The sequence below is a fragment of the Peromyscus eremicus genome, unplaced genomic scaffold (assembly GCF_949786415.1).
Source record: "Peromyscus eremicus unplaced genomic scaffold, PerEre_H2_v1 PerEre#2#unplaced_586, whole genome shotgun sequence".
Lineage (NCBI taxonomy): Eukaryota > Metazoa > Chordata > Mammalia > Rodentia > Cricetidae > Peromyscus > Peromyscus eremicus.
The window spans coordinates 28,628-100,481 of record NW_026734822.1 but is presented as its reverse complement, the minus strand read 5'-3'; the positions used below and the strand labels follow the sequence as shown (position 1 = coordinate 100,481).

Below are 71,854 nucleotides of genomic sequence, written 5' to 3'. Positions count from 1 at the left end.
TTGCGTGGGCCCTATTACTGGGAGCTCCTGAATTGGCCAGATGGTTCTCCTTGTGGAGAAGAGTAGCCCCTGGTCATCTCCCTGCCTGTATAAGTGAAGGCCTCACAGTTTCCCTATGTCCCACTTGACCGCTCTCTCTCCCATCTCTGTAATAGTCATCTGCATGGGATTACTTCTATACTTGGAGCAGTGGCCATACAGGGGTTTGGATGCCAGAGGAGTCTGGGGAGCCCATCGGACCTTGATAATACCTCTTTGTTTTATCCAGTAGCCTGTCCCAGTTTATTCACATCCCCACTGAGCACAGTAATAGTTATTTGCACCTCCACATTGGGCAACCTCCTTTGCAGTCCGATTGCTTCCAGGGCATATGTAGAAAGAAGTATCCCATAGAATGGCCCTCTTTAATACATGGGAGCATCCCAGACTCTGGGGGTCAGAAACCTGTGGTAGGCTGCACCCATTCACCCCTTTGCATTCAGGTTGACCTTCATGAGCAGGGGTCCAGTCTCCAATGTCCCAGGAGTCTCTCACCAGATCACAAAGGTCGAAGTAGAGTTCAGGCCACCAGACTACAAGGAAGGCCTGAACGCATGGTGCTGTTGAGGAGTTGAGGATGTCTCCATTGCCAGCACCCATCACCGACCAGGTCACCTCTGAGATTGGTGAGGATTTCTCGAGGCCATGTTTGTTGCCTGGAAGAGCACCAGAGTCACCAGCAGAAGTTCTGTCTGGGGTGCCATTATCTGTAAGAGCCAAGGAACACCAAGTTTTCTCAAGGATGATAAGCCCCTGGACTTGACTATTGTTTTTGTTTTTTCTTTTTGTTTTAAAATTGACTTGAGACTTCCATAGATGTTTTTCTCCTTGTTAGTCAGTCTGGCTTTGGGCATCTTCCTGTTGGGAGGGGGATAGGAAGGAATTTTAGATTCCTGGCTGGGAGCCAGATTGGGGCTGTCTCCCCTATGGCGAAGTGCATCATGGTGATAAACTCTGTAATATGTCACAGTCGTAATTAACTAGTCAGATATGCTTGTTGGGTGTGTACTTGAGGGAGGGAGCCTGTGTCCCTTTGGATATAGGGCAAGCAGACGTGTGCACTGCAGATCCTGCCGACGTGTGCACTGCAGATCCTGCCGAGTGTCCACACAGTGGACACAGAGTGTCCCCCTTCCATAGTAAGTAAGGGATCCGGTCCTTTCCATTGAAATGTTTAAGGATCCTTCTACCATACTTGAATCTGAGACTTGGGGTTTAACTGACACCAATGTTTTTGGAACCTGGCTTTATTGACTCCTTTGGGCATATTCAAAATATTAATAGTGAATAAGGCCTGGTCTAATTGAATATGGGGGGTTACTCCCCCTTTTTGTTTTCAAAGCTGTTCTTTAAGGCATTGGTGGTTTCTTTCAATGATTGCCTGCCCTTGAGGGTTGTGGGGGATTCCTGTGGTGTGTTTTATATGCCATTGCTCAAAGAACTCTGCCATGGCCCTGCTGGTGAATCAAGGCCCATTATCTGATTTGATTTGTGATGGCAGGCCTAAAGTAGCAAAACATTGAAGGAAATGGGAATGTGCATGTTTGGTCCTTTCTCCCATGTGGGCTGTGGCCCAGCAGGCCCCTGAAAAGGTGTCTATTGAAACAAAAATATACTTAAGTTTGCCAAAGGGTGAGAAATGAGTAACATCAGTTTGCCAAAGGACATTTGGCTTCATCTAGGGTTGATGCCTGGTGTCTGTAGGGGAGGCACTCTGAGAAAGGGCTGGCAGGCCTTGTAAGTATGTACTGTTTTCTTGAGATCTTTGACAGGTATATGAGGGAACCTATGCTGCAAGCCCCTCCAATTAAGATGGGTCAGGCCATGCAGGTTAGTGGTCTCCTGTAATGTAAGCATTTGGGCCCTGGAGGCCAACTCATCGATCCAACTATTTCCTCTAGCCAAGAATCCTGGGAGCCTGGAGTGCCCTCTCATGTGTGACACATGAATGTGATGCTCCCTCCAGTAATCCCCAGGGTTTGCATCCCGGTGAATGTGTGCCTGGAGCAAATATGGTAGCAAATTCACCACATATAGGTTGTCAGAATATAGATTGAAAGGTCCTTGAATATTTTGAAAGGCCATGTGATAACTGCCAACATTTCCTTATATTGTGCTGATCCCTGGCAGGGTCAAAACTCCTGCAGGTCTGGGGGGTCTTGATCATCTTGGAAAACAGCAAAGGCGAAGCCTGCTTGACCCCCATCTGTGAATACATGAAGGGCATCTGGGATGAGTTCCAGAGGGAATAGTTGAAGAAGCTTTAGCGGGAGCCTCCAGAGCATGACTGCCCATGGGGAAGGCCCGTAATGGCAGCCAAGGGACCCCAAGAACCCTTCAAGGGAGAGTGCAAGCTGGGCATTAGCTCTGGAAAGCCATTCCACATGAGCCATCCAAAAAGGGAAGACAGTAGATTGGGGGTCGATTCCAAAGTGTCTCTGGGCTTGTGTCCTGCCTCTGATTATAGCATCCTGGAGCTGATCAGCCTGAGAGTACACTCACAGCATGCTACCCGGGGAAGTGTGTACCCATTCTATAGGCTCTCCTTCCTGTACCAGTACTGCTTAGGATGTCACTTGTGAATAACCAGAGGGAGATGGGAAGATCAACAGAATACCTCTTAGGGAGACTTTATCAAGGGTCTCCTGAATCTGTAGGAGAATGGCCCCCTAACAGGGGCCCTAATAAGGTGTCTAGACATTGTTGACAGAAAGCTGGGCTATTGGCCATTCCCTGGGGCAACACAGTCCACTCAAATCTCTGATCAGGTTGAGAAAAATTAAGGAGTGGAGAAGGCAGTAGAACAGTCATCAGAGGGGAATAGAGAAAAAAAAAACCACCACCAGGGCATACTCAGCGGGTATGGCCGAGAACCAGGGCAGACCTATTTAGGGGTGCCCACCAATTCCATCCTTTCATTCACTTTTCTTAGGTCCTGAAGCATACACCGGGCTCCAGAGGCCTTTTTGATAACAAAAACAGTTGTATTCCAAGGGCTCACGGAAGGGCGTACATGCCTAAGGTCCAATTTTTCCTTGACCAGAGTATGAAGTGCCTCTAACTTAGGTCTAGCAGCAGCCACTGCTCCACCCATATCGGGTTACCTTGTTTCCACTTAATAGGGGGCACCTGGGGGGCAGTGGCCTCTAGGATTGGGGGTAGACCCAAGTAGGCTTGTTAGGATCATTTCTGTAATGGGTGAAGAAATCCTCTTCCTTTATCTCCTCTATTCCCCACCCCTTGCCCTGGGCCTCCTCTTCTTCCAAAACATCACCATAAAAGGCCATATGGTCAGTAGTGAGCACTGCATCCATTTGGGGTAGCATGTCCTGTACCAGAATGTTGGCTCAAGATTATCCGCCACAAGGGGGCGTATCTTGCACTGTTCTCCATCTGAGCTGGTCCACTTAAGGAGCACAACCATCTCTAAGGACTGGGTGTTCCTGTCACCCAAAGTATTCGGGGTCCAGCTGCTAAGTCCCAATGAGGGGGCACCTCCTCCCGGTGGATTACTGTCCTGTTAGCTCCTGTATCCACTCGAAAGTGGAACCGTTTTCCATCTATGACAACACTCTCTTGGGGTGGTGACCTGGGATCAGGGGAATGGTCCAGTTGGTGTGGACCACTCTGGAGGGCCTCGCCCACCCCCTCTTAAGGGGGCCTGCTCCTGTGGTTGATGGGCCTAGAGGGCACCCTTGTTCTAGTTTAAAGGCTTCCCATCAATATCAAACCTTGATCTACAGTCCTTTATCCAGTGATAACCCTTCCTGCACCTAGGGCCACAGGGTGTGGAGGGGAGCTTTACTCCCCACAGTTGACCTGGGTCTTTCTGTTGGCCAGCTGGGGACTGCAGCAATGGATATTCTCGCTTGAAGTGCTTCTCCTGGCCACATCTAAAGCAGGTTCCTTGGGTTGTAGATTTTGTGGCTCCTTGTCCCTGTGCTGTCAGGGCCCTGGAGAAGGCCTCGGTTAGAGCGGCTATCTGGGATTGTAATGTCATTGTTAGCATCTGAGTCTGCTTATGTTGTGTGCCCAAGTCTTGGGTGGCAACTTCCCACTGGACCCTGTCTATAAACTCTGGTAGGGCCCTTCATCTAGTTTGGGCCAAGCCACCAGCCCCACCTGTTGGACCTGGTATTGGTATGGGCCCAGGACCACAGCCTGCTGAATTCCTGTGGCATATCCATCAGCCATTCCTGCCAACATGACATAGGTTGCTTCGACCCGCACGGCCTGGAACCGAGAACTGGCGAGGGACGCCGAAGTTAAGCAGCACTCAGGATACACCGTGATTCGTCATTCAAAGAAAGCCCCTTTATTGACTATCCATCAGCCTTATATACCCTGCTACTTCCTACTCTCCATGGGGTCAGGGTATGGTCCTCAGGTTCCCATCCACATCCCAGCATCTCAGCCAAACAGGAAAACCGCAAGCAAATCAGCAGAGAGCTGATTCTTGAAACAATGTTCCAGCAATAGCTATATTGTAAACATCTTGTGACTTACCACAGGAAAAGAGGAAGAACAAAAGGACACCTTAGGGCAACTTAGGGCAAGCAAACAGGCTATGCACAAGGCCTGTTCAGCGTCTGATGCCAACATGTCCTCTCGTTTCCTTTTTTAAAGCGCACAGATCTGACTTACCTGTCCTTGGGGAGGCCCTTCTATCCCCTGTCTTAGGTCGTCAGCATGGCACAGGAGTTGCCCGTCTTTGGGTACTATCTTTCCAACATATGTAACCACACCTGAGCAGATTCAGGGGGCTGCATATTTAATAAAGCTTGCTTGGTTGCCCATTGGCCTCGACTAAACTGGAGATGCCATCGGTATGCCATGAAGAATCCGAGCCCAAGACCCAATATACACAGGATAAGTAGGGAAATGGACCCTGACAACCTAGTAACCCATCCAGAACTTTCTGACATAGCTTGCCACCAAACATTTTCATCAATAGGAGTGACTCTAGTTTCATTAATACGAACAATGGCATGAACTAATTACAAAGTAAAATTTACAAAAGTTGCATTCCATGGCCCTCTTAAGTAATCATTCAGTTCTTTAACCTTAGCAGATGCATTCACAATATGAGGGGTTACACATATTTCAGAAAACCCATAGGCATACAACATATGTTGTCTAATTGTCCATTTAAAGTCTGTTGGATGTCCAAAGCACCAGCCACTCTTTCCGACAGAGCATTAATAGTAGTAGCCTGTTGCACTCCCTGGGAAATAGCCAATCCAGCTGCAGTGGCTGCAACAGCCGAAGTTGCAATGGCAGCAATTACAGCAGCATTTATGCCAAGGTCCCGTTTTCTGCGATGGAGTTGCAAGGGAAATTCTACTGCATTCTGTTCCAGCGGCATCATGACAAAGGCAGGAATTCTCACGGCCCACAGCATGTGTGACATTAGGACTCCAGCAATTACTTAGGCTGCAATTCAAAGCTGAACAATTTAACTCCTCCCCTCCCACACCTGAGCCATTCCAGAGAATAAAGAAAAAAATTGGTATAATTGAATCCTGCAGTAACGTTTCAAGCAAAGCATAGGGAATTACATAAATTCATGGTGACATTTATGCTTTGCACATCAAGTTTAACATTACTAGCTGCAGTTCCAATAGTTCAATTAGAGGCAAAGACAGCAGGAAACACAGAGCTTTCAATACTTGCTGGCAACAAAACTGGAGGATTCTTAACCAGGCTCCATGAAGGCTCTGTGTAGACCCAAGGGCTAAGGACCATCAGCACTATCGGAATCATGAGGTTCTTCATGTTGAGATTTCTGTGTCTGTTCCACAGGCCGAACACACTGTTCTGGTATCCAGATTGGTTTCTCAGCACCTGGAGGGTATAGACAAACTGCTCCCCTTACCCTAGCCAATAGCAGCACCGGGGACTGCCATGTGCCGGTGGAAAGATCCTTCCACCTGACCAGAACCTCGGAGGGAGAGGGGCTGGAAAAATGCCGTTGAGCAGCAGTATGCCCATGAACATCCACAAGAAAAATTTTAAAATAAATAAAGTAATGGAAAGGAGTAATTGTGGTCCCTGTACATCCCTGTACATCTCACCTTCTTTTGTTTTTTGCAAATAAGTCTTTAAATGTTTATGCACTCATTCAATTATCGCTTGTCCTTGAGGGTTATAGGGAATGCCAGTTTTATGAATTATATTCCATTGTGAACAAAATTTCTGAAAACTTTGGCTGGCATAAGCTGGCCCATTATCTGTTTTAATACACTGTGGAACTCCCATATAAGAGAAAGCAGTCAAAAGATGTTTAATTACATCTTGTGCATGCTCCCCCTTGTGAAGGGTGGCTACTATATAATGAGAATACATGTCCACAGACACATGTACATATGATAAAGTTCCAAAACTTGAAATATGCATGACATCCATTAGCCAGATATCGTTGGGACGTAGGCCATGAGGATTAACACCTAATGATGGTACATGAATAAAAGGAGCACAAGTGGCACAAGTAGATAAAATTTTAAGGCCTCAGTGCGAGTACAGCCAGTACGATGCTGTAAAGTTTGCGCATTGAGATGGAATTTCTGATGTAATTGAAATGCCTGATCAAAGGTGGTGACTACACAAGTGAAATGAGTAGCTACATCTGCAGTGGCATTGCCTTCTGCAAGAACCCCTGGAAGACCAGAGTGCCCTCGAATATGGCCCACAAACAGAGGATGTTTTCTAGCCCAAATTAACCTTTGAATGGTCTGTAATTGAGAATGTACTGTGGACTGTTTTCCAATGTATGGAGTGGTTTCAACACTATGCATCATTTTGGCCACATAGCAACTGTCAGTATAGACATTTATAGGTTCTAAAGAGTAAACTTGCAAAGCCAATTGTAAAGCTGTAATCTCAGCTTGTTGTGCAGACATGGAGGGCACTGCCACCCGCGTTACCTCATCCCCACTGATGGCCACAGCAAAACCTCCTGTAGGGCCCTGGTCTCCTCCCATATTGAGTAAAGCCGTTGCCTGCTTGCTGACCTTGACCAGATGTCCTCCCTATTCTAATTCCCTGCCGGTATCCACCCTCCTGAATGCTTTAGGGAAGTTCCTTGTTTGTGTATCCTGCATATTGGGCATTAACAGCTTAGATGCAAGAATGTAGAACATTCAGTAGCAAACTTCTGCCCTCCGGGGATCCGCCATTGTGCTGTAAGCCTGTATTTAAGGTTTCCTCCCTCTTTCAATAAACGGCATTTGGCATTTGGCATTCAGCTGAGGCAAATGACCCGCTGTCTCTTGTCCCTTATTTTTTAATCCACAGCCCCTCGCTCGGACATGGTGAACGGGTGACAGTAACACGGGCGTTACCGTTACAAATGGAGGTCCCTACCGAGATTCTACCAAGATGTTACCGAGATCCGAGAAAGAAGGGACGAGCTGATGGACACCCGAAAGGTAAGGCTGGCCAGCAATTTAAAGAAAAAAAAAGAAAAGATAAGGGTGCATTGAAATGGGTGCAGCTAGCTCACAGTCAGTTGATTGGACTGTTGAAGCAGGAAGGCACCGAAGTTAAGAAAGGGCAAGACAGCTAAAGATTTTAAATAAAAAAGGAAATCTTCCCAAAAGAGAAGAGGGAAGGAAAGGAAATTTCCCATTAGAAAAGGGAGAAAAATTTTAATCAAGAAAAAAGGATTTTCCTGGTAAAAAGGGGAAAAATTTTTTGAAACTAGGCCTAAAGATTAGGGCCCTGTAGAGGAAGGATGAAGGAAAGAGAGAAGCCTCTTCCCAGTGGTAATGGAGGAAGAAAAGACTTTTTCCAATTGTAGAATTTTCAGGATAGCTGAAACTCTGAGCTCTTTCTGCAGTGCAGCATCTGAATTACAAAGAATCGGCAGGTAGGCCTCATTGCTGCTGGCTGAACAGCAAGAGAGCCCAGAGGTTAGAAGTTCTGCTGTCTGTTTGCTTATTTTGGTTCAAATGCTTTTTATTTCTCCCTCAGAGTGGGAATAATTCAATATTTAGGATCCCTTCGTGGGAAATGTTTTTCTGTTTTTCCCTTATGGTGGGAATAACTCATTAGGTAGTCCCTTCATGGGAGTAGGAAGTTTAAACATGAGTTTGTGTGTGCGGGGCGCGCGCCCAGCGGCGGCAGTGGTGGACATGCACAAGATAGCTCAGAGCAGCGGGCGGACAGGTACAGGCCGGTGGGAGGTGGAGCTGCAATGTAGCGCGGCCCGGGCGGGCACCAGCACTAGAGCCTGGGCACTGGACGGAGCCAAAGCTAAGCCACAGCTTCAGCTCGCTCCAAGCCAGCAGAGTCCGGGAGAGGGACTAGCGCCTAAAAGTTTAAACGGGCCCAACTTCTGGTGAAAAATGGTTTCGGTCAGACATGGAATGCTAAGTCAATGCTGTTGAATTTCCAGGGATATTAATTATTCATTGTATAAAGGATGTTCTGTCCTTTTGATTGTCTTAATAAATGTTTGGATTCTCATGGTAGATAAACTAAGGAACAGAATTCATAATTGTGAACTATGTATTAGGTGTGCTCTTGTCTGTTGATCATTACTAAAAATTTGGCCCTGCAATTTAAGTTGCTTTCTAGAAATTCTTGGTTTAATTCTATAGAAATATAACACCTGAAATGTATTGGGTTGTTAGCTTATCAAATAATGTTGCTAAGATAAACCCATAAATAATAATCTTTTACTGATAAAGAGGTTACAAAATTATTTTTCCAGTAAATAAAATACAAGTAAATTGTTTGGTCCACATTGTTAATATTTGGCAATTTACATTAATGTTACTTGGAATCTATAAAAAAGGATCCTCTTTTTAAGATTTTATAAAAATACTCAGAAGTATTACTTAAAGTTACCTCTTAATCCTGTAGAGATTGTATTTAATGCTTTTATAATTGGTATATGTAAAAAGGACCATGAAAATAGAAGCTGGTGATAAAATTGCTCGATTAATATTGCTTTCCTATTTTAATTGCAAAATGGCACCTATATGTAGAACTGGAGGCTTTGAAAGTATAGGAAAAAGTTGTTTTGACAAACAGTTATCAATGATAAACAGCCTAAATTAAAAATAAAATTATATGGGATTGAGATTAAAAGATTACTGGATTCTGGTGCTGGGCATATCTATAATTTCACAAGAATCCTGAGATCCCAACTGGCCTCTACAAGAAGTCAGGAAAATGGCGGCTATTACAAGATCTTAGAGCTGTAAATAATACCATGCTTCTCATGGGAGCAACACAGCCTGGTTTGCCTGCCCCATGGCAATTCCTAAACACTGGCATTTAATTGTGATTGACTCATATGGATGATATTTTATTGGCTGCTAAAGATAAAAAACTTGTTTTTGATGCCTTTTCTAAATTACAAGAGGTTCTTAGCCTGGGTAATTTACAGATTGCCCCAGAAAAGGTACAGGTATCTTTTCCCTATCATTATTTAGGTCATGAATATTTTGTTTTTCTCATTCACCTACTGGAGCGTTTTGGCAAACAGGTTCTATTCTATGGGTACATTCCCCAGCTTCTCCAGCAAAAAACATCACTCCTTATCCACAGGCTATTGCTCAGATTATATTTAAGGGAATCAAGATCAGTGTTCAAACTTTTGATAAGGAGCCAGATATTGTGGTGACCCCATACACCCAGTCTCAAACAGCATGGTTGCAAGCTAATGATAATGATTGGGCCATATTGACATGCTCCATGCAGAGTCAGTTTGATACTCACTACTCCTCCAATGATGTGTGTAAATTTTTTTTAAATTGCATCCTGTTATATTTCCCAAGATAGTACAGATGACTCCTATTCCTCAGGCCCGTGTAGTATTTACTGATGGCACTTCACGTGGTTTTGCTGTGGTGGTTTCTGGTAACATAGTAAAGAGAATAAAAGTCCAGGGCACTTCTGCCCAAATGGCAGAGGTACAGGGACTGTTGCTTGCTTTACAGATGTTTTCTGATGAGAGTGTAAATATTTATACTGATAGTCAATATGTGGCACATGCCATTATGCCTTTGGAGACAACGGCCTACATACCATCCATTTCTCCCATTCATGAATATTTATTGGAAGTGCAAGGACTTATATGGTCCTGCTCACATAACCTTTATGTGGGTCATATTAGAGCTCACACTCAATAGCCTGGACCTCTAAGTGAAGGTAATCTGAGGGCTGACGCCATTACTCGTATGGCTGTCACATTAGTTTGTTCTGCCTTTGATAAGGCTACTCAGTTGAATCAACGTTATCATCTTAATGCTGGATCTCTTCGTCATCATACAGGCATAACCCGGGAACAAGCCATCCAGATAGTTAAATCATGTCCTATTTGTGTTGAATTTTTACCTGTTCCTCATTTGGGAATTAATCCCCGAGGACTTTTACCTAATCATGTGTGGCAGATGGACGTCACACACATACCTTCCTTTGGAAAATTACAATATGTCCATATGTCTATTGATACATATTCTTCTCTAATTTTTGCTTCTGCCCATTCAGGGGAAACGGTTAAGGATGTAAAGAATCATTGCCTTCATGCTTTTGCTTACATGGGCGTGCCAAAATGCATAAAAACTGATAATGGTCCCGCCTACAGCAGTACGGGATTTTCAAAATTCTGCCAAGACGTTTCTATCATTAATAAGACTGGTATGGTATTCCTTATAATCCTCAAGGACAGGCTATAGTAGAATACTGCCATCTTACCTTAAAAACATATATTTCTAAAGTAAAAAGGGGGGAGCTAGGGGCTCATCTCTCCTCTCCACATTCTATTCTTTCCCTTGTTTTATATATTTTAAATTTTTTATTGGTGGATTCTGCTGGAGTATCCACTGCAGATAAGCACTGGAGGGCTCCTGTTGCAAATCATCCTCTGGTGCGATGGAAGGATCTTTCTACTGGCACTTGAAGGGGACCTGATCCGGTGTTGGTGTGGGCCCGGGGATCTGTTTGTGTCTTTCCGCAGGACAATGAAGTTCCTCTTTGGGTTCCTGAACGCTGTGTGCACCCTGTGGCTGCTGCTGAATCCTGACATGGCAGAGACCTATTGGGCCTTCATAAAAAACTCTCCCCTTCTGATGCCAATGGGGATTGAGAGCCCAATACGGCCAGCCTTGGCAAACATTATTGTAAGCCTAGGAAGTGTAGCCATGTGGTTGGATTCTTCAGAAGGTAATGCATGGTAACCTTTTTTCAAAAATGTTGGGAATGTGTCACACCTTGGAGATTAAGGATAACCATGAAGGTCACTGACCTCTATTTGTTAACAGTAGCATGCAAGCTAAGCCTTTTCACATTTTGCAACCCTCTTCAAGCTGGTGTAGTACCTACTTTTCAGGAATGGCTCTGTGCAACATCTATTGGCCTCCTGAAGTTCATCTAGCCTCTTTTGTAGACACCTTAAAATTTGTGAGCCTGAATGTAGCCATTTATGAGACCATTAGTTCTGCTCCTTGTTTGCTGTTTTTGTTTTTGTTTTCTTTATGGTTCTTAGTTGTTCTTTTGCAGACCTGCCAGCCTAAGTAGTGCTGGGATGAAGAAAAATGGGCCTTGGTGTTTCGTGTTCCTGGAGCTGCATCCATGCCAGTGGACCGTGACAGTTAGACACAGATGATGCTCACATGCTCCAGAAGACTCTGACATCGCTGTTGCCATTGTTGCTGTTATAGCGGTGGTGGCCACTGCTGCTACTATTTCTGGGATGGCTATTTCATAATTGGGTTCTACAGCTAGCACAATGGAGACCCTGGCAGCAAAAGTAGCTACCACAGTTAGTTAATCTTTCATTCTATTGGGCATGATAAATTTAATTCAACAGTTATATACATTTAAATTGGCTTTGAAAGTTGCAAAAATTATTTAAACTCAAGTTCCATTTGCGTATGGGATACCACCTTACAAGGACTCCAATTTGCAGTAAGGCTCGTTTAAGAAGGGAATGGCTCAATCGCCTTTAGCCTCCTGGCTATGGGTGGGTTAGGACTACTGTTGGTCTTTTCTGGGTCGCACAGATTGCAAGCCCAGTGCCACTTTGAGATCTTTGGCAACAGTTTACTCTACAGCTCACGTGGTTGAGCCTGTATGATAATGAGTATTCAGAGACGGGTAATGCTTGGGGGGCGCTCACCAACCTAAGACAGAGCACTTGCGGGGCCTGGGCAGGTGTCTCCATGACGGGTAAGGTGACCTGCTGACGTCCCACGCAACCTAAGTCAGAAGCTCATTTTTTAGTAAAAAGGGGGGACCTGTAGGGCCCTGGTCTCCTCCCATATTGAGTAAAGCCGTTGCCTGCTTGCTGACCTTGACCAGATGTCCTCCCTATTCTAATTCCCTGCCGGTATCCACCCTCCTGAATGCTTTAGGGAAGTTCCTTGTTTGTGTATCCTGCATATTGGGCGTTAACAGCTTAGATGCAAGAATGTAGAACATTCAGTAGCAAACTTCTGCCCTCCGGGGATCCGCCATTGTGCTGTAAGCCTGTATTTAAGGTTTCCTCCCTCTTTCAATAAACGGCATTTGGCATTTGGCATTCAGCTGAGGCAAATGACCCGCTGTCTCTTGTCCCTTATTCTTTAATCCACAGCCCCTCGCTCGGACATGGTGAACGGGTGACAGTAACTCGGGCGTTACCGTTACAACCTCCTTTAGATGCATCAGTAAAAATTAAATGAGCACCCTTAATAGGTTCCTGTTTTACAATATGGGGGAAAATAAAACTACATACTTTAAAGCTTTCTATAAGTTTATGTTTTGGATAATGATTATATAGCCTGCGAAAGTACACAAGAAAAGGCACCAAGCTTCATGTTCTCTTTGCAAATAAGTTAACATTTCTTGTGTATAAGGGAGTACAATGCACTCAGGAGACTTTCCAAACACGGATTTCCCCATATATTTAGCTTTCCGTAGGAGTTGAATTACTAATTCATAATATGCATTCAAAGTTTTAGATGGGGATGCAAAAAAATGCACCCAAAATATGGGCCCTGGTTGCCAAAATACTCCCATAGGTGAAAATTCAGAGGGAAGAATTAGCAATAATAAGGGTTTGGTATAATCTATTTGTTGCACTTGGAGTTCTTGTAGTTCTTGTTCTACCTTTCCTAAAGCGGCCTTGGCTTCTGCTGATAGGGTCCTTAAGGAAGTTGGAGAAGAATCTTTTTTTATTTTTTTATTTATTTTTTTGGTTTTTTAAGACAGGGTTTCTCTGTGTAGCTTTGTGCCTTTCCTGGAACTCGCTTTGGAGACCAGGCTGGCCTCGAACTCACAGAGATCCGCCTGTCTCTGCCTCCTGAGTGCTGGGATTAAAAGCGTGCGTCACCACCGCCCAGCTTAGAATCTTTTTTTTAAAACATCAGAGAGAGGCTTAAGTTCTCCGGTGGGTATTTGGAATGAGGGGCAGAGCCATTGAATTTCCCCTAAAAACCTCTGCCAATGATGCATTGTCTTTAATTCTGCAATATGAAATTGTAATTTCTGTGGAAATATCCCTACAGAATTTATAGTATATCCCAAATATTGATAAGGAGCCATATTTTGTACCTTTTCTTGGGCAGTCACTAATCCTGCAGCTGCAAGTGCTTGTTGCAAATCTGCATAAACTTGTAATTCACAGTCTTGGGTGGATGCTGCCAATAATATATCATCCATATAATGTATAATATGTACATAGGGAAACTTTGGTCTAATGGGTTGTATGGCTTCTGCAACATACATTTGACACATAGTAGGGCTATTAGCCATTTCTTGAGGTAAAACAACCCAATGATACCGCTTATATGGTTCTTTATAATTAATAGAAGAAACAGAAAATGCAAAACGCTGGCAATCTTGCTGAGCCAAAGGAATAGTAAAAGAGCAATCTTTCAAATCTAGCACTATCAAATGCCAATCTTTGGCAATAGCAACTGGGCTGGGAAGGCCTGGCTGAAGAGCCCATTAACTGCATAGTGGCATTTACTGCACGTAAATCTTGTAAAAGTCTCCATTTTCCAGTCCTTTTTTTGATAACAAAAACAGGAGTATTCCAGGGGGATGTGGAAGGGACAATATGCCCTGCCAACAATTGTTCCTGCACTAACTCATGGGTGGCCCTCAATTTTTCTGGTGGTAAGGGCCACCAATCTACACACACAGACTCATCAGATAACCAAGTGATAGGTGTGGGAGAAGGCCGCACACCAGTGACCCATACTAAAAATGCCCTAAGCCTCTCCGATATCCAGGTAGTCTGGTGACCTCATCGGCGGCGGCAGTAAGAGCAGCAACACAACCCTGCTCTGCCTTTCTCAGCCCTTTTCCTGGTGTCCATCCCATATCCATCGTTATGTTAACGAATGGATTTTCTCCCTTTAGAGCTTGAGTAGTGAGACCCGCTGCCATGGTTTCTAACACATCTCTTCCCCACAGGTTAGTAGGCAAACCTAATACAACATAAGGTTGAGAATGTCCTTCATGCCCCTCCTGATCACTCCACTTCAATATGCAGGCACTTTTCTCTGGTCTGGTGTGTCCTATGCCCTGTAACACTGCTGTAGAATCTTCCAGAGGCCATCGTGCAGGCCAATATTCTTTGGATATAATGGATACATCTGCCCCAGTATTAAGTATCCTTACAAAAGATTTACCTTGAATTTTTAATTCTAATTTAGGCCTAGAGTCTAGATGGGCTACCCAGAACGCTTGAGGAGTACCAGTGGACCTGAAACCTCCCTTTCCCCGAGGTACACATAAACTTCTATCTTTTGTAGAAACAATAGGAAGCAAAAGTAGCTGAGCTATATACTCCCCTTGCGGGATCATAAGACCCCCTGTGTTGCCTCTGCCATGATTTTTATCTCTCCTTCATAGTCATTATCTATCACTCCAGGCAAAATCCTTATGCCCTTCATATACACACTACTTCTACCCAAAAGCAGTCCCACAGATCCTTTTGGTGAGGGGCCATAAACTCCAGTGGGTAGTGCTCGAGGTCCCATTTGAGGGGATAAGATTCCGCTGGTGGTGGAACTGAGGTCCAGTCCTGCACTTCGTGGTGTTCTTTGTCTGAGTTGGCCAATTAAAAGGGGTTTCCCGAAGGTAGTGGGTTACCCTGTGCGTCAAACTTAGATCTACATTCACTACTCCAGTGCCGACCCTTATTACATTTGAGACATATTCCAGGTGACTGGTTTGAATTGTTTTGTGGGCAATTGCATTTCAAATGGCCTTCCTGCCTGCACTGGAAACATCCTTTAGGTCGAGCACTTCGTCCATTCATGCCTTGTAAGCCATATCTTATGGCAGCAGATAAAACTTGTCCAGTAATACGATTACCATCTATGTCTTTGCAGACACAAAGCATGTCATTCAAACTCTTTCCTTTGCTTCCTCTTAATGCTTCTTTGCAATACTTATGCCAACTGTTTAACTGCCGGCATAGCCTGATCAGAATCTCCAAAGATCTTTCCTGCCAATTGCAAAAGCTGTGACACAAATTCTGCATAGGGTTCTGAAGGACCTTGCAAGACCTTTGAAATTTGTTCTCCTGCAGCAAGGTTTGGCAGAGATTTCCAGGCTTGGACCGCTGCATTAGCTATTTGAGCGTAAGTGCCAGGGTCATATAATATTTGCTGTTGAATATCAGCCAGCGTATTGCCCTGCGCCTGCCAGCATGTCATAATTCCTCTGGGGTTGATCTGCCCACGCATTAATGTGCACCAGCTCTAAGCATCTTTCATGATTCTCACTTTTCCACAAGACATAATCTCCAGACAGGGCAGCACGGCATAGTTGCTGCCAATCGCTAGGTGTTAAATAACTAGCTGAAAAGGACTCAAAAAGTATCACAGTAAATGGAGCCTGCGGACCATAACTGCTCACTGCTTCTTTTAATTGTTTCATTTCTTTAAATGTCAAAGGTACATGACTCCTGATGGCTTGTCTGGCAGCATTAACAGTTTCGGAAACGGGATAAGCCTGCACAGTATCCTGCCAGATAACTCCCCTCTGTTTCCCTCCCTCCTTATCACCCTGATTGTCCCCATCCAACCAGTATGGATTACGAGGAGTGGACGACAGCAGATCGGAGCCGAAGCCTCTTTGTGTTTTACTTTCATTTTCTGCAGCCGCCGTTGTAATTCTTCAATCTCTTTCTCTAACTGCTCCTCCTCATCCAACAACTCATACATAGACTCCAGGTCACTCTCATCATCCCGAACTGCAAGTTTCTTGCGGGGTTTCATAGCCTTCTCTTCCTCCTTTTCCCCTTTTAAAGATTCATTAGTTTCAGCTTCCTAGGCAGTGGCGAAAACCTGCTCACGTTCTGCTAATTGTTCCTTCACTTTCACCTTGTCAGTTAATAGCACATCCTTTACCAGCCTCCAAAGAGAAAAGGCTGCAATAGGAAACTTCCCTGGTCCCAAATCCTGCAACACCTTCTGTAGATCACGTTTCACCTGTTCCCAATCAGGGATATTCAACTGTCCTCCTGTCAGAAACCACGGGCTAGCTTTGGCTATAGTGTCCACAAATGTGATTGCAGTACTAGACTTAATACCTGTTCCTTGTTTCTGCAACACCTCTCTCAACTCAAGTGGCCAACTGAGCCTTAGCTGTGGAATTCCCCATGGTACATACCCTATTTTACTCTGTTACATCCAATCCTTCACCATCCTTTGTGAAGGTGAGCCTTGTACGCTTACCTCTTCTTTACAAGTCTCAATGGAACCTCCACTTGCCGCGACCCGCACGGCCTGGAACCGAGAACTGGCAAGGGATGTCGAGGTTAAGCAGCACTCAGGACACACCGTGATTCCTTTATTGACTATCCATCAGTCTTATATACCCTGCTACTTCCTACTCTCCATGGGGTCAGGGTATGGTCCTCAGGTTCCCATCCCCGTCCCAGCAGCTCAGCCAAACAGGAAGACCACAAGCGAATCAGCAGAGAGTCGATTCTTGAAACAATGTTCCAGCAATAGCTATATCGTAAACATCCTGTGACTGACCACAGGAAAAGAGGAAGAACAAAGGGGCACCTTAGAGCAACTTAGGGCAAGCAAACAGGCTATGCACAAGGCCTGTTCAGCGTCTGCTGCCAACAACAGGTAATTGTGACGGCAGCCCTAGCTGCCCGATTGGCTTCTGCCTGCACCCTACATTCCTCCTTGTAATGGGCACACCATTTAATGTATTGGGTGCTTGAAAGGACAGCCTTAGCCAATCTAGCCAGTTCTTGGGCACACGGGTTGTAGGCAATATCTTGCAACAAGGTCTGGGACCAAGGGGAATTTAGACCGTCCTCAGCAACTGGCTTGCGGAGCTCCTTAAGGTTCTTGGCCTCCCACGGGTACCATTCCTGTGGTCTATTAGGGCCAGGAGCCAAGTTGACAGGAAATGCCTGGAGGGGTTGAGTTTGTTCCCGTGACTCTGCGCCCAGTCCTCCCTTGGGTCCCATGTGGATGACATATGCCTCCACAAGTACAGGACCACTGGCCTCTTGTTCCCTAGGCGATGGCTTGCCGTGGGGGTCATAATCATGTAGGTCCCTTCTAAGGACCATATATGGTGAGGACTGGACCATTCCTCTACATCAGGGGCATACGGTGGAGGGCTTTGCCCTGTCGGGGTGCATGGCTCAGCAGGCGCAGAGGGAGAAACTTGTACTTTTGCTTTAACTGGTATCATGCACACCTCCATATCATCTGCATGCTTGTCCTCAAACTTGGCTCATTCTCCCTCTCCCTCTCTCTCGTTTTCTTTATCCTCCCCAGTCTTACCCATCAAGTGAGAGTCGTCCTTCCTTTTATGAGTACTCGGAGGAGGGTACAGGGAGTCTGGATGTTACGCAGCCTTAAGGACAGTAATGGTGGGATAGAACCCCAATGATGGTACTGTATCAAAATGTTTTTTCCTTTCTCTGGCCAATCTTTCCACTCTGTCCCAGTGCTCCAGGAAAAGAGATTAGCACTGGGCACCCAAGGGGGGCGGGCTGGGAGAATGATAGTCTCCCAAGTAGCAATGGAATTGAGTTCATATATTTCAAGCCACCTGGACCTGAACCTTTAGTGCAGGGTCTTGAGAGCTGGCTTTTCCTTTGATGAGATTGCATTATCGATACTGAGGGTCTCACTTACCCTGGAAGACCACTTGGTTTTGGCTGAAGTACTACAGGCCCCACGTTAGGAGCGCCAGCTATGAGGTCCTGCCCCACCAGGAACTTGGATCCCCTGAGAAGGGAGACCTGGAACCATGTTTCCCCAGCCTCCCTTTTTCCCAGGAGACAGACGCAGCAGAGAGCCAAGTCAGGTAAGGATTCATTTATTTAAAAACAAGCTCTTTTTAAAGCATAAAGAAAACAAGATTGGGATTAAAGGCGTGCGCCACCACTGCCCGGCAACATCATTTTCTTGACCTGAAGCTCCAGTCATACCTTTTGTAAACAACTTGGGTTCCACCCTCCACATTTTCCCTCGGGGCCAGCTTTACTGGCATCTGGCTCCTAGGACCTTCCCCTCACAACAATCATCCAGATGGAGGGGGATAGAACAGAAACAGTCCTTAACATCAATCACCACCAGGGTATATTCTGAGGGTATTACTGGCACCCAGGCAGTCCCCTCAAGGGGGTGCCTACTGGCTCTATCCTCTCATTTACTTTCCATAGGTCCTGTGACATGCACCAGGCTCCTGAGTTTTTTTTTTTAATAACAAAGACAGGTTATTCCAGGGACTCGGGGGAAGAATGCTCAAGTCCAAGGTCTGATTGTTTCTTAACCAGAGCATGGTTGCCTCTAATTTAGGTTTAGCAAGTGGTTACTGCTCTACCCATACTTGGTCACCCAGCCTCCACCTAAAGAGGTACCTGGCGGGGGGCAGTGGCCTCTAGGATTGGGGGTAAACCTGAGTAAATTTTTGGGGTCATTTCTATAGTAGGTGAAGAAGTCCTCTCCTTTTATCTCCTCTGTTCCCCATCCCCTTCCTTGGGCCTCTTCTTCCTCCATAATATCATAGAAAGCTTGTTGGTCGGTGGTGAGTACTGCATCCATTTGGGACAACATGTCTTACCCCAGTAAGTTGTCACTAAGATTCCCAGCCACCAGGGGACGTAACTTGTCCTGTTCCCCCTCCAGGCTGGTCCATTTGAGGAGAGCAACCATTTCAAGAGATTGAGCATTACCTACACCCAATACTCCGTGTCCCGGAGTCCTCCCTCCAGAGCACAGATCTGTATCCACAAGGAAGTAGAACCTTCTCCCACCTATGACAATACTCATCTTTGGGCGGTGTCACTGGGACCAAAGGAACGTCCAGTTGGCATGGGCCATTCTGGGGGGCCACACCTGCCTCCCCAGGGGGAATTCCTCCTTTGGCTAATGGGGCTGGAGCATGCCCCTTATTTAGTTTAAAGGTTTCCCATCTACGTTGAATTTTGACCAGCAGTGTTTTTCCCAATGATACCCTTTCTGCACCTAGGAAAGGGAGTGGTAGGTGGCTTTATTTACCCTGGCCAACCTAAAGCCTTTTGTTGGCCAGCAGGAGGCTGTTACAGAGGACACACTCCTTTAAAATGTCCCTCCTGTCCACATCTGAACCAGGCCCCCTGGGTCACAGGCTTTGCTGTTCCCTGACTCTGGGTTGCCAGGGCCTGTGAGAAATCCTCAGTCAGGGCAGCCATCTTAGATTGAAATGCTAAGGCCAGTGTTTGGGTCTGGTGATGTTGGGTGCCAAGATCCTGGGTGGCCTCTTTCATGCCCGCGCAGGCAGCACGGTGTTCTGAATTCATTCCAGCCCAGCCAGAATCTTTTTAAGTTGGTTCCGGAGGGGTCCAGTCGGAAGTTTGTGATTAATGCTCTGTTGAACCCAGTCTATAAACTCTGCTAGGGTTTCACTGGGCTTCTGCCTGACTCTAGCTATGGGGGATTCTGTAGGTTCCTCATCTAGCTCACCCAGGGCCGCTAGCCCCACCTGTCGCACCTGGTCTTAGTATGGTGTTGGGACTGCGGCCTGCTGGACCCCCGTAGGGTACCCATCAGCAGTTCCCACCAACATCCCATAAGTAATCAGGATTGTGTACTAAGCAGCTCTATTGGCCTCTGCTCAGACTCTACATTCTTCCTTATAGTGGGTGCACTGTTTGATGTATTGAGTGCTTGAAAGGACAGCCTTAGCCAGGTCCAGCCAATCGTTGGGGACACAGGGATTATATGCAATATCCTGCTGTAGGGTCTGGGACCAAGGGGCATTTGAACTATCCTCTGCCACTGCCTTGTGGAGTTCCTTAAGGTCTTTGGCCTCCCATGGGTACCATTCTTGTGGCCTATTAGGGCTGGGGGCCAGATTAACGGGAAATGACTGGGGGATTGCTCTTGGGGCTCTGTGCTTTGCCTCCCTTGGGGCCCTATCTGAGTAATGTAGGCCTCCGTATAATTCGGTTCATTGGCTCTCAGATTCCTGGCTGATGTCCAGTCACAGGTACCCCAGTCACGTAGGTTCCTTCTAAGGGTAGTGTATGGCGAGCGTTCCCCTATTTCTAGGATGTAAGGTGGGGGGCCATGCTCCTTTGGGGAGCATGGCTCACAAGGCATGGAGCGGGTGAGTGTAACTTGTTCTATTTACCTTCCTGGTCCTCTTTGCCTTCTTTGGCCTCCCCTGGCTCTTGGGATTTTTTGGAGAGATTTCATTACCCATACTTAGGGTTTCATTCACCCTGGAAGACTGCTTGGCCTCAGCCAAACATACTTTTGAGCCCCACGTTGGCCGCCAGCTGTGGGGTCTAACCTCACCGGGAACTTAGATCGCCTCTGAGGAGGTGCTCTGGTACCAAGGAAACTTAAGTGTGCTGCTTTCCTGTTTCCCAGCCTTCCTCTTGTCTGTAGACAATCGGATGCAGCAGGTAGTCATGTCAAGCAGGAAATCATTTATTAGGCAGTAAGCATCTTTTAAAGCTGGAAACTGCAGAACACAGTGGGTGGGGTGGGGCGGGGCGGTGGAAGGAACCAACCACTCGTTTTAAAGGTCACCCTATACTCATTTTTTTCCTATGAGCTGTTTATGTACTGACATCATACTCATTCCTTTGTCTGATTTTTGTATCCAGTCTAATCTCAGTGTAAACAAAGGCTCCTTTTTTGTGGCCCATGTGGGCCACAAATATAAGACCAAAACCCTCCCCCTTACTCTTCTTCCTGTCCTCCCCTCCTCCCACTGCTTTCCCATATCTCCCAATGTCTCAACCCATGCACACAAGCCTAACACCCCCAAATCTTCTCTGTTTTCTTCTTATAGGTGGTCTCACCAGACTCCTGCCTTCCCACCCATTTCATTTCTTAGCACCAGATATTAGAAAAAAATTAAAAAGGCTGAGGAATATCCCCAAATTCATCTACAGGAATTGGTAGAAATGGCTTTTAAAGTTTTTAATGCTCGAGAATGACAGCCGAGTCAACCTGACAGACAAGGCTGCAACAGAATACGCCCCAAGCCCAAGCCTTGGCCACTGCTCTGAGGCCCCCACAGCCCCCACAAGGGGTACAAGGGAAGTCGACCACAAGGCTCCATCCCACTGGAGCTCAGTCCAAGTCAACTCTGCCAAAAATTGCTTCAAATGTGGCAAGCAGGGCCACTGGTCACAGTATTGCCCTGACCCCTAGCTGCCCAGGAGGCCATGCCCTATCTTCCGACAGACTGGGCACTGGAAATCGGAATGCGCTCGTACAGGCTCGTCCTCTATGCCATGCCATGGAGGTTGAGACTCACCAACACTGGCAACTGAGAACTCCTAAGCCTGGTGGAGAACTGACATGGCCTAGACCTGCTGACTCCCATTGCCTTCTCTGAGCCTGGGGTGATGCTGCAGGTAGCGGGTTAAGTCCAATGATTGTCTTTTGGACATGGGAGCTACCCATTCTGTTTTGACATCTCAGTTCCCTCACGAATTTTTATCACAGGGGTGGACAGGATCCCTTCCTTCCCACTAAGACCCTGACACTTCCCTGCATTCTTGCAGGGCGAATCTTCTCTCACTCTTTCTGGTCGTACCTGCTTGCTCTGCGCCTCTGCTTGGTCGCAATGTTCTCAGCTTTTTGGGGGCCACTCTCACCTTGGCCCCCACACTCTCCTGAGTATTTCACAGGTCCATAAACGGGTCGCTCCAGATAAATGTCAGCCTGTGCACCAGCTTCAAGGACACCAACCAGATGAGGATTGGCAGGTGGACTTCACTCACGTGCGCACACCTAAGGAATTCTATTACCTCCAATGATTGGCACCTTTATCCTCAGGAAAGGCTGAGAAGGCCAATGGACTCATCAAATGACAGCTCACCAAGCTCTCCACTGAACTCAGGTTGTCTTGGCCCTCCCTTCTCCCCATTTCCCTTACTCGCCTCCAGACCACCCCACACTCTCCTACAGTTTTTAGCCCTTTTGAGCTCCTTTATGGAAGGCTCTTCCTCCTCAATCACCACCTCCCAGCCCAAACTCCCCCACTGGCCGGGTATTTCCCCTACCTCTCTTTTCTGAGGTCCCTTTCCCAATCATACTGTGATCCTCACCACCCACTCGGCTGCCAAGCTCCTGGGACATCCATGCTGATACCATCTCTCAGGCTCAAGTGGGCACCTATTCAGGATACATGGTCTGTCCAGCAGCTGGGACCCTCCACCTTCCATTTTTCTAAGATGTTCCAACAAAGGGCCTATCTGCTCTTCTGCTTTGCACATTCATCTTTACAGTACAACTAGGGCAGATGTTAATGATCTATTTTTTTCCCCTAGAAACTTGCCGCCTTTGATTCCTCAAGAAACAGATGCTTGAGGTCTCCAGGATGACAGTTAACCAGATGCTCCTCCACTCATACCTTCTGCTGAATGTGAACTCACTAATTCCTGACTCTTCCCCATGTCGGCCCATGCCCGCAGGAAGTAGTCAGACTTGAACCAGCGTCCCTATACCCAAAGAGTCTGGAATGTTCTGGTGGAAGATCCACCTCAACTCCCCTTCCCTATCTCTTTCCCTAAACCCACTCCTAAGCCCACCAAACACAGCTTGTTCTGGTGGAAGATCTAACTCAACTCCCCTCCCCCATCTCTTTGCCCAAACCCACTCCTTCTAAGCCCACCAAACACAGCTCCTCCCCCAGAGAGGCTCAAGACCACTCCCACAGGTATATACTGTGCTGCATTTTAGAAAACAAACATGTGGTTCTTCTGGTCTCTTGTCCTGGTCTCCTCTCTGTGGGCTGGGGAATCACCCAGGAATGCTTCACCCATTAAACCTGGGCTTTTCCAATTCAGTCTGATGCGGTTTAATTTGGATTGCTGCGTCGGTGAAGAGGCCTTCAGTGTACAGAGACTTATCACCCCTCAAGCTTAGCAGCTGTGGGGGTTACAGTAATTACCTTGAAGGGGCCCTGCCATTTAGGGGAAAGTGGTGAGGGACCTGGTCTGGAGAAGAGAGAGGGACATGATCCTCGATGTTGATCAGGAATGGACAGGGGTTGGCGTATGGTCAGAGTAGAGGAATCTCAAACTCTTAAGGACACACATGCTCCTTTATCAACAGTAACTACCATTCTACATTTGGACACAAGCTCTGACCGTTATCCCAAGCCCTCATAACTCATAACCACACTTTGTTCTTTGTATGTAACTTTAGGGGCCAGAGTCACTCTGGAACTGGGTAGGTGTGAGTAACTAATGATGGCCAGTCAGCCCTGATGAGAGTAGGAGCTGAGTCAGAATAAGTCTTGAGAGATGTTTTCCTCACGGAGTAAAGCACAGCATCTCCTACCAGGAAACAACATGTTAACAGTCTGATGCCTTAGAACGGGTTGAGCCTGCTTTGAGGGAGCCACCACAGCTGGCTTCACAGCTCCCCTTGCTATGCAGTCATCATGGGTGTTTACAGGGGAAATACAGACCCATGAATCCCCACCATAAGCACAGGCTACTCTCCCTCTGCCTCCATGACCATGCCACCTGTTGAAGTGCAGGTCTGGACTCCCAAATGATAGAAGAGCAAGGGTTGGAGACTGTCTTGCCCTGTTTCCATATACAGCAGGAGTGTGTGCTCACTGCTGATGGATGGGGGGCTTCTTGTGTGATGCAAATGTTCTAACGTTGAGCCATGGTGATACCGGCATCCTGCTGCAAATCCATACTTAACAGGAGTGAGTTTTAGACTACAAGCAGTAAAACTTTTTAAAAGCATACAACTGCACACACACACACACACACACACACACACACACATACACCACCTCAAGACTCAGGAACTAACATGGAAATGGGGTGAAAACATTGTAAAACTCGGGGGTCTGGAAGACTGCAGTGAGATTGTCTTCTGGACACCACAGGCCTGGATCATGGCACTAATGGACATAATCAAGCCAGTCAGTATTGTAACACGGAGAAAGGGGGCTCATGACTTCCCACCCCTAACTGAGGAGGTTCTGACTGTTAATGGTTCCCAGGGAAGGGAGTCAAAGCTTTCTTTGGAGGGTGTGACCCCTTGGAGGTCAAGCACCTATGCTCCATCCTCCAAGATTATAACTTAACTGGCTGAGGGTGGGTTTTGATGAGTCAGGATCTTTAGTCAGCACCCCAGGTGACTCTAAGCTTAAACCCCTTCCCAGACCACCTGAGTTGGGTGAAGGAAGATGCAATTGTAGGACATTAAAAATATATAGATTTTATTTTCTTAAACAAAGTCTCATGTAGCACAAAACTATGTGGCCTTGAAGCAACTATGTTCAAAGATGACTTTGAACCTCTGAAGTGCTGGGATTACAGCCATGTACCACCATGCCTGATTTATGTGTTTCTGGGGTGTTGAACCACATTACTAGGCAAGCACTTTGTAAACTAGGCTAACTCCCACCCATGTAAAATTGAGGGGTTTGTGAATGGTCTCTGACTCTCTGTAACATCCACAGTGGAACAACAGGAGTATCTTCTGTTAAAATACTTGACCTTGGTTTCTGAAACCTTTTTGAAGTATAAGACAAAGATAAGCAGGCAAGTCCAGCTACACTTCAGCTTGACTTAGGGTGACCACAATACTGAAGGGCTCATTACCACAGGAACCAGCCATGTGTTGAACTTTTCAGTCCCACTTCCAGTTGACCTCCACGGAGAGAAGAGCTGTCCCTCAAGTGGATCACTGGTGACCAGTGGTGTAATCACCCATGCCCACCTAAAGAAGCCTTCATAGAACCTCCACCCCAAGTATGAAGCTTAGGATTTTCTTGTCTGTGAACTAGAATACTACCATATGCCAAGGGAGTAGAGTACCTCAACTCCTTGAAAATAAGAGACTCTGGCTGGGGGACCCTTGTGAATTTTAGCATGCCTCTTATACTGGCCTTCCTCTGGCCATCATGTGTCCTTGAGTACACCATAACCAGTTGGTGAATGCACACTAATGGGTTTGTCTGAGTTCTGTGAGCCATCTAGAAAACTTTTGAGTACAGGAGGGCATTGCAGAAGCTTCCAAATTGCAGGCAGCTAGCTAGTTAGAAATGGAGATTGCAGCTTGGACGTGTGATTGATGCTGGAAGTGGGCGAGATTGCACAGATTCTCTGTTTTCCCAAAGTTTCTTGCATATCCTTTAAAAATAAAATGTTGGCAAAAATGAAGTTGCTTGTAGGAAAATGGATGCAGCCAGGTTAACATAAGCAAGTCATTCTCAGAAAGGAAAATAATGAGTTTTCTCCTACTTTGGATCTTTATAGCTACATAAACTTGTGTACATACTAGTGCCATGAAGTGAGAAGTAGAGCTGTCTGGAGACATGTCGAACATGCTATGCACAATGAGCATTTGTATACTTGCATAAAAGTGACTTTATGTAGCCCTGTACAACAATGATAAACTGTTAAATAAAAATCGTAATACTCATCATGGATTCCAGTAAGCCAAGCTAAAACCAAAACAGAGTGATGCATGATAAGATTTAAATGGACATGATGACACCAAATTGTTCATCAGACTTTTTAAGAAATCAGTGTTGAGAAGAAATTTCTGAAGGGGGGCAAATTGATTTGAGTAATAGTAAGTTTCCCTTTATCTTAATTCTGCCACAAAAGAGATCACCCAAGGACTGGGATTTGACAAAAACCAGCACATCTGCTTGCCCTGCATAAGGCCATACGACTAATTGCTAACACAACAGCAAAAAGTACGAAGTTCCCTAAATATAACTGGAAAATTGATAGTGTTTCAACTAATTCATTGAGAAGTTTACGTTCAAAAGCATTGCAGAACTGGACAAAAGTCTCAGAACCAAGCTGGTACAAGCAGTCATGCCTTGCATTCAGGAGGCTGAGGCTAGAAGATTGTTATGAATTGGATGTGAGCCTGAGCTATAGGGTGAGATCAGGCGATGAACATAGACTACAAAATGAGACCATAGCAAAAGCATATCTAAGGTTTGGATGTATTTGGTCTCAGCACTCAGGCAACAGAGGCAGGTCGATCTGTGTGTGTGTAAGGTCAGCCTGGTCGTGATAGTGAGTTCCAGGACAGTGAGGAATGCATAATGTGATGTCGCAAAAAAAAGTTTTAAGAACTGTCAGAATAAGCAAAATCTGGAACATAGAGATTAAAGTTTTTTTTTTTTTTTTAAACCAAATCCCTAATGATGGACTGGATCATGTGCTATAAGGGATTCCTCAGGATTTCCCAGATGAAATTTAATAGCTTGATAAATGACTTGAAGGCTAGTATGACAGTAATAGGACACTTGCTTAGCATGTGTGAAGCCCTAGGTTCCATCCCTTTGTCTGTCCATCCGTGTCTGTCTGTCTCTCCTCCCCCCCCTCTCTCTCTCGTGCACGCGCGTGAGCACACATGCACACATCAGAAAGCCAAGACTGATATTTTTAGACGGTCTCATTTTGTATCCCCTCTGACCTAAACTTTAGATCAGCTTCATAATGCTACAATTACAGGTGTGTGTTGCCACACTCAATCAGAAGTTCATCTTAAATGTTTGTGTTCACTGGTGTGTGTGTTCATTTAAATGTAGCTTCCTGGACCAGTAAGATGGGCCAGCAAGTAAAGATGCTTTCCACCAAACCTGATAACCTGAGTTCAATTCCCTATCCCCTGGACCCACATAATGAAGATAGCTACTCCCACAGGTTGATGTCTGACTTCCACCTGTGTGCAATCTCTCTCACTGTCTCTGTCTCTCTCTCTCTCTTACTCACACATACAAACACATAAATGTCATAAAATTTAATTTAGATTCCTATAAGAGAGAAAACGCTTGTCATTCTTTTCCTTCATTACTGTCTCTTGTCTTTCCCTCTCTTAAGTCCTCTTTGACGTTCATTGCTCTTTAATGTTTGAGAGCAACCTGACCTAAAAACAGACACTTGGGACATTAGCACTGTGAAATAACACCCATTCAACTCCCCACCCTGGAATGGAGAAGTCTAACTGCAATCAAAATTGCAAACCACTGGTGTAGCTAGGAATAGCATGGAGCTGGGGTGGGGGTCAGACTCCAACTATCCCTTTCCTCGATAGAAATTTCTCAGTGGTGCGATTGATTCCCAGTGGCCAATCTCAGAGCTTGGGTGGGAAGGCAACCACTTTTAAGAGCACTTTCCCACACCTGTAGCACTATGAGCCTAAGTAGATGCTGGCCTTGGAGAGATGAGCAGCAGTCTGGCTACTCACTCTTGTGGGTGTCTCTGTAGTTCTCTCATTCATTTCTTTGAGGATTTGGATGTCTTGACAGCAAGAATTATGAGGTGTGGATTTGCACTCAAATTTAATTCTTTGAAACTGGGTCTTGTGTAGTCCAGGTTGGTCTTCAACTTGCCCTATAGCTAAGGATGTCTTTGAATTGACCGCCTGCCTCTAGAGTTCTGAGATTACAGGCTTGGACCTGTACTCAATTTACACAGTAGTTTGTGCATTCTAGGCAAGCACTAAACCACATCCCCAACCCTCAGAACTTCTCTGTGCAAAGGTTGTAGTGGACTTGGAGGAGACCTCCCCAATGACTCCTCCTAAGACTTACAGCAGCTTTTCATCTGCTGGAACCTAGGTCCATGATAAAGTTTGGTTCAGAGACTTAGAGAGGCAGGTGTGGTGTTGATCATAGTGAAAGTCTGGTGCCAGGGTCTTTCTGAGGGGATTTAGAGCAGAGATACACAAAACTGCAAACACCTGAGCCTACTAGGTGTCATGCCAAGCCATGGGTTGAGTCTGGAAAATGCTGTGGTTTTCTTCTGAAAAGGGGGCCCCTTCTTCCCTTCTCCCTTTTCCTCACCCCCTTCTTTTGGGACAGGATCTTGCTGTAGATCAAGCTAGCCTCAAAACTCAAGGTAATCCTCCTGACTTAACCTTTTTTAAAAAGGTATTTTACTATTATTGTGTGAGTCTCTCCCTCCCCCGTGTGTGTGTGTGTGTGTGTGTGTGTGTGTGTGTGTGTGTGTGTGTGAACACAAGTGTGGAAGCAGAGGACAACTTTGGGGAGTGGGCTCTGAGGCTCTAACTCAGGCATCAGGCTGAGTGGCAAGTGCCTTTACATACTGAGCCATCTCACAGGACAACAACTTCTTAAGTCACGGTTTCAAGACCTCTCTCCAAATATAGTCTTAGAAATTGGGGGAGGGGACACACACCTCAGTCCATAAGATATTGTCACCAGTTCCTCAGCACAGTTCTCTGGTCAAGTTGCATAAAAATACTAATGGCAAAAAAAAAAAATGGTTTTGTGTCTTTTGCATATAACCCCCTTTAAAGGCTAATTGCTCATTTTTTTAAAATGAAAAGTTGGACTAGCTGAGTGGATCCCACTGATAGTAGCTTTTGCTATAAGAGCTTCAAGCTAAGTTGCTGACTGAAGGCCTGTGCGCACAGGGTGGGGAAGTAGTCAGGTGGTAGAGCACTCATGTTACAGGCCAGAGCTGCGGTGCCTGCCTTCCCCGGAGCTTGCCCCATGCTGCCCTTGTCTGTGTTGCTTTTGCTTTGCAACCTTTTAACAAACCACAGCAGTCAGACCTAATACCTGTCCAGTCCTGTGACTAGAATAGTAGGATTGCGAAGAGATGGCTCAGAGGTTAAGAGTACTGACTGCTCTTCCAGAGGTCCTGAGTTCAATTCCCAGCAACCTCATGGTGGCTCACAACCATCTGTAATGAGATCTGGTGCCCTCTTCTGACCTACAGTCATACATGCTGTATACATAATAAATCTTTATTTAAAAAAAAAAGAATAGTAGGATTGCTAGAGGTGGTTCCCAGGACCCAGCAGCAGTCACGGGGGACTTCTGGATGTTGGTAGTGCCTTCTTTATCAGTCTGGATACTCTTTAGACAGTATGTGTCCAGAGGAAACTCAACATGTGCAGTTATAACCAGACCATTTTTCTATAAACACATCATATTTCAATGAAAAGTTTAAATAAACCAAGAGTGGTGACAGACTCCTGTAATATCAGCATATAGAGGCTGAAGCAGGACTGCTAAGTCCAAAGCCTATCTAGCCAGCTTAGAAAGACCGTTTATTATTATTAAATCATTAAAAAATAAATTAATTAAAAATTTAAAGAGTGGAGATTGCTGGAAAGACGGCTCAGCAGACAGGGCACCTGCTATGAGTTGAAATCCCCAGAAGCCACTTCAGAGCCAGAGGAAGGTGTTAGAGCCTCACAGAACAATGAGGCACAGGTGAACCACATGAGCATAATGTGGCTGAGAAGAAACAACCAGGACCAAATCTGGTCAGGCTGACGATCTCTGCGTATCCAGTTAGTTCTTGGTTTCCCAGGCTATCCCACGAGCATTCAATCCTCAAGTCCTTGCCCATCAAGTTTCTTGCTCACAAGATACAGGTTTTAAAAGGAGCTGCACCATTAGAGCATTCACATGATGCAGAGTGCTGGGTGGCTTCCATCTTAAATCCCCGTGGCCAATCAGCAACGCGCAGGCCTTTGAAAGATTCCCAGTGCCTTGTTTGAATTCGAGGGGGAGCAGAGCAAGTTTAGGAGCATGAAGACATCAGACAATGCTGAAAAGCTGGCTCGAGCACCAGCAGACCTCTGGAAAGTCAGGGTCCAGGGAGATGCAGGTCCCAGTGCCCCAGTGGCCGCCCCACTGTTGGAAGAGATTCCAGAGGTCTTAGTGGACAAAGGCAGCAGGCACCAGTATGTAAGGGGACGCTTTCTGAGTAAAGCAGGCTTTGTCAAATGCTTTGAGATCTCAGACCCAGACACAAAGGAGGTGTTCGCAGCCAAGATGGTGCCTAAGTCTTTGCTCACATCCTCCCAGAAGGAGAAGCTGTCCAAAGAGATTTCCATTCACCGCAGCCTCTCACATCAACACGTCGTAGACTTCCACAGCGTTTTCGAAGACAGTGAATTTGTGTTTGTGCTTTTGGAGCTTTGTCGGGAGAGGGTGTTTCTGTTGTGGGACTGGGGTGCCCATACCGTGAATTTGCTGGCAAAGGGCTTCTGATGCCTTGGAGTAGCTTAGAGGAGTGCTTGGGTTTCAGGACTCTCGGTAAGGGCACACATTAACAGGAGAGGGTCCTGTGAATGATAATGACCAGTGTATAGGCAGAATCATCAGGAGTCTGTCAAGACCTCTGTTTAATCCTGAGAGCTTAGACCTGGTCCCATCCAGCTGCCCACCCTTTTCAGTGGGCTTCACTAACTTCTTCCTTCTTCCTCAGTCCCTCCTGGAGCTGCACAAGAGGAGGAAAGCCCTGACCCAGCTGGAGGCATGCTACTACCTAAGGCAGATAATCCTGGGCTGCCAGGATTATTATTCTTCTTGAAGGAGGATCTGGAGATGAAAATAGGTGAGGTGCTGTTAGCAGGCTATTAGCAGCATCAACCCATTCCTTGTTCTTGCAGCCTTCAGAAGTAAATGTATTTTATTAAAAACAATTCTTTTTAGGGTTAGGGCATGGGTCAGGGTTGGAGCACCTGCCTAGGGTCCCTCAGTGAGAGACGGGGCGTGGCTAAGGGGTAGAGCCCCCACCTAGAATCCCCCAGTGAGGGGCTGGTGGTGTGGCTCAGGGGTAGAGCCTCTGCCTAGAATCCCCCAGCATCACCCAGGTGTAGACTTTTTATCAATTTCCAGACATTACTCTCAAGCAATTATTTCCTAACTCCCCAACTCTTCCCTTATCAGTGATACAAAACTCCTTTCAGGAAAGAAGAAAACCTGACTTCTGAGAAGAAAGGATCAATGCTCCAATACTTGCCAAGCTCCGGAGCATGCACAGAGGACCTGAGAGAGAGTCTGGGCCTCCAGTCTGGGAGGGATTCAGGGAGTTGCTCTAAGGACCCCCGTTCTCTGGCTCGGATGCCTGTCGGCCCAGGCTCCAGCCTTAACCAGCCCTCGGGGACGCCCCTAAATTCTGCCCTGCTGCACCCACAATTCACCCCACGCCCCACTCGGAGAAGTGTGCCAGTGTTCCGCAAGCTTCTCAGGCCCTGGAGGCGGAGAGGACCGTGTATCATCACAACTGGAGGGTGTTTCTGCAGGCAGCATGCCGGGTGAGTACCAAGCTCGCATTTGGTATCTTCCAGCAAAGGGCGGTGTAAGGAGGCGTGCCTTCGAGACTTCTCTCAGAGGCTCAGGCTTCCAGCCCCACTTGGAAAGCACTAAATACTAGTAGGAGGGGGGGCAGGGCTACCTTAGCGTCCCGCCTCTCTCAGCTCTATGGAGCTGGGAAATGGGAAAGCACCAACCACAGGAGGCATCTGTGGTGTGCCCTCAGATGGGGCGTGGCCTCAATACTTGAGGCAATCCTCCTGACTTAATCTCTTGGGGACTGGATTTATAGACATGATCCATCATGGCTGGTTAAACATCTCCCCTTAACAGAGGATATCACATTTTGTTTATAGAGATGATGTAACATTTTAAGTTGAGCTTCACCATCAAATCTATGATGCTCTTTCCCAGTTACTGTCCACACGTGATTTACATTTGTTTCCTGGACGCATGTGTTAGCCTCTGTCATTCAGTGTCCTTCCAGATCAGGCATTTTCAGTGCCTCCTTAAACACCCCAAGTTCCTCATATTGTGGTGATCCCCGACCATAAAATTATTTGCATTGCTACTTCATAACTGTAATTTTGGTACTGTTTTGAATTGTAATGTAAATATTTTTGGAACTAGAGGTTCATAAAGCGGTCAAGGCCCAAAGGTTGAGAACTGCTTCTTGAATTCCAGCAAAGTACTGTGGCCCTGAGCTTCACCCACTGCCTTATTCCAGCATAGACTGTGGTTAGTGTGAGTTCTTTCTGTTGTCTTTCCTCCCAGAATCTGCATGTAGTGGGTAACATTAATATGTTGAAATTGGTCTTGTTATTGCCACTGAAATATAAATGTAAGTTAAATTGACTTTTGCTAAACAAGAACAATATCAAATAAGGTACTTTAGGAAATACCTTGTGCTATGCACAGTGTTAGAAGTAAGAATAGCTATGTCAAAGTAATGAGCAAATCTATCACCTAAAATTGGTATCTAAACCCTTTGCTGAATTCAAAGGATATTTTCTGGTCCTTTTCTGACCTGTTTCCATTATGTCGTTGAACCATTACTCTTTAGACACAATCTCACCATGTAGCCCATGCTGACCTCAAATTTTCACAAAAATCCATATTAAAATTTAAAGGGTTTTATCTAAATTTCATATTCCTCCCAGGGACTAGAAGTGTAGCATGCATGAGGCCCTGGGTTCAATCCTCAGCACCCACATAAACTTGGTACCTTCTACATGCCTGTAATCTCCTACCTCAGTCTCCCAAACCCTGATAAACAGGTGTGAGGCATCAGACCCAGGAACTGTGACTCCTGCTTTTCTGGCGTATGTAACTTGTTTTATACATGATTCACCTGGCTGTTAAGTTGTAGCGAGATCACACATGGACATTTCTTCCACTGTAATTATTGATCCAGCAAGTCCCTAATGACCACCGACTGGGAAAACCCATTCTGTCTCATTTTCTTCTGCTCATAGTGTCTCCCAGCTTGCACGCTTTATTCAGTTAATCAATTCATTCATTCGGCTCCATTATGGGCACTGAAATCACAGGTTCTGCAGATTAAGAAATGAACATCAGCACCTAGTGAAAAATGTAGCTTTGTTAATTTTTGGATCTGCAGCTATTAAAGGACCAGCCTTACAAAACCTCCTCATTGACTCTTTCAGGGTCTGCTTCATTCACAGCTAAGCCTCTCAATGCACTGGCGTGGAAATGACATGGGGACAGTATCCTTACCAACATCCTTTTATCTTTGTTTCATTTATAATTAGCTTACAAAGACTGGATGGTCAAAAGGCTTCTTCGGACATCTTTAGTTTTTGTTAACTCACCCTTGCACAGTTTACCCTCCCCACCCCACTATCCCCTACCAGCCTGCTGCCAGCCCCACTTACGCCTTTAACCTGGAGTATTCTCCCTCATTCTTTCATGCAACCTGTGTTTACTATCCCTTCTGATTATATTTTTTACTTTGGCTGCAAGATGTAGGTTTTCTTATAGCTTTTTCATATGCCCTTCATTCTAGTTAAGTCTTTCCCAGTGTGTCACTCCCCCATCCATGTTTGAACCTTCCCACTTTGAGCATTCCCGCTCTCTACCTTGACTTTTTAACTATATTTTACTAAATCCACCTGCCCTCATGAATCCATCCCCAATGGCCTGTCTCTAATTACCTGGCTTCCACATGTACTCCAAAAACACAGAAATGAAAAATTTCAAAGCAAGGATACCTGTGTGAGAGACAGTACATTTGTCTTAATGAGGCAGGGTCTTGTGTACTCCTGGCTGGCCTTTTACTCACTGTGGAGCAAAGATGTCCTTCAATTACAGGCAGGCAACACCATGCCCTATTTGTGTGAGTGTTGAGGATGGAGCCCAGGACCAATTGACCTACATCCCTAGACTAGGGAAGAAACATACAATAGGAAGAAAAAAATTATGTGAACACTAAGTTTATCATGTGTATTTTTTGAGGCTGGTCTTTACTATGATGCCCAGGATGATCTTAAAGCCCCGAGTTCAAGTGTTACACCTGCCTGGGCCTCCTGAGTAAATGACACTGTGGGTATGCACCTCAACATGAAATATGTTTCTTGAGCAGATTCTTGGCATGGCTCCTCTGCACATCCATCTCAGTGAGCATTCATGGAAAATGCTTCTGTGTATAGAAAAGACTGGATGAATGGGGCCCTGCTGGAAAGGTGGCAACAACTTCCCACTGACCTATGAACCCAATCTAGACCCTTCATTTAACCTGAAACTGCCTCCAGGAGCTGACGATGTTTGACCCTTGGTGCTGTGATGTTCCATGCACACTTCGGCTTCATTTTTGTTTTGTGGGTTTTTTATATTTAGCATAGAACTGAGCTGCTCTGACATTTTTCATATGTTATGTTTTCATTTATGCTCTCACTACCTTTTCCACTCTGTCAACTAGACCTTCCCTCTCTCCACCCCAAACAGATTGACTTTCTTCGTTCATCTCATATACACCATTATCCTCTTTGCCTCCCTCCTCCAATTAGGTCCCCTTTCTAGATGTGCACGTGTGTGTGTGTGTGTGTGTGTGTGTGTGTGTGTGAGAGAGAGAGAGAGAGAGAGAGAGAGAGAGAGAGAGAGAGAGGGGCAACCTCTAGATGGCACATTTCATCACATCCTTCCACTGTCTGCCTCACTGTGGTCACTTAATCCTTTACATGACAGACAATAATTTACTGTCTCTTGAAACTATGAGAGAAAAGGGAGTTCCTAAAGATTTTAGTTCCCAGTTTCAACTAGTCATGACAGGCTAAGGCTAGAGGTTATCTTCCTGATACCTGAGTCAATTCACAATATAATGGTAAACAGATCTAATAATATGCCTACTTTATAACTAAGCAGTCTGATGCTAAGATGGAAAAAAATCACAGTCTTGATCTTAACTCCCAGCACAATCTCTTCATACCACATTTAATCCATGATACAGTTTCAGAAATGAACAGATGCCAAGTTCTCCTTTCACAACCTACTTCCTGTTACTCCCACATCATGAGCCTCTCAGAGACCACCAGGAGTCCGAGTTCATATGCAAAAGCAAAGAACCTTTCATGCAAGATCCAGCTTGGGCTCTTCATCCATTCCGACACAGTGGTTGGATCAGGGACAGCACCGAGCTCAGTTGAGGCAGAGCTTTTAAGGAGTAAAGGATGGGGGTTCGGGGAATTCTGGATTCAGATGGGGGTTGAACTCCTGATTGGGCAGGAGCAAGGTAACAGAAGTTTTGTCAAACAGTGGTTGGTACTGGCTGCAAGGAAATTGGCAGTCTGTATACTAATTAAGTAAGTTATCCTTAATGAGCACTTAGTACTTGTTTGTCTCAATTCTTATTGGTCTCCTGCAGGGTACATTTGTGGCTTTTCCTGGTTATTGTAATGGTGAGACCTAGTTCTAATATTGTTAGTTTGCAGCCTGTCATGGCTGCCCTAATGTTAAGTTAGGCCCCTTTGCTTCTCTATAAAGAAAGTAACATTCAGAGGTTCCCTTGCCTAGCAGCACTAACAGACTTTCAAAGCAGCAGCCAAGGTCTGGAGGAGTTGCATGTGTTTACAGGGGAAGCTGTCAGGAGGTGTTTAGGAAGGCATTTAGGAATCAGAATACAGATGCTTTAGCATCAAAGGAGCGTTGGAAGGAAATTAGCAGCTCTAGTGTTTGTCTGGCTCTTCAGCTTGCTACCCCATGATTGAACTACCAGCTCCTCCCCAGCCTCCCCTCTACTTGGCAAAATAAAACACTTTTTAGATTGAAGGTATTGATTTGTTATAACATGGTGTCTTTCTTTCCCTTATTTAGTTTCTACTCATAATAATAATCTTAACTACACAATCCAGCTCAACTTCAGGGGAATGAGGAAATTACAAACCCAAAGAAGAGCATCAGGACTCAAGGACTATAAGATATTCATAGCAGAAGGATGGGTGCCACAGTTGGATGGGTGCCCTCGGAGCTGCGGATGGGAGGGTCTGGTGTTTAAGGTGTATGTCAGTCAGAACTGTCACAGCTGTCCCATACTTGGCAGTGGTGAGCTTCTTGCTGAACTTGCTCTTCTTGGACCCAAGGTGCTCATGGCTTCAACAATGCTCGTGTCTTCTTTAGCATTCCCAACGACCATGTGTTTGCCATGAAAACACTGAGTCTCTGCAGTGCAGATGAAAACTGGAAATTGTTTGTCTTGGTTCATCATTTGCCATGGACAAAATACCAGGACCTGAACGTTCAGGATGACATTCCCATCCTTAAATTTCACCCCATGGATGGATGGACTTCATATGAGTGACTATGGCACATAATGTCACCACCCAGACATGAATCCTGGAATAATTCAGTGAAAGGAGAAACACTCGTAACCAAATACTTCCTTTCAAATGTTCAGAGCAGCAAAGTTTTCTTCTACCTTGGGAACTTTGCAAATAGCTAGAGGAAGACTCAGCTGAAGGGTGGCTGTCTATACCGAGATTGAAGACCACTGTGGACTTGACCATAGATCTAGTGGCCACAGGGCACAGGGCAATCTGCAAATGATCTTTTTAAAAAAGTTAACAGAGAGGCACCGTTCACCAAAGGATGGAAACTGATGCAAACTCACAGCCAAATACTAGAAGGAGTTCAGTGAATCCTAGAGAACAGGAGGAGAAAGGATTATAGGAGCCAGAGGGGTCAGGACACCACAAGAAGACTCATAGAATCAACTAACCTGTATCCGATTAGTTCTCAGTTTCCTTGGCTATCCCACGTGCATTCAGTCCTCAAGTCCTTGCCCATCAAGTTTCTTGCTCACAAGATACAGGTTTTAAAAGGAGCTGCACCATTAGAGCACTCACATGCTGCAGAGTGCTGGGTGGCTTCCATTTAAAATCCCCGTGGCCAATCAGCAACGCGCAGGCCTTTGAAAGATTCCCAGTGCCTTGTTTGAATTCGAGGGGGAGCAGAGCAAGTTTAGGAGCATGAAGACATCAGACAATGCTGAAAAGCTGGCTCGAGCACCAGCAGACCTCCTGAAAGCCAGGGTCCAGGGAGATGCAGGTCCCAGTGCCCCAATGGCCGCCCCACTGTTGAAAAAGATTCCAGAGGTCTTAGTGGACAAAGGCAGCAGGCGCCTTTATGTAAGGGGACGCTTTCTGAGTAAAACAGGCTTTGTCAAATGCTTTGAGATCTCAGACCCAGACACAAAGGAGGTGTTCGCAGCCAAGATGGTGCCTAAGTCTTTGCTCACACCCTCCCAGAAGGAGAAGCTGTCCAAAGAGATTTCCATTCACCGCAGCCTCTCACATCAACACGTCGTAGGCTTCCACAGCGTTTTCGAAGACAGTGAATTTGTGTTTGTGATTTTGGAGCTTTGTCGGGAGAGGGTGAGTGTTTCTGTTGTGGGACTGGGGCACTGATGCCTTGGAGTAGCCTAGAGGAGTGCTTGTGTATGAAGCAATTATGGAAAGGCTTCTAGTGAGGGTGCTGAGTGCGGTTGAGAAAAGACTCTGGGTAAGGGCACGCATTAACAGTAGAGGGTCCTGTGAATGATAATGACCAGTGTATGGGCAGAATAATCAGGAGTCTGCCAAGACCTCCCTTTAATCCCGAGAGCTTAGTCCTGGTCCCATCCAGCGGGCCACCCTTTTCGGTGGGCTTCAGTAACTTCTTCCTTCTTCCTCAGTCCCTCCTGGAGCTGCACAAGAGGAGGAAAGCCCTGACCCAGCTGGAGGCACGCTACTACCTAAGGCAGATAATTCTAGGCTGTCAGTACCTGCACCACAATCAAGTCATTCACAGGAACCTTAGGTTGAGCAACGTCTTCCTGAACGAGGATCTGGAGGTGAAAATAGGTAAGGTGCTGGACCTGCAGGTGGCCGGTGCCACTACAAGAGGAGGCAAGAAGAGGAAATCTGGGAGAATGGGAGCCAGAGAAATGGAGGGCCGGTGGGACATGGAGGTGCTGCCCTCCAGAACGCCCTCTAGTCTAGAAATGGAAGGTGAGGGGCCCACACGCCAGTGTCTTGCCTTTAGATGCATTTGCTCTTTTTGTTTTTGTATTTGCTGTTGTTGTTTTGTGTACCTCAATACAGTAGTTCTGAAAATAGTTTACTTGGGGGTGCCTCCCCCAATTACTACCCTATCTCATAGCACTGAGCCAGGTGCTCCTCAGTCAGTTTCCTTTTTAAACTGGAGGTCTAGACGTATGCCATGCAGCAAGGCTGGCAGCATTCCCTTAGCTGTCTTTTTACTGAGCTGAAAAGTTCTGTTGCCTTGAGACTCTGATTCGCCTCAGTCCCTATTCCCACGTCACCTTTACCTTGTCCATCAGCAGTCACGAAGAGTATTTACTTGGTTCCCTAGTGCATCCCATTCTGTTGTCATGTGTTTTAAGTTTCATTTATTTATGTGAGGGGTGGGGATAGAAGGTAACTTTCAGGAGTCAGTCGTCTCCTTGCACTGTGTGGGTCCCAGGGTCAACTCAAGCCATCTGTCTTAGAAGCATGCACCTTTACCTACAGAGCCATCTTACCGCCCTAGCCCTGCTATCTAAAAGAGCAGTGTAAAGGGCAGTGGGAGGCCTGCCAGAGCCAGCAAAGTAGGAAGGTTCCCGGAACAGAGACTTTGGAGTCTGATTCTCAATGGTCAGACCTGAGGCAGCTGTCTGCAACCACAGGTGACCCAGACCTAGCAGCTGAGCGCCCTCTCTTCTTTCCTCTGTCCCAGGGGGTTTCGGGCTGGCAACCAAAGTGGAATATGAAGAGGAACAAATGAAGACCTTTTGTAGCCCCCAGAACTTCATAGCTCCCGAAGCGGTGAGACTGGGAAGTTTTGAGGAGGATGTATGGTCCATCGGGTGCATCATGTAAGTTGGGAATGGACTCAGGAGCTATGGGTCTCAATGGGGCTTTCTGAGGCACTTCACCCAGTTGACCTTACCCTCTGGATCCTTCTTCCTTATAGAAAGGCTATTTCAGGGAGCAGGTTGCCCACATGAAGCCCTATTTCCTTATCAATCTGGTGTAGGATGTAGGATTTCCTGTAGCTTGGACTTATGGTCCAGAGAAGGGATGAGAAAGTCTCTACAATTCTTCCTCCAGCTCTTTGCTGTTTACTAAAAGTGTGCACAGACCCAAACCATCAACACCTGAGGGCTTGTTAGGACTATGGAATCTCAGTTCTGAACCTGGGTTTAATTGTGTCCCTGGCTGACTTTCAAGAAAGCTCTGGAAGCACTGATGAGCACTGATGGGAGAATCAGATCATCAGAAAGGCTGATGGTAGGCAGAAGTCCCATCATGGTGGCCTGTGGTGGATAGCAGTGGCCTCTGGGGTCCTTTATTACTGCAGCCCAGAGCTGGGGAATTCCTGGCCCCTTAGTATCCAGGTGTTATCAGCTACATTCTTCTGAGGGCTTGTCCTAGCCAAGGTTACTGTGGCACTAGGCAGACTTGGAGACCATCCCCATCTCTTCCTAGTCAGTGAATCCAGCACAGCCCCCTTCCTCTAGACAATGACTTATGCATTTGGACTTTCCAGGGAGTTTGAGCAAAATTCTTCCTTGTACCTCCAGGTACACCTTGCTAGTGGGCAAGCCACCTTTTGAGACCTCATTCGAAAAAGAAACCTACCTCCAGATGAAACCAAATGAATACAGTGTTCCCAAGGTGACAGCAACACAATTTTATTTTATGTTTCACTGAAAAGCTATTCACTGTGCCCAGCTATATCCTGAGGACAGAGCCTTGACTCTAGTATAGCCACAGAGAATGTATGTCTGAAGCCTGGCCTTGAACTCGCTACATGTTGAGTTTGAATGTCAGATTCTCCTGCCTCTCCCTCCCAAGTGTTGAGATTATAGGCATGCAGCACTAGGCTGGCTTTATGGGGTTTACTGGGAACTGAACTGGCTTTTGTGCTTATAGGCAAGCACTCTGCCAACTGAGTCCCATGCCCAGCTGCCTGAATAGATGTAAAGTGCAGGGAGACAATGGGGGAGAAGAGGCAGACGTACTTAAGCTTGGGACATGGACCATCTCCACCCAGCTGAGCTGTGTTTAGCAGATGATAGCTTGACTCTTGTGAACCAGGCTTCCCATCTACAAAGTGGAAGTTTCCCCAAGGGCTTCCAGTGACAAAATGACATCTTTTTTCACAACCAATGGCAGATATCTGTTTGAAGGGATAACCCATTTCTGGGGACTAGGTCTACCTGGGACATATGGCCACTTTCAAATTGGTGTCCTTGACTTGTATGTAGAGTTGCTATGTCACAGAGAATTGGCTCACTGCAGACAGCATGGACTGGCTTGACCCAGCTGGACTGCTGTGGTATAAGTCCTGGCTTTATCACCTAGGCTGTGTGTATTCTCAGACGGGGCACTTTCTCAGTTCTGAGCCTGCTTCTTCACCTAAAGTGAGGCATAGTAGTGGAGTGAGTCTTCACTTTTGTGAGGCTGAGGCAGGGGAATCTCAAGTTCCAGGTTAGCCTGAGCTACACAGTGAAATCCTGTCTCAAACTATATAGGGGGAGGGAGTCTTATAGGAGTTTTTGTGAGGCCCAAATGAATTAATATACAAGACTGCATTCCTGATACATAAGAAGCCTAGAGTTAATGCTCTGACTGACAGGCCTGTTGTAGGTTTTATCCCATATACCAGGGGTCTCACGTGGTGGGGTCCCAGGTATGGTACCGCTCCCCCATTCTACAGATATGCCTTGGTGGGCCCAGAAAACCCAGGCTATTTGTCAGAGCTGGAATCATGGGGGCGGAACTGGGATTTAAACACAGGTGTGGGGACCTGGAGGCCCCTCTGGTGGTAAATAACTAAATGTGTTTTGCAAGGGCAAGCTGGGGAAATCATCCCAAGTTAATATTGAGTGCCAAGTGGCAGGAAATGATCCTTCTCACCAGCAGGGTGACGTTGGTCCTTGCTAAAGCTGGGGTGGAGGACCTGGTGGAGCTTACGGCCACTGAGCTATGGTATATTTGAGATAGGAGCAGCCACATGTCAGGTGGGGTCCCTGTCTCATCTCACTTAGGCTCTGCTTCTCCCCTCCAGCACATCAATCCCGTTGCTGCTTCCCTCATCCAGAAGATGCTCCAGGCAAAACCTGCTGCCCGCCCCACCATTGAGGAGTTGCTCAAAGATGAGTTCTTCACTTCTGGCTATATCCCTGCCCGTCTGCCCATCACCTGCCTCACCATCCCACCAAGGTTGTCAGTGGCTCCCAGCGGCCTGGACCCCAGCAGCAGGAAGCCTCTCATGGTCCTCGAGAAAGGTGAAGCTTGGTCTTGGTAGGGTAGACTGCAGAGAGCCCATATTTCCAGGGTGCATTTCAGGGTGCATGCACCTTACTCTGCCCCCAGAGGTGGGTCCTATCCTTGAGGTCTGGTCCCTGGGTTCTTCTGACCCTTGGGCTTGGCAGGAAGAACAGACTGAATCAACCCATTTGATCTGATAAGGAAAAAATGGACTGCACACCAAGCCCAGGAAATTCTTTTTGATTTTGTTTAAAAGTCTCTATCATCTCTTTTGCATGTTTTGTTGAATGCTGGAACTTGTCAGGTATAGACATGGAGTATAACACAGCACCCATCCTCAGTTCTCATTCTCAGCCATGGTTCACTCTGCACCTTTCACCCCTTTGAGTGCTTGCGTTTTGTCTGTCAGGAGCAGGTCTCTCACTGTCACTAGGCTGCTCTGGAGTCAGTCCTCCTGCCTAGGGCTCTGGATTATAAGTTTGTCAGCACATCTCACTTTTGAAATGTCACTACAGCCAACTTCAGCAGTCTGCCATTTTACACTTAAACTAAAGTACATCTGTGAGTTCAAGGCCCGCCTGGTCTACAGAGCGTGTACCAGGACAGCCAGAGCTGTTAGAGAAACTCTGTCTGAAAAAGAAAACGAAGGATTAAATAGGTAGAAGAATGAACAGGAAGCATCTGACTCTCTTTTCCCAGTCTGTTTCCATTTCTTTTGATGTTTTCATCATCAATCCTCTGTGTTTCTCTTAACTGATTGAGAGCAAACTTTGTTTTTTTTTAAATTTATTTATTTATTATGAGGACACCAGATCTCATTACAGGTGGCTATGAGCCACCATGTGGTTGCTGGGAATTGAACTCAGAACCTCTGGAAGAGCAGTCAATGCTCTTAACCGCTGAGCCATCTCTGCTGCCCCAAGAGCAAACTTTCTTCTGTTAACGCTTCTGTGTATACTTCTTGAAAACAGACATGACGGACATCAGCACAACCTTCAGGACTGTGAGCATTAATCCAACCCCGTATTGTCTTCACGATTTCTTTTTCTTTTCTGTTTTCTTTCTTTCTTTCTTTCTTTCTTTCTTTCTTTCTTTCTTTCTTTCTTTCTTTCTTTCTTTCTTTCTTTTTTCCTTTCTTCCTTCCTTCCTTCCTTCCTTCCTTCCTTCCTTCCTTCCTTCCTTCCTTCCTTCCTTCTTTTTTGAGACAAGATCTCACTATGTAGCTCAAGCTGGCCTCCAGCTCACAGAGATCCACCTGTTTCTGCCTTCCAAGTGCTAGGATCAAAGGCGTGAGCCACCTCACCTGGTAGCATTCTTTTTTTTGACTCCCTCCCTCACTCCCTCCCTCCCTCCTTCCATTTATTTATTTATTTATTTACTTACTTACTTACTTATTGAAACAGACTATGAAGCCAAGACTGGCCTCAGGTTTGAAATCCCTGGCCTCACTACCCCCTCTCCCCCCAGATGCTGGGCTTATAGGAGTGGGCCACTGTATTTAGAATTACTATTTTTTTTCTTGCAGCTTTATTTGACCTTAATATATTTCATTAAGGGTTGTAGACTTTGAGAAGTAACTTGAAGGACTTTGTTTCTCTGTGTGGCTATACCACCAATTTAATATAAAGTTCTCAGTTTGTCTGTTCAATTAGATTTACATTTTTAGGCAAATGACTTGCGATGATTTAGTTTGGGTTTTGGTGCTTTGAGACAGAGTCTCATGTTGTTCAGACTAGCCTTAAACTGCCAAATGCTGGGGTTACCAATGTGTGCCTCACCCCTGACTCAATGACTTGGATTTTTTGGAATAATTTTAGAGCTATACAAAGTGTTATAAACAAAATAGAGCTGACTTCCTATGTGCCCTTCCCCCAGCTTCCTCCGCTATCAGCATCTCTCTACCACAGAATAATTACCAAAACTAAAACGTTAACCACAAGATAATCTTGTCAACAAACTTCAGTCTTCATGTCAATCAAACAGATTCCCCATTAACATCACCTTGTTCTGTACCAGGGTGCATGTCAATACCACACAAGGCATTTAGAGACCTCAGCTTCTTAGTTTCCTCTAGCCTGTGACAGTCTCTGGGTTTTTCCTTGTGTCTTGTGACCTTGACACTTTCAGAGGGTGCTGATGAGTGTCTTTCCTGTTGGGTTTGTTGCTTCCTCATGATTTAGGGAAGATTCTACATTCTGAGCAGGAATGCTGCAGAGGGGATGTGCTCTTTTTAGTGTGTTAGGGAGACAAGGCTGTCTCTGCTACAGATGCTGTTTTTTTGGTCATTGATAAGTATCTTGCAGGAAGTTGTTTGAAACACTGCTGCCCATCAATTTTGGCACCCACATGTGGGTCTTGGTGTAGTAATTATTGCTGTAATTTTTATTTTTCCCTTTAAATTTTTGAGACAGTGTCTCATGTGGCCCAGTCTGCTTAGAATTCCCAGTATCCAAGGATGACCTTGAGCTTCTGTTCCTTCTGCCTCTGTCTCTTGAGTGCTAGGAGACACCACCACAGCCAGTTTATAAGGAGCTGATGATGTTAATTCAGGACTTCACACTAGACAAGCACTCTGTTAATTGAGCTATTGCTGAGCCCCCTTTTCTGTTCCCTTTCCTGTAGTGCTGGACTTGTGGATCCTATCTTATGGGGAGGTATTAAAATACTGCTCCTTTAGGATTCTTTTTTTCTTAGTAAAGTAGCAATAAATGAAAATGTTTTATAGACGTTTTCCAGATTATCCAAAGGTAGGGAATTGTATCATGTGTTATATGATCCTGGAGTAGTCATCCTCCATTTTCAATAGTTTTATTTGGACAAGTTTGATTTTACATATTCTGCAAACAGTCTCATTTTGTTTTTCCTATGAGTGGGTGTTCTACATGCATATATGATTGTGTAGCACATGAATGCCTGGTGACCACAGAGGCCAGAAGATGGTCTTGGATCCCCTGGAAATGGAGTTACAGGTGGTTGTGAGCCTCCATGAGAATGCTGGGAACCAATGCCAGGTTCTTGACAAGAATAGCCAGTGCTCTTAGTGGCTGAGCCATCTCTCCAGCCCCTTTCTGGCTAGTTTTAAAATCAGAGCTTGGATATTTTATTTCACACTTAAATTCTTAATACAGCATGGTGGGATTGTTGTTGTTGTTGTTTTTAACTGAAAATTTAGGGAATGTCCTGTTTCACGGGAGAAATGACACATGCTGGTTTGGGGAAGTGAATTGTTCAAGAATAAAGACAGCAACAGTGACCAGCGCAGACCCGGTCACCATAGGTCAACTAATGCTTCAGTGTGGATTTCATTAGACTCACTTATCTGTAAGCACACAGAGCAAAAGGCTTACACTGCGCTTCACCCATCCTTCCGCCTTCCTGGATGCACAAGGTACCCTTCCTTCTTTGCTTGAATTGGTGCCTTCGGGCTCCCTCCCTGAGTGACAGCAACAGCAGGTGTCCTGGAAGGGCAGGCTGTTGGAGCAGAGGCCTGAGCTCCTGAAGCTTTGTGGCCTCTCAGTGAGCACCATATACCTGACACACCAACCTGGTCCTGACTCAGTTCCCAACAGCAGTGAGAGCTGATGGTACTGTGGGAAGATTGCTGGCTGTGGCAGGCAGGCCTGTGCTTCCTCCAGTGGTTTTTTTGCCTGGCTAATGACCATGTCACCTTCTTAGGTGTAGAGAGACCCTTGCCTGACCGTCCCTGGGAAAAGGAGGAGCCAGTGGTTTGGGGGACAAGTGAGGCCATCGAGTGCCACCTCAGTGACATGCTGCAGCAGCTGACCAGGGTCAATGCCTCCAAGCCCTCAGAGCGAAGGCTGGTGTGGCAAGGTGAGTCCTGCAAGGAGCTTCCCATCTGGAGAAGGCAGGGTATCTCAGTCAGCAAGCAGAGCCCCCATTTCCTGGAGATCAAAATCCAGATGAGTTAGCCTGACACCCAAGGCCCTCCTGGTGTGCCTTCTGCCTGTTTCTGCCCCGTCTCACTCTGTAGGTGACTGATAGGTCACCTCTGCACAGCTGTGTCTGTTGTCTCCTTTCTGCCCAGGGAATTAATCCCTTGGTCCTCAAGAGACTCAGGTCAGCTCCAGCCTCAGGGCTTTTGTGCCCACTGTCACCACCCTGACCCCCACTGCCAGCACTTCCTAACCTGATGTAATTCTCCTTAACATTTCTTCCCAACACATTCATGTATCTGCAGTTGGGACTCGTGTGCACTGAGGTGGTTCTAGCATTGCAGAAATTGTTGGGTCTGCTCAGTTTCTTCAGCACTTTAATCTGGGGCACTAGGCTTTCCACCAGCCCTGATGTTAATGACTTTGGTTACTCTTCATCCCTCTGGTTGGTATGTGGGTCCTTCTAGAAGCCTAGGCTTTTCTTTTCCTATCCACACCTACCACAGTTCCTGAGACACAGTAAAGGGGCCCACTTAACGAATTGGGACTTGACATCCTGGGCTGCAATTTGGGTGTCTGGGTTTGTGCCATCAGAGCCCTCCACAGGCTTCATGTGGTGACCCCCCAGCTCTGGGGAGGATTATCTGAGAAGACAGAAGAAGGGACTGGCCTAAGCAGTGCTGTGTTTCTGTCCCAGAGGAGGCTGAGGATCCTGCATGCATCCCCATCTTCTGGGTCAGCCAGTGGGTAGACCAATCAATGAAGTATGGACTTGGTAGGTGTCTCCAGAATGTACGATGGGCAGGGGATGGTGTTGCCATAGTAGCCTTTGAGTGAACAAGTGAGTGATGTCCATAATTGTGTGGCTGTGTTACCAAGAATTGTTAGGGCCTAATGCATGCAAGCACTCTACTACTGAGCTATTCTCAGCCTTTGTCCACCTCCTCCTGCCTTTCTAAGATAGCCCTCCCCCTGCAATTAGGGTATCGGCTCTGTGACAACAGTACAGGGGCACTCTTTAGTGACTCAACATGCCTCGTCCTCTACAATGATGGCGACAGCCTCCAGTACATAGACCATGATGGAATGGAGTCTTACCCCACCATGAGCTCCCACCCTGACTCCTTGATGAAGAAGGTGGGAACTGGCTGCTGTAAGAGGGTGTGGCAGGGTATGGGGTCTGCCTCAGGGTCAGGCTCTCATTCTGGAATCCCTGCCTCAACTTTCCAACCAGGTCACTCTCCTCCAGCATTTCCGAAGTTACATGAATGAACACCTGCAGAAGGCAGGGGCCAACATGAAGGCAGGGGCCAAAACCACACCCCGGGAAGGTGATGAGCTGGCCCGGCTGCCCTACCTGAAAAAATGGCTCCGCACTAGCCGCGCCATCGTCTTGCACCTCAGCAACGGCACTATACAGATTAATTTCTTCCAGGTGTGCAGGGGCCTGTACTTGAGGTGGCTGGGTGGGTGGAAGTGCTGTCCCTTTCACCAGGTGGGGGGACTTCCTCCCCTTTGCCTCAACCTCAGGCACCAGCTGAGCTTTTCACTCACTCCCTTCTTCCCTCCAAGGACCACACCAAACTTATTCTGTGCCCCATGATGGCAGCTGTGACCTGCATCAGCAAGAACCAGGACTTCCACACATACTGCCTGAGCCTTCTGGAGGAATATGGCTGCTGCGAGGAACTGGGTAGACAGCTGTGCTATGCCCACACCATGGTAGACAGGCTGCTGAGCTCAAAGTCTACCAGCAGCAGACTCGAGGACAACCCCTAAGCCTCTGTCCTTTAGGCTGGTGCCCCTTCACTCTGCCTGGGGCTGCATTGCTGGACTTCTGGGACTGCTGCTCAGTGCCCGTGTCCCTGGGGCTGGGTGGGGAAGGGGTTGCTGTGTAAGTTATTTTTGTATATGTTTGGATCTGAGTTTATAACCTCTTCCCCTGCCCTCAGCCTACTGTATAACTTGTATAGATATAACTTGTATAGATATATTTCTATTGAATTTGAGACTGTTCTTTTCTTCATTTTATATTTATTCAATATATGTGCATATCTTTTCTTATCCTCTGTTTTTGTGAGTACATGGAACCCAGAGTATTCCTCTGTTCCAAGATCCTCAGGCTGCTAAACTGCTGTCCAATATTTTGATGCTCCCTAGACAAGGTTGATCCACAGGCTTAACTCCTTGGTCCACCTTTGGGGCACCTGGTTGTCTCAGCTCTTTAACATCTGGCAGGACCTCTCAGAATCCAAAGCTGGTGACTAGTAGGGCAGGAAGAAACTCTCAGGAGCACAGGTTCTCAGGGCATGGTGAGTGTGTAGCAGCAGCCTCTGGAATGGGTGTGTGAAGTAATGGATGTAGCCAGCAGGGACTTGGCCCAGAGCCTGGTGTACTTCAGTTGGGAGCTCCCTGTAGTGGTGCTTCTGGGGATGGACAGGACAAGGACACTGACTCAGTTATGGCAGGCCATCCCTGATCCATGTCCCACCCAGGTTCTCAAACACAATTTATTCATGGCATGGAGCAGGTCTTGCACTGATATCCCCTTTTAGGACTGGAACCTTTTCAGAGATGTGGGCAGAAAAATGGGCTGTGGGGATAACCCACTGGGTTCCTTCCTCTCAGGAAGAGGCCCCTCCAAGCCTACTCATCTTTTCCCAGGGGATAATCACCTCCCTCTTCCCCATGGCACTCTCCATCAGGGGCTGATCTGCAGCTGAGAGGACATTAGACAATGTCTGGAGGCATTTTGGCTGGCCTGCCTTGGGAAGAAAGTACCTCTGTCAAACTTTGAGGCCAGGGATGCTGCTAAGTATGCCACAGTGTAACATGGCACAGGATACAGGGCACCAACCACCCTTTCCCTGACAGTTTTCTGTTCTGAATCAGTACCGCCCAGGTTGAGAAACTACGACTTAGAAAAGGATTTTATTGACATGGGGTCTTACTCCCTAGTGTAGGTCAGCCTTGAATTCTCCACTTCCCACTTCCTGAGGGTCAGGGTTACAAGCATCATGTCGGGTTTAGAAAATGACTTTTTAACCTTCACTATGCTTCACATGATTGTGACTGAATAGGTAGCCTGTAATTGTGGCACTCAGGAAGGTGAGGCAGGAGGATCCTGAGTTCAAGCTACACAGAAAAAAAGGTGCTGGTTCTCATCTGTTCTGACCTAATGAGCTAGGTAGGACACAGTGTCAGTGTTTATCTAAGGTTAAGAATGTGGGGAAGTGAAGTAACGTCACGGCAGTACAAAGGACAAAGCAGAACTTTCTGATCCTCCTGCCTCTGCTCCTCATGCTCTAAAGTACAGACATGCACCACCATGGGAGGTTCAGTGCAGTGCTGGGAATAAACCAAGGGCATCATTTATACTAGGCAAGAACCCTACCAACAGGATTACTTTCCCAGTCAGGTTGTGGCACACCCCTTTAATACCAGTACTTAGGAAGCAGAGGCAGGTGTATTTCTGTGGGTTTGAGGCCAGCCTGGTCTATAGAGTGAGTTCCATGACAGCAAAGACTACAGAGAAACCCTTTCTCAAAAAAACAAAGTCTCAGGAAATGATTATGAAATACAAAGAAAACTTCTTCAGAACTAAGCTTCTACACTGAAGTCACTCAACTCCAGCAAGTTTATGTATAATTTCACTAGATTTTTATAAAACATGAGAGAAAATTGTCAGATAGTCATACATACAAGCACTTATGGATTGGAAATACTCAGTTTGAGACCCACAGGCTTCAAATCCCTGAAAGTTACCCAATCATCAAACACTCTAAAATTGTTCTGTAGGCTGTGCTAACAATCTAAATACAGGTTAATGCATGTTTTGGAGGGAGGCTATTGCCAGGTGGTAGTGACACATGTCCTTAATCCTGGCACTTGGAAGATGGGGATGGTTACACCAGCTTTGTGTTAAGGGTACAATCATGGAAACCATGTGCTTAGCTTTAGAAAATTGCCCCAGGATTCCCTAGCAGATTGAGAATGCAGCCAACAGGGTGTTGGCAGCCTCCAGCCTCAGGTTTCCTGGCCACAGGAAAGTCACAAGGTTGGAGGCTGACTTAGCCATCTCCTCCGGGAAACAGGAACCCCTCTGATCTGCCCTTGATGGGATACTGTTGCTGTGTTAGGCACCAGGGTGGGATGGAGCTGCCATCAGCTGGCAGGTGCCAAGGATTCTGCACATCTTGTGGCAGACACGTGTCCATACACAGTCTATGCAGAGTGGGCAGAATGCAGTGGTGACACCCTGACCCTTGCTCCCTCATGCACCCCTGGCTTCAGGAGCATTCTCAGACCCACCTGGGCATCCAGGATGGCATTCTGCTCCTGGTTCTTCTGCTAGAGCAGCAGCTGGTGCTGCATCTCCAGCACCTGTCCTGTAGCCTCTCCTCACAGCACATGGCTGCCAAGTCCTTCTCATCCGTCTCCAGCAGAATCATGTTCTCTTCCATCTGTGGGTGCAAGGCCAACTCAGGTGGGGTGGGGAAGATGGCAGAAGACACACTGGTGCTCATGAGGTCCAGCTAAGCTACCTACACAGACAGCAGGGTCAGCAGCATCTGTGACTCCATCATGTCCATGGTCTGCTGCAGATCCTGCAGGGCCCAGCTGTTCAGTTCTCAGTAAGCCAAGTTCACCTGGTTCTTCCGGGTATGGTAGAACCCCCAACCTCTGTGTACTTTATAGGTTCAAATGGAAATAGTGTCAGAGGGGTTGGGGGTGCAGCCAGGTCTATACTTGCCTGAAATTGTATGGGTATCCCCTACCCCACTCAGTATATGAACACACTCACCTGAGCAGGTCTCATGGGGAGCACAGTCCTGGCCTCTGACTTGAAGCCTTAGGCGCTGGGAGTCAGAACTACCCACTGCCCAATATCTCTGTACTTACCTGTCTCTTCTTGTGAAGGGGTCTCTTTCTCTGAGAGATGGTAAAGGACTTGGAGCTGGCTTTCTTTGACATTGTCCTGTCTAGCTGGGGAGCCTCCCTGAATATGCTTTTGTCTAAAATAGACCATTTCATTTATTTAAAAAAGTCTCTCACTTGGATTTTGGAGATGTAGTCCATGTTGGCCTAAGACTTAATAATCCTCTTGCCCCAGCTTGGGGCTTCAGGCTTGTGCTACCATAAGTGACCAAGAACATAACAGGTGCCTCTTGACTCACGACTCAGACTGTCACAAGCGGAAGATGTCACCCTCCACCCCAGCACCCAGGCCCTCATGCCCTTTATGACAGAAGCACTGCCTGGGACCTGTACCTGCTGCTGTCACTCTGCCTGGGACCTGCACCTGCTGATGCCACCTCATCTGAGACCCACACCTGCTGCTGTCATCCCACCTGGGACCCACACCTGTTACCACCACCCAGCCTGTGACCTGTACTTGGTACAGTCACCCAGCCTGGGACCTGCCACCCCACCAGGCAGGAGGGAACTGACCCACACTGCCAGTTGAGGACACACTGGGACCCACAGTCCTAGGCCTGGTGTGCATGAAAGGCACAGATTCTTCTCACAGCAGGGAGTCAAACTGGCAACAAGGGCTTTCTAAGGCTGTGGACCATCCTTACAAGCTCAGCTGCTGAGGGGCTAAAAGAAACCACTTACCATTGATGGCTGAAAGGTCTAGGTCAGGTGGAGCTGTGCCGTGCCCATCCAGCATGGTGGACTGCAGGTTTCCTCTTCCTATCATCACTCGGCTCTCTTCTGCCCAAAGAATGCCACTGTCAGTGCCATTGGGCCTGCACCTCTTGGTACAGTACTGCTTGGGGCCCCCGTGTGTGGGTGCTGGACTCTTGTGCCTGTGAGCCTCGTGGCTGAGGTGAGGGGCAGCTCCTCAATTCTCTTGTCCTTGTGCACAGACTTACAGAAGCATGAGCTCAATAAGCCTCTTTAAGTGTCTTGTTTTTAGGAAGTTATTTACTGTGGTGAGTGAGACTGTTGTGGGCTGAGGTCCTTCTAGGCTGGTCCTAGGGACTGAACTCAGGGCACCAGGCATGCAGCCAGTGCCTTTACTGGCTGAGCCAACTCACGGGGTGGGAGTTGGGTGGGTGGAGGAAACCTTTTTATTTCTTTAAGATCTATTTTTTTTGCCAGGTGGTGGCACACACCTTTAATCCTAGCTCTTGGGAGCCAGAGGCAGGCAGATCTCTATGAGTTCAAGGCCATTCTGGTCTATGGAGCTAGTTTCAGAACAGCCAGGTGTTGTGAAAAACAAGCAAGCAAGCAAACAAACAGAGACTTACCCTTCCGTTTTTTCTAAGATTTTATTTATTAGATATACAGAGTTCTGCCTGCATGTGTCACTACAGGCCAAAAAGGGCACCAGATCTCATTATAGATGGTTGTGAGCTGCCATGTGGGTTCTACAAGTTGAACTCAGGTCCTCTGGAAGAGCAGCCAGTGCTCTTAATCTCTGAGCCATCTCTCCCGCCTTCTAAGATCTGCTGAGCCTTCTCTCTAGCCTCAACAAATTCTTTCTCAGAAGAGCAAATTACTGCCAAGCATAATTTAGTGGCCCACACCTTTACTTTTAGAGGACTCAGGAGGCAAAGGCAGTTGGATCTCTATGGGTTACAGGACAGCCAGGGCCACACAGTGAGACCTTGTCTCAAAAACAAACAACAAACCCTGTCAACTCCCCAGGCACAGGCATTCTAAACAGACTAAAGGGACCATGGCTGCCATTAGGCTAAGTGTTTCTTCTTTGTGGTGCTGAAGATGGAGCCCTTCTGGGCAAGTCTTGGGATGATCATAACCCGTAAACCACAATAAGTAATTCCTAGAGATAAACATAAATCCGTTCAAAGTGGTGACCTATAAAGAGGTAGGGAGGGGCTCTATTTTACTGCTTTTACAACCATGCTATGCAAGGAAACAGTTAAGAAACTTCACAGTAACACAGGAGCTACTGACTTCTGGAGCTATGAAGTTAGTAGTTCCTGTGCTCAAGTCCCAACACAGCACTCAGGAATTCAGAGCTGCCCTCAGACGCAAGGCAACTTCTGGGCCAGTCTGGGCTACATGAGACCCTGTATCAAAAAACAAAACAAAACAAAACAAAACAAAACAACAAAAACCCAAAAACAAACAAACAAACAAACCCCCAAAACCCCCAAACAAAAAACAAAAACAAAACAAATAAACAAATCAAAAAACCAAAAAAAAAAAACAAAAAACACTGGGATTGGTTGGCTGGCTCAGCCCATAAGGGCCCTTCCTTGCCTGGTAAGCCTGATGATGGACTCAATCTGGGGAATGCAAAGGAAGCTAGAAGGAGAGAACCCACAGAGCTGTCCTCTGATGCCACATGTGCCAAGGTGCCAGTGATGACAAAATAAAATAAAATAAAAGCAGTTCCTCAGCTTTGGTACTGCTGACCTCTGGGCTAGTCAGGGCCTGTCCAGGGTTGCTGTGTGCACCAAGGACTCAACCAGCAGCTGCTGAGCAAATCTTGGGATGATCATAACCCATAAACTACCAATGATGAAAATCCAAATAAAATATCTGCACACATCCCTAACCAGTCATCGTCACTGTTAGATGAGCACTCTGTTTAATCCAGGCAGGTCCTGGCCTCTGACTGGCCCAGCTTCAATCACAGCCCTCACTCAGTGACATGAGAAAATCCTAGCCAGACTCGTGCGCTGCTCTCATCCCCACCTGGAGAATTTTTTGTTGCTTTTTTTTTTTGAGGTAGGGTCTCATGTAGTCCAGACTGGATTAAATCTCCCCAGTGTGGCCAAGGATGACTTTGAGCTCCTGATCTTTCTATCTCCAACTCCTAAGTGCCCAGATGTCAGGTACCCAGTGGGCTCTAATTTCTGCAGAGCCCCTAAACCAACAGAATGCAGTAGCCAATCCTCACCTGGTCCCTGGTTCTGCAAGTAGTTCCTTGGACACATGGCTGTGCCCTCAGACACACTGCCCCATGCTCCCATCACAAACACTTGAATCATATCCTTTCTGACAGAGACCCCTGGATGGTCAGTTTTCATTGTCCACCTGACACAATCTAGGATCACCTGGGAAGTGAGGGGTTGTCTGGATCAGGCTGGACTGTGGGCATGTCTGTGAGAGGTTGTCTTGATTGCTCTGAGGGAAGCCTGGCAGCTCCTTCTCTGATGCCAGAATGCCAACCCCCAAGCCCCAGCCAGGCCCTGCCTTTGGTCCTTGGCAATATGCTGCTCCTTCCTTCAGGTGGCTTTCCAGCAGCCAGTACAGAAACCTGTTATGGGAACAGTCAGAGATCAAGCCAGTTGACCTTTGATGTATTTGCTTAGAGGTCAGAGAGAGATGCAGGAGTCTTGAAACTGTGTATGCAGGACAAGAAGGATTTGTTTAATAGGGGACAGTCACATTCATCAGACATGGGAAATTAATGGCACATCTGCTGGACTACCTTCAACACCCAGCCATCTCGATGGGCCTGTGCTCCTGTGTGCTGTGGAGGTGCTGGCAACTGACTTCCTATGGCATTCTCAAGATATACTTGTTTTCTGTACATATTGCTTTGGACTTAAGAGGACACCAAATTTCTACACTGGCATAAGTCTTCAAAGCTTACAAACAGCAACAGCACAACAAGCAACAGTGGATGCCAGGCTGCCAGTTACCCCAGGTAAAGCAAGAAGGAGCACGGTGGGGGTAGTGTTGTGGTTCATGCCCTTCTCATTCACCACTGAATGAGACCCTCCCTAGGAAATAAACAGACAGCAGGGTGTGTAGATGTAACAGTCTTATTATTAAATAAGAAACACAGAGCCAAATGCAGAGTTAAAAGCCTAAGAGGTCAGAGCAGTAGCCAAGAACTGAGACTAAAACCGTCTTCTTACCCCTCACTGCCGCTGCCATCCTTCCCCTGAGAAAGAGACCTACTTCCTGTGTGTCTGTCTTTTTATTGACTTTCTGTTCTGCCTTTTAATTGGTTGTAAACCCAACCACATGACCTTCTCGTTACTACCTGTCTATACAGAACTCCAGGTCTTCTATGGTTGGTATGGAGATTAAAGGCGTGTGTCTCCATGCTGGTGGTGTCCTTGAACACACAGAGATCTGCCTGTCATGTGATCGGGATTAAGGGCGTGTGCTACCACTGCCAGACTTTTGCTATGGCTTGCTATTAGCTCTGACCCCCAGGCAACTTTATTTATTAACATACAAATAAAATCACATTTCAGCACAAATAAAATATCACCATAAGGGTGGAAGAGGAAAACTAAAACCTACTCCTTGCAGAAACCACCCAAGCAACCATAGAGCTCCCTGAGGTCTGGGACTAAAGTCATGCCACCATGTTGGATTGTGTATTTCTTTAAAAAAAAAAGAAGGAAAAAGAAGATTTATTTTATGTGTACAAAGTGTTGCCTGCATGTGTGTCTACACACCATCACACTAACATTAGTTAGATCAGGGTTATATCAAATGCAGAAGACAAAAATAATTAAATCTCAATTATAATAGAGCTAATGGGGGGCTGAAGAGATGGCTCAGTGGCTAAAAGCACTGGCTGCTCTTGCAGAAGACCCAGGTTCAGTTCCTGATGGCTCATGGCAGCCTGTAACTCCAGTTCCAGGGGCATTGTTCTGGACTTCATAGGTACCAAGCATGCACATGGCGCACAGACACACATTAGGTAAAACACTTGGACATATAAATTAAGTAAATAAAAATATGAGGCTAACAGATCTATAATTCAGGAATTTCTGTCTCAGTGGCTTTGGTTATCACTTCTCTCTCAAGACCTGCCTTCCTGACAATTCAGCCCTAATGGCTTCTACCATATCACTTAGCTCCATAGGGCATGAACTGGTAGACACAGTAGGCCAAGGTTCCCAAAGCAATCTGCACCTCACGATTACACCCTCAGCATGGTTGTCCCTAAGTGTACAGAGTTGGAAGGGTACAGGTCCAAAGCCATAGTCAAATCTATTACTGTCCTCAGTATACAACATAAGGGATTTTTGTTTTTGTTTTTCTGAGACAGGGTTTCTCTGTGTAACAGCCTGGCTGTCCTGGAACTCAATCTGTAGTCCAGGCTGGCTTTGAGCTCAGAGATCTGCCTGCCTCTGCCTCCTGAGTGCTTGGGGCTGTAACTCCGTAATAAGTGTCTGCCCAATGCTGAGTTCCTGCGTTCCATTCCCAGTGCTGAAAAGAAAACAAAACCAAAACCCCAAAACTCTAGTGCTATGTACACAGGAGTGTGCCACCATGCCAGCCTTGTGTCTTCTAAGAGTGGCAGACATTGCATTTAGGGCTTGTTCTAATTTCCTACGATATGTGCTCTACTCTCAGTTTCTGTCAAGATCCTCATCCCAAGTAACCAAGGCTCTCAGTGGGTGTGGATACCAGCAAGCAGCCCAGACAACTTCTTGCCTGCCAATGGTGCCCTTTATGCGGGCTCACATTGAGAGTTATGGCTAGAAGTTTCAGACTCCTGCTTTGCTCCTAGCTACATTCCTGGAACTCAATCTGTAGTCCAGGCTGGCTTTGAACTCAGAGATCTGCCTGCCTCTGCCTCCTGAGTGCTTGGGGCTGTAACTCCGTAATAAGTGTCTGCCCAATGCTTAGTACCTGCGTTCCATTCCCAGTGCTGAAAAGAAAACAAAACCAAAACCCCAAAACTCTAGTGCAATGTATGTAGCCTGGAATGTAGCCCTTCAGCAGTGTCTGGGCTTCTAGACACCCACAGTTCTCCTGGTGTTCCATGTTAGACTTTGGCTGGAGTCCAGTCAACCCATGATGCATTCCTGGGGCCACCTACACTGTTGTTATTTTCTTTATTATTTTCAGTGCTGGGAATGGAAGCCAGGGCCTTCTGCAAGTAGCCAAGTGCAGTAGCACTAAGCCAGGCCTGTAGATCCCTTCTGGGAGATTCTAGGCAAGGGCTCCACTGGTGAACCATACTGGCACCCAGCCACTCACTGTGAGGTTTTAGGCAGGGACTCCACCCATAAGCCACACTGCCTCCACTTGGGAGAGGGAGTTCTGTGGTTGATATATTTGTACCTTAATAAACTTATCTGGAGTCAGAGAATAGAACAGCCAACACATTAGACATAGAGGCCAGAAAATGATGGCACACACACCTTTAATCCTATCACTTGGGAGGCAGAGATCCATGTGGATCTCTGTGAGTTCAAGGCCACACTGGAAACAGCCAGGCATGGTGACACACACCTTTAATCCCAGCACTTGAGATATCATGTCTTGCTTGGGAAAGACACACGCCTTTAATCCCAGGAAGTGATGGCAGGAAACAGAAAGGTATATAAGGTGTGAGGACCAGGAACTAGTGCCTTTTCAGCTTTTAGGCCTTTAGCAGCAGTTCGGCTGAGATCCATTCCGGCGAGGACTCACAAGCTTCAGTCTGCAGATTCGTGGAAACAGGATCTGATCAGGAGTTGTCGAGGAAACAATTACTCTTTGTAAGAAATCACAGTAGAAAGAAAATTTACAATATCTACGTTTATTTCCTAGTGTGTTATTAAATGGAACTTTATGTGTCATCATAACACAGTAGAAGCAGCGACGGGTCGGATAACCGTTTGTGAGGATGACACGGCATGGTAAGAACTGTACTGCAGGGGCTGTCTACACCTACCATGAGAAGAAGAGGGACGCAGCGGCCTCAGGCTATGGGACCCAGAACATCCGACTGAGCCGGGACGCCGTGAAGGACTTTGACTGCTGCTGTCTCTCACTGCAGCCCTGCCATGATCCTGTGGTCACCCCAGATGGCTACCTGTACGAACGGGAGGCGATCCTGGAGTACATCCTACACCAGAAGAAAGAGATTGCCCGGCAGATGAAGGCCGATGAGAAGCAGCGAGCAGCCCGGAGGGAAGAGCAGAAACAGCTTCAGCAAGCTGCAGCCTAGGACCAAGTTCGAGGCTTCCTGGAGAAGGAGGCAGCCATCGTGAGCCGGCCCCTCAACCCCTTCATGCCCAAAGCTGCCACCTTACCCAACACAGATGGTGAGCAGCCAGGGCCCAGGGTGGGTCCCCCAGGCAAGGACAAGAACAAAGCGCTGCCCAGCTTCTGGATTCCCTCACTGACGCCTGAGGCAAAGGCCACCAAGCTGGAAAAACCATCTCGCACTGTGACCTGCCCGATGTCTGGGAAGCCTCTACGCATGTCGGACCTGATGCCAGTGCACTTCACGCAGCTGGACGACTCTGGAGACCGCGTGGGACTCATCACACACAGTGAGCGCTACGTGTGTGCTGTGACCCGAGACAGCCTGAGCAATGCCACACCATGTGCAGTGCTGTGGCCCTCTGGGGCTGTGGTCACCCTGGAGTGTGTAGAGAAACTGATCCAGAAGGACATGGTGGACCCGGTGAACGGGGATCCGCTGACAGAACGTGATATCATCGTGCTGCAGCGCGGCGGTACCCGCTTCGCAGGCTCAGGAGTGAAGCTACAGGCAGAGCTGTCTCGGCCAGTGATGCAAGCCTGAGCTGTGACCTAATAAACCTGCCTGTGAATGGAAAAAAAAAGAAATACAATTTAATGCCAGGTGGTTGGAGAGCATGCCTCTAATCTCAACACTCAACATTTGGTCGGACAGGCAGATCTCTGTGAGTTCAAGGCCAGCCTGGGCTACAGGGCGAGTTCCAGGAAAACTAGAGCTGTTGTTACACATAAGTTAAAGTTCATCAACACAGTAATGTCGTTAAGAACCAGGAATGGAAGTAGTCATAAGAAGATCCTGGCTTCTTCTGGACATTTGAGTTGTTCTTCTCCTCAGGAAGGGCATCTTATAAAACCTAAGGATTTCATAAGAATCTATTGGATGGATCTTAGGACTCTCCAAGATTTTCATTGCCAAAGGGCAAATACTGGAATTATCTGGAAACATAAGCTCCAGAGAACAGCAAGGACCCCATTGGTAAATAATTATCAGGAGTAGAAGTGGCCAAGATGAGAAGGTTTTAATCTTTCATTTTATCTATCTATCTATCTATCTATCTATCTATCTATCTATCTGTCTGTCTGTCTGTCTGTCTGTCTGTCTGTCTGTCTGTCTATCTCATCCTCTTTTTGTTTTAAGTCTAGCTACCCAGGCTGATTTCAAACTTGAGTATTTCTTTATGTGTGCTACAGTGCTTGGCACAGAATATTCCATAACCTGAAGTGTGTTTGAAACCTGTTAAATAAATCTCGTCAAAAGTGAGTACTGACATAATTCAATTCACTCTCTCTATATATAACTGAATTTACCATCACCCCCCCCCCCCCGTGCACCCCATGCTTACCTTGCACTGGTTGATTGGGCATCTCACATCTAAAAACATCTGAAATACAAAAATGCTATGAAATCTTAAACTGTTGATCCCAAGCATTTTATATAAGGGACATTCAGCCTGCAATTAGCATGTAATTAACAATGAACAATGGCGGTCATTTGCTGTTAGAACTCTTAATGCTCTTCACAATCACAAAGAAGGAAGGTGGCCAACTGTAACAGTTCTCATCTCACCATCTGAAATGAAAGCTGGGAGGTTGAGTGAATGCCTGAGAACAAGGCTAGCAAAGCCCTGGCTCTGGACACCCTGCCTTGCCTCCAGGCTCTGAGTTCTGTACCATCAATCATGCTGTGCTGCCTTCATAAGACCCAGTGACCTTGACCTCACCTTGAGTTCAAAGCATTTTTGTATACTTGCTCTAGTTAGCTCCTGGGCCTTAATGGATTCTTTGGAAAGATGCTGGATTTTTGTTTGGCCTCAGTTTCTGAATGCACCCTGCAAGTCATCTGACAAAAACATGTTTGTTTTAGAGGCAAGTGTTAGTCCTGCATTATAATCTCTGTACCTAGAGTCTGGTGCTCTTTTTCGTGTTTAGACATAGGTAGCTAATAACAGAGCACAACTGAGTTAAATAAATTTAGAAGCATATTTGTTATTTTTTAATCTTAACACAAAGTTAACACAGATTTTGAGTTTATAAAATATAGAAATCAACATAATTTTTATTGGCACACAGCTCCAGTAAAGCTTAAAATTCTGTGAGATAGACATAACAATATTCTCCATCAATTTTAAATTAGATTTATTATTGCTATTATTATTTCTGTGCACTTGTGTGACATGCATGCCGCAGTACATGTATAGAGGTCAGAAATCAATGTAAGGGATTGGTACTCTGCCCCCAAAAAAATGTGGGTCCCAGGGACTGAATTCAGGTCATCACGCTTGGTGACTAGTGCCTAATTTACCAGCTGAACCAAACTGTCAGCTCCTCTATCAAGTCTGAAATTCAACAATAAGGCAGAAAAACTGGCTCTGGACACCCTGCCTTGCCTCCAGGCTCTGAGTTCTGTGCCATCAATCACGCTGTGCTGGAAGTGAAATAAAATTGCAAAAGAAAAAAAAATAAAAGCTCTTCTTCAAGAAACTGTTTGAGGACTTGTGGTGGTATTGTGTTCCCCAAAATATTGTGTACCTTAATAAACTTATCTGGGGTCAGAGGACAGACAGCCACTAGATACAGAGGCTAGAAAATGTTAGCACACACCTTTAATCCTAGCATTCCAGAGACAGAAATCCCTCTGGATCTCTGGGATCTCTGTGAGTTCAAGGCCACATTGGAAACAGCCAGGCATGGTGACTCACGCCTTTAATCCCAGAAAGCAGCCTTTAATCCCAAGGAGTGGTGGTAGAAAGCAGAAAGGTTTATAAGCTGTGAGGACCAGAAACTAGAAGCATTTGCCTGGTTAAGCATTTGCCTGGTTGAGCATTTGGCTGGTTAAGCATTCAGGCTTCTAGCAGCAGTTCAGCTGAGAGCCATTGGGATGAGGACACAGAGGCCTCCATTCTGTGGAGAAGAGACCAGCTGAGGATCCGGCGAGGTGAGAATGCTGTGGCTTGTTCTGTCTCTCTGATCTACCAGCATTCACCCCAATAACTGGCCTCGGGTTTGATTTTATTAATAAGACTCTCTAAGATTCCTGCTACAAGGACTAGCAATGCTCATTGGGGAGAGGCATTTCCAAGCAGACCAGAGAATTTATGTTCAACCCTGAAATCTCACAAGGTAGCGGGATGGAACATGTTGTACCCTGAGTACCCCAAAGACCCCCATGAGACCAAAATCCAGCAAAGAGTCTTTTTATTGCTGCCAGTTAACTTGGGTCTCTCCATCCATCTGATGCAGCAGAGCAGGAGAGACCCTGAGTAGCACTCAAGCAGGGTTTTTCTAATGGTTAGGGTAGGAGATCTAGGGGAATTCCAACTCTATATCATTACAAGCTCAAGACTGGTGCTTACGTCAGGTTAGAGATGCTTGGTTTGAACTGATTGGAGAGTTGCAACTCAAAGGAAATTGCCCTATCCTCTAGCAATCTACGTTATTGTATCCATTTGACCAGCAGATCCATTTCCTCTGACAGTTAGACATCCCACTTTTTATCTGCAGGAAACTCATTCCCTATGACAGCTATGGTATACAATCTATAACAGCAGAAAATATCTCAGAGGACATATCTGGTGCTTTATTTATTATGCCAGTCATGTTATAGCATATCCTTTAGGTTATGGCAGGAAATGCCTGGTGTGCAGCTCCTAATTGTCTAGGGGTGAAGGGGCAGCAGATCATCTGGTGGGTTTTTTAAGAACAATTTATCCAAGGGCCTGTTGTCCCCTGTCTGACCCTTCTCTAAGATGGCTGCAACCCTGGCATCCTCTCAAAAAGACTTCCAAAGATCTGTCCTCTTAACTCCACATGCACACCTCTCCCTATCCCACACCCCAAAGCACATAAACTAAATTAAATTAAGTAATTGGTGAAATGATAAATAAAAAAGAAAGCGAGGTGATACTGAGTACCTTTCAGCAGGTCCTGCCAAGGTATGCCACTAAGCAACACACAGCACCAGCAACAGTTATTGCAAAGAGGTTCATTGGGGAATGGTGAGTGGAAGTGTGAAGGGCTGTGTGGGAGTGGGGACTTGAGAGAGACAGAATGACAAGAGGAAGAAGAGACGCAAGAGAGAAAAGAAGAGGCAAGAGAGGAGAAGCAAAGAGATGTGAAAAAGGTAGAGATGGAAAGGGAGTGAGCTGTGCCTGGTGGGCATTTTTAAGGCTGCACGTGTGGCAGAGCTGAGGGTGGAAAGAACCCGATGAAAAGTGATGACATAATTGCTGTGGTGGCAGCAGCAGATGCAGGCTGCTGCGGCGTGGCAGAAACTAACAATTGGGGTGTGCATCAAACACTGCCTCCTGCCTCTGCCTCCCTAATGCTAGGACTAAAGACATGCACCACCACACCTCATGATATGGATTGTTTTTTATGTCTAAATAGGAGCTGATGAAAACATTTTCATATCTTTGTTCCTCAATCATCTTCATTGTTTCTATTTTCCGCATGGTCCATATCATGGTAAAGTAACCATAGGTATATACCATAGGACCTTCTGATTACAAAATAGAAGGAGATAATAAAAGTGTTATAAATATGGGGGAGGGTTGTTTTTGTAATGAGGAGCAAACAATGAATGAGAACTATGAAGTATATCCCATCAAACTCATTTTTTCCCCTGTGGTTTGACTCCATTTCTTTTGCTACAACCATTAAAATAGCTCCACACTACCACTTTAAGAATTTTGACAAGTATATACACATTCACATTTTTTTTATCATTAATTGGCTTTAGCATTTTTGTTTCATTACTGCTCTAGGCTATAACATTTGGGTAGGTTTTAGAATTTTTTTTAACTTAGGCAGCAGATAAAATCAGCAAACTTGCTGGATTCACTGTGGGCACAGTGAGTGCTTGCAGGGGTTTTCTCGGTGCAGCCTGCCCTGTGTGGATGCTGCTGCACGTGGAAGCTATTTCCCAGAAGGAAATATGTTTGGTTTTCACAAGCCAAAGGTGCACTGAAGAACAGAGGACTGCTGTATCTGCAGAGCTAAGTCTTCCAGCTCTTGGTTCATGGACAGTAAACATTACAAAAAGGATTTTCAGAGCTATTTGGGTTGCACATGACATCTGCAGTGTCTGTGTGTTGTTTGTGGAAAGATGGAAGAAGTTGCCAGCTGATACAGAAAAACAAAGCAAAACAAAAAACAAAAACAAAATAACAACAAAAAACCAACAAAACTGGAATCATATGGTAGATGCAAGGGCAGGACCCAGTCTAAAGACAACATTTAAAACAAAAAAAAGTGAGAACTCTAACTGGAAACAGGATGAAAAGCAATCACATGAGTAAACTGTGGAAGGAATTTAAACACCACAATCCTGATGCTCACAGCACCTCAAGTGCCTCTCCAGCCCAGTCTCTGCTTCAGTAACCAGTCAGATCAAGGCTCAGATACAGAGATGGCTTCCAGCTCTAAGAGGACTCCAGTTTTTCCTTTTTAGATATTACCTACTGGAAAAGACAGAAAATACATTGTGGGATCATCTTTAAGGGCAGTTTTGGTGAAGTTCTCATTGACACCCATCTCTTTAAGCCTTGTTGCAGCAGAAAGAAAGCAGCTGCTGAGAAGCCTGAGGAAGAGGGGCAGGCACCTCTGCCCATCTCCACTCAGGAGTAGTGACTGAGGTTCAGTAGAAGGGAACAAAGATTGGTTTCAACTTTGAAAAGACCACAAAGCAACAAACTGACCTCCTATTTTTAACTTGGATACCTATTATTCTGCCAAAAGACATTTTATATAACAGTTTTAATGTGTTACCCATTCCCCATCCAACAAACTCAGAAGCCAGTATCTAGCTTACTGCAAGAAAAAAAGTGTACATGATACTTAAGATGCTGAGTATTTCATTGGAAAGTGGAATGCTGTTGTAAAGTACTCTTTAAGTTTTTTTTGCTTGTTTAATACCCCCAAATGAATATAATTAGGGGATTTCAGGGCACAGAGGTGCGATTGTTCTATGATAAACCACATGTAGTTTAGTCTTTCTGTGGAAAGGTTGTACTTGAGGCACTTTAAAATGTCTGGCTACACTTATTTTTCCTCATGATAATTTGTCATAATTCAGAAGCATGACCTGCCTCTAGAGACAGTTAAAAATTTTGGAGTGCTTCAGCATTACCAAACTTCTGATGATTCAGACCATTAGTACTGACTATTAAGCAGGGGAGACTGAGATTTCTCCAAATAGCTTGGAGGAGGAAGCAATTTCTGAACACAAAGGTAGCATCGTGTCACCTCCCTTCATCTTAATATTTGATAAGAAGACTTTATGTGAATCTTCTAAAACAGAACCAGAGCTCCCTCATGGGAAGGTAAGCCTGTAGGATGGGCAAGGTCCTATACGAATAGTATCAAAATATCACCATACAGTAGAGAACACGCGGTTAGAAACCACTTATTAGAATGTGTAAGTCCTGGGGATGCATTGGGCATAGCTGATGCTGCTTGAGGCACATTTTTTAGAGAACTTGCAGTGTATAAATAATTGACATTGCTGCTACATGACTGTATGGGACTCACTGATATCTGTATGATTCAGTTCTAGCTCTGGATTTCCTCAGTTGACCTTTGTGGAGATTTTATCTATAGAGTAGCCCTTTGCCTTGTCTTGACCTTATTAGGATTTGGGCTTTTGTTGCTTTTCTCCCACTATTTAAAGTAGGCTAAAGAGAAGACTTGTATATTGAGATTAAGTTGGTTAGTTGAGTTGGTTTCTTGGAGCTGGGCTTCTGAACATCCAGGTAGCTGAATGAAATGCCTCACATTAAGATCTCAGAGAGGGTTTCTCCGTAGAACGCTCCTGAAGCTGTCGAATGGCTTCTTCTCAAAATTCAGGAAAATACAATACTGCCATGTCAGACATCTCTTAGAGGGAAGGGTACATGCTGCCTTAGTATTCTGTCACTCATGATTATTTTTGAAAACTGGATTTTTAAAGTCTGTTAGTGTTTCACAACAAGGAGAGCCACAGTTTATGACAACCTGTAGTTTTATAGTTTTACCTTGTGTGCTTCTTTCTTTTGAGAAAAACCTACCTAGTACAAGCCACCATATGCACAGAGTGCCCAATGATTGAGCATCTCTATTTCTGCATTTATATATTTATTATTAGACCTCAACTGCAGTCTTCTCCCACTCAACTCTCTGCCTGTAAACTTACTGTATTTAGGCATGCACTTTGTATTAATATACTAACTCTACAAATATGTCTTATACTTTTTATACTCTTGGATAGTTATTATCAAAACCATTACTGTAGGATATTGAATAAATTTAGTTTTATTAGAAAAAATAAAATAAACAAACTTGATATTTGATGCCAAAGTAGGATACTGAATTCTGATGTAGCCTGAGAAAAATCTAGAGATAATATTTAAAAGTAAAAGCAGATGAAGTAGCCGGGTGGTGGTGGCACGTGCCTTTAATCCCAGCACTCAGGAGGCAGAGCCAGGCAGATCTCTGTGAGTTCGAGGCCAGCCTGGGCTACCAAGTGAGTTCCAGGAAAGGCTCAAAGCTACTCTGAGATACCCTGTCTTGAAAAAAAATGTAGATGAAGCTTTTCATCTGCCACGTAGCATTAAGTTAGTTGGTAATACTCACCTATTTTACTTTTATGTATACTTGTGTGTGAATGTTCTGCTTGCATGTATATCTGAGTACCAGAGGCATACTTGGTACAGAGGTCAGAAGTCATTGGGTCCTCTGGAATTAGAATTTCAGATGGATATGAGCCCCCTTATGTGTGCTGGGAACCAAACCCAAATGCTCTTAACTACCGAACCATCTCCCCAAGCCCCAAACTCATACTTCTTAAATTTAGCAGATGGAATTGGTATTCTGAGTAACCTATCTGAGACATCTTTATGGAATTTTATCAAATGTTTTGTGTCATAAACCAACGGGAATCACCATTTCAGAGACTGGAATGAATCCTTCAGGCTTTGTTCACAATATTTCTAATGGAAGCAGATGACAGTGCCAGAGCAGGTCATTACTCTACATCTCCCCAATGCAACAGTCATGCTAAAGGAGTGAGAGGTTAGAAGTCATCTCCAGTATTCACACTTGCAGCTCAGCAGTTCCCCTCTGCTGTGGGTAGTGGTAAACTTTGTTCATGCATTTCAAGGCCACTTTCACTGTTTTGCTATCCCAGAACCACAATGGGCAATTGTGAAATGGCATGGGGAAAGGACTAATGTAGTGCAGAAGGGAGATTCCTTTCTTTCCAGAAGCTCATCATTGTTACATTCTCTAAATCTGGCTGTTAACATAAAGGCTAGGTCATGAAGACTGGAGTAGACCATGCCATCAACATTCAATGTGTCAACCCCCTATGTAGCCCTGGTTAGGTGGGAATTCACTTTGTAGCCAAGGCTCCTGGAACTTGCAGAGATTCATCTCTGCCTCTGAGTTCTGAAGTTACAGGAGTGCAACACCATGCCTGAATAAAGAAGAGTTGTAAAAGTGAAGAGTTGGAAATTGCTTTTTTATTCACAAAAAGTCTTCAATGGGGACTTTTAAAAGGCAGTCAGTAAATGCAGTGTATATACTTAGCCAACTATTAAAACACTGACAAGAATAAAAAAATTAACAAAAAATAACAAAATTTCTAACTAAACTAAACTAAAAACACCAAGCAAACAAAACCCCAGCAAAGAAAAGACCCCTCCAAAAACTTAAGCTACAAATATTCTTCTACTCTAGACCCAACGAATCAATGGAGTACATTTGGCTTTCCAAAGCACCAAAGATGACTCAGACCTCCTTTATAAGTTCTTTCTCAGGACCAGTCCTGCCAGTCCAGGCTGTGACACTGGAGAATCCCTAGTCATTTTCTTGATGGAAGATCCGATGACTAACTAACATAGGTGTGAAGGAGTGCTGTAGCACCTGCAGTGCGTCATCTTCAGCAACACTTTCACGTGACATGGAGTTGGCTTCAGCATTGCCCTGGGGAGGGAATCCTATTCTTCTCCATGTGGTATATAGATAACAGCATGACAGCCATGCAGGCTTTCTTGTCGGATTTCTCACCACATGTGGAAGACTCAGACAGCTTACTAAAGACATGGAGAGTAAACTGTCAGAGTAACTCTGGCTCACCAACATACCCTCCTCATGCTGCTGTGTCCCGTTTGAGGGCCACTTGTTAATAGATGTCTGAGTTCTGAGTAGTCTTGGCAGGTCCTCTGTAGCTCAAGCTTCTTTCTGATGATTTATTTTCTCCTGGAATAATGAATCAACATTATTTAGTAGGTTGCTGGTAGGTTGGGATTTTCCTCACTGGTTAGTTCAGAGCTACAAGATGTCTTTTGTTGAGGAGGTGTTGATGCTAGAGTGGAGTTCTCTTAAGTGGTGCTGTCAAGAGAAAGAATGGCAATTATTCCCATAAGCATCCTAACTCTGCCATGGCCTAGACAAAACCAGGGCCTATTCACTCACAGGACACCAATGTGAAGGAAGAAAGACCACCCCACGAATGCCATGGTTGCAGGGGATAGGAGTCAATGGTGGCTCTTTTGCCTGGTGCACTTAGTGTCCCTGCTGAAGCAGGTGTGTTTGCAGCAGGCTCTGACCCTGGGCTGTGGCCTGTTCTAGATCATGCTGGAGTGTTTTAGACCTAGGAGAGGAAGGCAGCTAAAACACAGGCCTGGTGGTGACCTGCCATGCCAGCATTTGACAATCAGCATTACCTTTCAGCTGAGCTTATTCCTTTCTTTCTCAAGAGAGAAGGGCCAGAGAGCAGCTGGCTCTGGATTTTTTTCTCAGCCTTTAAAAATTGCTAGAGATTGAACTGAGAAATATACACTTAAACTAAAAACAAAACCAAAAAACAAACAAAACCCCAGCACATTTCTCCAAAAGTTCAGATACATTATTTTGAAAAAAAAAAAAATAGCAGCATACCAATGTCAGAGTCACACACAGTTAAGGAGAGATATGCGTGGCCTTGAACAGATACCAGGCAACTCAGCAACCTTGGAACCTAACTGTATGAGGCCCTCTAGTGGTGTCTACGCAACACTGCAGTGTGCAGGCTCTGTTTACTCCAGCACAGAACATTCCTTGGCTTCAACCTGTCAAACTCTAAACCTGCTTATTTCCAGAGAAACTTTCTCACAGCAAACAGATGCTCACTTCAGAAAACCTGTAATCAGTAAGAAGGGGCTCCATGCAAATCTGCACAAGGGAAGGACCTTACCTCTAAAGGTGCCATCCTGAAGGAAAATGAAAAGGCAGGAGGGCACACTGTCTTCCATCTAACACTCTCCCTGTTAGGTTTGGGGCTGCCATGGGAACATGTGTGGGGAGACATAAAGATCAATGAACTCAGGACATATGAGAGCTCAGAAATGAAGAAGGGGACACAATCTCTAGAAAGATTAAGGATAACACGTATTTTTCCTGGACAGACATTTCTGTTGACTGAACCAGCTCATACATTCAGATGTTCTTTCCCTGGCTGTGACTCAAAGGCCATGAAGATGGGCAGAAATCCAAATAGGACAGAGATTCAGGTAGAGGGGAACTACTGAGTGCCACTCCCTCCTGGTCTGGGGTCCTACCTCATCTGGGAGACAGTGAAGTAATGCTGCAGCTTTTCTGCCAAGACCTTGTGCTTGGGGACCAGATCTCTCTGCTTCAGCAGGTATTGCAGTCTCTCGTCCAATCTTTCCTGTTTCTGTTTAGTAGAAGATTATGTTCTTAGTGCAGGGTTGAACACTCATATGCACACAGACACACACTCTCCTGAACACACACTCTTGAACACACACATACAAGTTTGTACGCATACAAGCATACTACATTGCATTCACATGTTTAGTTTCCCAGATAATGCTAATATAAGAAAAGATCACCCAGGACATTTAAGAAGAAACTGAACATTCCTTAGATGGAAGAACACAGTGGGCAGGACAGATGGACAGATCAGTCAATGAAGTGCACAAACCTTGTAAACCCAGTGCATGAACAAATGGGCTCGTGGAGTGCTTGGCCTATAAGCCATGCCTGTTCATCAAGTTCCCCAGTCCATGCACTAATGGCTTGGATCGCCAGCACAGGACAACAGGATGGTGGTGAAGCAGCCAATAGCTTCACTCAGTGCTTCCCAGTGTCTCCAAGATAAACAGCTTCATCCAAAAGGAGCTCTCTAAACCACAGGCTGCCTCACTTCAGACACAAAGCAATAAGCCCAGGAAACTAGAAAATCCTCAACCAGGTGCCAATATAATCCTTTCCTCCCTGTAAGATGATTGTGCCAGGGATTTGTTTGAGTAATAGAAGGTTGATTAAGTCACAAATGATCGCATGTATTATTTCTTACTGAACAAGATTCCATGGAAAGCCCAGACCACATTGTACTTTTACACTTACAGATGATGGGTATCTGAATAGTTTTGACTTCAGGGCTGCTCTGAAGATGACTGCTACAACCCTGGTGTCAGCTAGTTTCTCTGTGAACAACTTATTTCCCATTCCAGAATCACTGGGTTACTTGGGGACTGCAGTTCAACTTTCTGAAAAATTGTACATAGCTTCTCATGGGGCTACACCATTTTACAACACCAGCAATGTCTGAGACTCTTTATTTCTCCTAACCCTCCATAAGGCCCATTTTAACTCAGACTTAACAACTTTGGAATAAAATCAGTTATTGAATGCTGCAGACACAGCAGAGGATGAGTGCTTTAGACTATAATGAGCGTTAGTGGGGTGCACAGCCACAGCCCTATTTTCAAACCTCAGCATGGCTATGGGACTTCTGCTCTGCTGAGATGCAACCACATGTACCCCTGCAATTCAGAATCTCTCAGGGAATAAAATTCAGGAGAAGCTTCAAGGCCAAGGTCAATGCAGCAATGGTGAGGCCAAGGTGGAAAGAAAATGGTAGCAGGCAATGAGACCGAAAAAAAAGCAGGTGAGGACGACACCTGACCCTCCAGTGGGCAGTCATCATTCACTGAGAACCGAGAAGGGACACAAACCCTCATCCAGCCTTTCCTACCTCTCAGGCAGCCTCAGCAGCCCTTTCCTCACCATCATCTACTGTAGAGAGCAAAGGCCTTGTGCACACAGGTAAGTACTGGAGAAGCCAGGAAACTTAAACACACAGCTTACATCTTCAGTGGAATGAGGAGCACAGCTGCTCTTCCTGGAATGCTAGGAATGATGTCATTTTATAACCTGGTGACCCTTTGCTGTCTGTTGAGACAGACTCTGCCATATCTCACAGAATCAATGTTATTACTAATCCAAGACCTAGTCCCCTAAATCTTGAGCAATGCTTTTAGACCATAAACCTACTCTTATGACTGAAGTCACTTGTGCTTTACAGCAGCCTAAGTGGCTTCTATGTTATCTTACTGGTGGCTAATCCTGACACCCGTAGGTGTTATGTTTACTCAGTCAAGCTCCCTACAGCCTAAATTGTGGGCACAATCTATGAGTCAACTGTAACCATTCTTGTGAGAGAAGTCCAATGTAATTTGTAAGGAATCTCAATGTAAACATATCTTAAATTGTTGTTTAACTTGGGACTGAGTTAATTGTTCTCTGAATACTTTTTTCAAAAATTAAGCAGTGCTTAAATATGGCTAAAGTTAAATGATTTGGTCCAGACTCTTGGAGTCCTGTTCCAGCACTGGTCACAATAAAATTGGGCTGAGCCAAGCTTCATTATTGTCTTTTCATGGATCGTTTTTTCCCTCCCTGTTGTAAAGCCTGCAAGGGAATCACCACAATGTACCCCATTCCTTTGGTTTCCTCTAAAGGATTTCTTTTCTGACTTTTCAAATTATTTGATTTTAATATTTTTAAATATTTGTGACTCTGAGAACACTTGAAGGACTTTTAGTTACATCAATTTTTATGTGTTTTGTTCTAGGGAGCTGTGTGGACATGCAGAAAGATGGGCAGCTCCATGTGATGTTTGATTACATGGTTTCCAAAAAAGCTGGCACAGAATTTTCTCATTAAAGTTAGTCTCTATCAGTTTTAAAGATGTTCCATGAACAAGTGTACATACACATAGAGGCTCACACACATTCTAAAGTGCACAAAGATATACACAAACTCAACATGAATATAAACACCACACACATACCACCACCACCACCACCACCACCACCAACAACAACAACAACATAACAGAAATTAATCATGTGATATCTCTCTATATCAATTGTCTCATTTCCCAAATAAAAAGACACAGACTAACAGAATGGATTAAAAAAACAGGAATCATTTTTCTGCTGCATACAAGAGACAAACTTCAACATCAAGTATAGACATTATGTCAGAGGAAAGGATTGGAAAAAGGTATTTCAAGCATATGGACCTAAAAGGCAAGCTGGTGTAGCCATTTTAATATTTAACAAAAAGGACTTCAATTCAAAATTAATCAAAAGAGATGGGGAAGGATACACCACCAAGATGACATTTTAATTCTTAATGGCTTGCCCTAAGCACAAGGGCACCCACTTTTGTAAAAGAAACACTACCATAGCTTAAAGCACACACTGACCCTCACACACTGATATTAGGAACTTAAATACTCCAATCTCACCAATGTTCATGTAACCAGTGTGCAGGTCATATAGACAAAATTAACAGAGAAATGTTGGAGTAACTGAAGTTATAAACCAAATAATCCTAACAGGTATCTACAGAACATTCTACCCAAACACAAAAGAGTATACCTTCTGAACAGCACCTCAGGGAACTTCTTCCAAAACTGACCACATATTCAAACATAAAGCAAGTCTCATCAGACACAAGAAAATTGAAATAACTCCCTGTATCCCAACAGACCACCATGATTAAAGCTGGATATCAACAACAACAGAAAAAACAGAAAGCTTATAAGCTCGTGGAAACTGAAGAACTCTATACTGAATGAAAAGTGGGCCAAAACAGAAATGAATAAGAAATTAAACACTTTCTAGAATTTAATGAAAATGAATACATAACATACCCAAACTTATAGGACACAATAAAAGTGGTGCTAAGAGGAAAGTTCATAGCACTAAGTGCCTCCATTAAAAAAATAGAGAGATCTCTTACTAGCAACTTAATAGCACACCTCAAAGCTATAGAACAAAAAGAATTTAAGTACATCCAAGAAGAGTAGACTGCAAGAAATAATCAAACTGATAGCTGAAATCAGTAAAATAGACACAGAACAACACAAGAAAATCAACAAAACAACTGGTTCTTTGAGAAAATCAACAAGATAGATATATCCTCATCCAAACTAAATAAAGATGGACAGAGAATATCCAGAAACAAAAATGGGAACATAACAAAAGACACTGAGGAAACCCAGAGAATCACAAGGACATACTTTAAATCCTGTACTTCATCAAATTGGAAAATCTAAAAGAAATGGATAATTTTCTCAAGAGGTACCACTTACCAAAGTTAAAGCAAGATCAGATAAACAATTTAAATAGACCTATAGCACCTAGTGAAATAAAAGCAGCCATTAAAACTCTCCCATTCAGAAAAGGAAGAGTTAATGCTAATATTCTCAAATCAGTTCACAAAATAGACATAGAAGGAACATTACCCAATTGTGTGGAAGTGGGAGTCTAAATTGAAACTCTCTATCAGGTCACATGGCCCAGTGAATCATCTAAGCAGAGCTCACATGAACTCACCCAGACTGATGCAGCAAACATGGAGCATGCATGTGTCTGCACCAGCTTCTCTGCGTAT

The 71,854-nt window shown here is 45.6% G+C and overlaps 1 protein-coding gene and 2 pseudogenes across 1 annotated transcript; all 3 read left to right on the top strand.

Moving 5' to 3' along the window:
• The first annotated feature begins 37,019 nt into the window (after positions 1-37,019).
• LOC131901887 (serine/threonine-protein kinase PLK1-like) lies at positions 37,020-47,117 on the top strand. Its single transcript, XM_059252947.1, has 10 exons — positions 37,020-37,424; positions 37,724-37,892; positions 38,767-38,905; positions 39,614-39,707; positions 41,104-41,323; positions 44,982-45,137; positions 45,897-45,974; positions 46,182-46,336; positions 46,434-46,634; positions 46,772-47,117. The coding sequence occupies exons 1-10, from the start codon at positions 37,020-37,022 to the stop codon at positions 46,976-46,978; spliced, it is 1,824 nt and encodes a 607-aa protein (XP_059108930.1). The 3' UTR covers positions 46,979-47,117.
• A 9,129-nt stretch (positions 47,118-56,246) lies between these two features.
• On the top strand, positions 56,247-57,705 carry LOC131901879 (nitric oxide synthase-interacting protein-like; annotated as a pseudogene).
• A 4,322-nt stretch (positions 57,706-62,027) lies between these two features.
• On the top strand, positions 62,028-62,752 carry LOC131901886 (SIN3-HDAC complex-associated factor-like; annotated as a pseudogene).
• The last annotated feature ends 9,102 nt before the right edge of the window (positions 62,753-71,854 follow it).

Coding starts and splice junctions, on each gene's coding strand:
- LOC131901887 (XM_059252947.1), top strand. CDS start 37,020: ATGAAGACATCAGACAATGCTGAAAAGCTGGCTCGAGCACCAGCAGAC. Junction 38,906..39,613: donor TGGTCCATCGGGTGCATCAT/GTAAGTTGGGAA, acceptor TTGTACCTCCAG/GTACACCTTGCTAGTGGGCA. Junction 41,324..44,981: donor TCTCATGGTCCTCGAGAAAG/GTGAAGCTTGGT, acceptor TCACCTTCTTAG/GTGTAGAGAGACCCTTGCCT.